This window comes from Hibiscus syriacus, unplaced genomic scaffold (genome assembly GCF_006381635.1).
Source record: "Hibiscus syriacus cultivar Baekdansim isolate YM2019G1 unplaced genomic scaffold, ASM638163v2 tig00111427_pilon, whole genome shotgun sequence".
Taxonomy (NCBI): domain Eukaryota; kingdom Viridiplantae; phylum Streptophyta; class Magnoliopsida; order Malvales; family Malvaceae; genus Hibiscus; species Hibiscus syriacus.
In genome coordinates, this window is record NW_024063088.1 from 5,233,468 (window position 1) to 5,305,556 (window position 72,089).

The window sequence follows — 72,089 nt, forward strand, 5'->3', positions numbered from 1 at the left end:
TGTTGACATCTTTTTGCGATTGAATTTCAAGGTTTGGATGTTGAGGGAAAAACGGAAAATAAACTTATCTCAAGTACACGTATCTTAAGTAAGAGACATATTGAAAATCTAGAGGGTGCTTAGCTCCAAAAAGGCAGGTTGTTGATGGATCACCAAGATCATTGAGCCCCAACGGAGTATCTTCTTTGTCTCGAGAGATTTCATTTAAGAACTTAGACAAGGGGAAAGTGAGGCCATCACCGCAAATTTCTCTTGGCAACCATTCTGGTAATGATATACAGGAAGTTGTACGCTCTCTGACTTCTGGTCCACGGATGCAAACACCAAAGGGTAAGTAAATTAATTTTGTTATCTTATCTAAAATTTTACCTATGTTAATTTTAATATTGGCATAATGTTCTCATTGTTACAAGGAGCTTATTGAAATGTAGTTCATTTAATACCTTAAATTACAATTCTAAGGTGAAACTTGTGATGAGGTTGTTGTTCAAAAACAAGAAAGTGCTAGAGAACATGCATCACTTTATAGCGAGGAACCTGCTAGAATGAAGGGCAAAGATTGTGGTTTCTGTTAAGGTCATACTTGCTAACAACCCTTTTAAATCCCTCGTATGTTGAAATGCCAGATCTATTAGTGAATGCAAAATTTGTAGTTATAACTCTGGGCCTGAGAGAGGTTTAGGAGTGAGGTTTCATTTTAACCAAGGTTTATGATGACTTAGTCCTGAAAAAATAGTTTCCTTGCTATATTTTTTTTGATTTGGTCATCTCTAATATTGATTTTTAATATCACTTATCAATAACTGTATACTAGAATAGTTGCTTATATTACCTGCTTCTTGAATGCGTATTGTCAATAATTTTCAGAGTACTACAAGTGTTTCACCTACCTCAAACTCAAGACTTTCACCGTTACCTCTCGAACCTGCCGGTTTCAGTTATGACCGTGGGGCTACAATTGATATTCCTCTTGATACAGCTTCAGGAGGATCACATAATCAGGTTGGTAAAGAAATGTCTCTAAATTTCATTTACATTATTCAGTTAAGCCCTGAATCTCACTTTCCTAGTTTACTATTTAAATGTAGGATTTAAACAAGAAAGTCCAGGCTAAGGAAGCAGAACTGAAAAGGCGGGAACAAGCATGTTGTATAATAGATTTTACAACATTGAATTCATTTGTGATCTACTGAATCATAGATTTACTTATTCTCTCTCATTTCTCTTCCAAAGATGTATCATCGACCTATTTAGAATTTAATGTAATGAAAGAAAAAATTTATCTCAATAATCCCAGTAACCTAGTATCATAAAATACTGTTAGGATACTTTATCAGGTTGTTGGTTGAATATCATGTGTTTCTCGATCTATTTTAGTGTACTAAGTCATTCGGATGGTTTTAGGCTTCAAGTTCACATTCTTGCACATTTATTTCTCAAATAAATAGCATGAAAGATCGTAGCATCCCTACAATTTCATTGGTAAGCTTACTCCTTAAAGGAAGTGAGGCAGAAAGAAGAGGCAGTGGCAAGATGTACCTTTCATTTTCATTTATTTAACTAGTCTCAGTGATCACATTTCGTTTTGTTCTCAGCTTCAGTATTTGGTCTAGATTACTTTATACGTTTTTGCAAAATTTTTGACCTTATTTTATTTCTTTTTATGGTCAAAACTTCATTTATGTCATGAACTACAATTTCACTTTTCTACTTTATAGCTGGAATTATTGTGGAAGAGAAAAATTGGCCACCATTTTTTCCAATCATTCATCATGATATTGCCAGTAAAATTTCAATTCATCTACAAAGATTGCAGTATGTTGCATTTTTGACATTTTTTAGGCATGTAAGTTTTTCCTATATTTTCCTTTTTAGGATTCTATGCATACATCTAGGTATCATGCCTTCATTTGTACCATGCTAAATTGCATTGACTAATTATGTGTACCATGCTTTAATTTTATACTGTTAGTTCTTTGCTAGATTGCATTGGGTAATGTTTTGTACCATGCTTTTATTTTGTTAACTCTTTAGTTGAAAATGGCTTTGGTGTAAACCATGGACTGGAGACAATTCAGTGATTCTATGCAGGATTGGTTCTATACCTTCTGTGGAACATCATAGCCGTTGCTACAACATGGATCAAAGGGGAAGGTTAATTTAGTTATATGCTTCCATGTCTTGTTTTTCTTCTTAATATAACATAGTGATTATGTTGTGTTTTCCTTATTATTGTTTAGGTGTTAAGATCTGGTTATTGTCTATCATCTATTTTGTAGCAGGAGTACTAGGAGCCTATGTATTCCGGTATCGGCCATAGTTATCGAAACATTATAGTATATTTTTTTATATATTTCATCAATTTTTATAGGGCAATGAAATTGTACACTGCTCAAAGTGGATCTAACAAAAGGGTTTGTCTCAATTGGATCAATGTTTTGGTGAGGACTTCGATCGACCATTCCTTATTTAAATTTCAGCTTTCATTTTGACTAATCGTTTATTGTAAACTGTTTGTAGTGTCCCCGTCAGTCGGGAGGTATCGAGTGTGGATATTATGTTTGTAAGTTCATTGAAGAGATAGTCGAGAACGGACTTGAAGTGCTGGTCAATAAGAATGTAAGCAAACTTTTCTGATACACATCTGTCATATTATACATACACATTAGTCATACAACTAACTTGAAGTAGGATGCTATTATTGGAAATTCAGCTATGATAACATCTTGTCTATTCATATTAATAAGAATTGTCAAGCTCTTTTTATTTCTGCTGAAAAACTTATAGTTGAATGCTATTTAGACTTCTAGTTACCACCTTGTGAATTTAACGTAGTGTAAGATTACATTGATGGTAAACTTATTGTTAGTTGCTTCTATTAATAGATCCTGTTGTAAGTAATGAGTGAATTCTTGATTCTAATTACACGTGTTAAGCATGTCACAATCGGGACTAGTTTTTGATAACTGAATCAATGTATAAAGGAACAATTATATTGGGGAATAATGCCTCTCGTGGATAATGTGAGACACGTACTAGACTTAAAAGAGAAATTTGATTTTTTTCAAGTACTCTAGATGAAAAAGGGTACAAGTAAACTGCTGAAGGTGGAATAATGAGGATCAATAAGAACTCTCTTGTGGTGATAAAAGGTCAAAAAATGATTGTCGAGTTTTTTGTCTTGTAGATTCAATAGTTCTAGATGATGCAATTGTTACTTTCACTTTCTTGTTGGATGCTAAATGGAGAAAAATGGGATTTTATGATGAATAAGACATATTGAAGCTTTTAAAGTATCCCCTTAAATAACAGTGTAACTGTGAGAAATGAAAAATAATGCTTTTAAAGCTTAAGATACCTTACTTACTTGATTTTTCGTTCTTTTACTATTACTTAGTGATGAGTGATGACTTGATAACCATAAATGAAAATGTTTGCTCTTTACAAATGTTTGGACTACTTTATGTTCTCACCTGAAGATAGTTGATTCTTGATTAATATATGCAAAGTATTAATTCATATATGTCATCAGCAGTTGGTTCAAATAAAGAGTGGAAACCAAAGGTGATCAACTCTAATTTTGGGAAGGGTTCGGGAATAGCTGGTGCATCTGATGTTCCTATTAGTTCAGTTGAAGCCAATGCTTATTCGTAGCCTGTTTCAAGAGTTCTCGATTCTGAAGAAGCAACTTCAAAATTGCAGAAGAAGCTAGAGGAGTTGCATCTCCCGCAATGTCAACATGTTTGATATTCGCAAAGAATGGGTATCTTATGTGGAAAACTTTATTATGCCGTGATATTTTGTATCGACATATGATTACAATATTTTTGATAACTTAATGTTAATATATTGTATGCAAATGGATTGCTTATATATAATATGATATATATATTTAGTATTATGAGGCATCAAATGTGATTTAGTTTGATTATTATCAATCTACAATATATATATATATATATATATATATATACATACGACATCACGACACACGAATGTGTGTCATCTTTTCTAATGATGTTTGCTTCAATGACACGCAATGTAAGTCATAAATGAGTGTCATAAATTTATGACACACAAATGTGTGTCGTCTTCATTTATGACGGGGGCTTCAATGACGCGCAATGAGTGTCATAAATGTGCGTCATAAATGCACGTCATAAATTTATGATGCACAGTTGTGCGTCATCTTAAATTTATGTCGGTGGCTTCAACGACAGGCAAATGTGTGTATCCGCACCCATAGATGACGCGCAATGCGCGTCATTAAAGGGTTTTTTCTACTAGTGCTTATTGCTCATGCCTAGCTAAACCTTTGATACCTCTTTACCTAAGATGGTATAATGAAAAAGTCTTTTATGAGTATCATGCTGGAATCCGAGGACACTCCATCGAAAATTGTGGCAACTTCAAACGACTAGTTCAAGATCTTTTGACTCATGGAATTATAAAGCATATGATAACAATCAATCTATTTTGATCAAACATTTGGGAATCAACCCCTGAAATAAAGTTGATAGTGTCAAAACAAATAAAGGACATGGAAAAATCAAGGAAAGCGAAGTATATATGGCAGATTTAGTTATCGATACATCTTTGACAAGAAAGGAAAAGACAAAAGGAAAGGTAATTCGAGATTGGCCTGCTGGTCTAAAAAGAAATAGGGCTAATACAACCCTGGAAACATCCCAGACACCTATATCATATTTTTGAAATCAAGGGGAATAGAGGGAAATCTAAATAGTCCAGTGAATACTCTCCAATCACAGTTGCAAGAAGCGTCCAGAGTCATGACCCAAATGTCATCACTAAAGATATTTGTTCTGAAATTCAAATTGAGCCCAATTGCTAGTTAGGAAAGGAAAAGTTGATGATGAGATTTGACTAAAAGGCTATTCAGAAGAAAGCAAAGATTTACATATCCAAAGGGTCATCCAAAGAAGCTACAAAAAAATAATCAAGAAATAGGGGGCAAATATAAACGAAAACCCTGGTCCAACTATACATCTAACATCCAAGGAAGTAATGGGGCAGTTAGATAAATAAGGGGAAATTGTTTACCACTGTTGTATATTTCATTTTGTAGCATCTTGTTTGAATATGTTTTTTTCCTTTCTCCGCCTCTTTTGAAATAAAGTTGTGTTACTTTTAAGGTTATGAGCATTGAATTAATTTTGCAAACTTGCAATTCTTTGAATATCACTGGATTATAAAATCTTTACGGTTAGAGTTATACATCTTTGACAAAGTATCAAGATTGAAAACCAGTAAAAAAGGGACCCTGACCTTACCTCAGATAAAATATACCCAAACAGTACCCACTTACAAATATTATAGAGTCTTCTTCAGTGCAAGGGATTAGACAAAAGGCTTGGTATTTACATATAAAAGTGTACAATGTGGGGCATCTTTGTGACATTGCAAAGCTGACTAGATTATTTTTTATTAATGAGGTTCGACGATAAAACTTTGACAAATCTAGTCTAAAGTTAGTTGCTTGGGAATTGAAATTTGGTAATGAGATTTTCTGATTTCCACTAAACACATAGATTATAACAGTTTCTTAATAAACTTAAAAAGTTGGAGTCATATATCCATGTTGTTATATATTCAATAAAGCTGAGCTATTCCAGTAAGGCAATTGGTTCTAGAGGAAACTCAAAAGCCCCGGCTTTATGAATAGATTATGTCAAAACATGACATTGTTCAGATACCTGACAGTTCGGTGTTTGCTCTAGTGTGATTGTCAAGTCGAAGATTTTGTGATAAGATGAACTCTTTTGCTAGTCTAATAAAGGCAAATTTCCAATAAAGCTGAATTGAGCTAGCCAAAATGGAAAAAGGTTACAAAAGAAGAAGTTGTTATAAGAGAGTTAAATAAAACCTGTTATAGTCTACTTTACACACGTGCACACAGAAGTTTCATTGTTAGACTGATATTCTCACACTGCTTTGGTTAAAATCAAAGATTTCAGAGAATTGAAATGGAGTATTCTTGAAGGTCTAGTAATTGTTATGCTAGTTGTGTCATTTTGTACACATCTGGTAAAAGTACCAGTCAAGAAAGTGAGGCATGTGACAATGTTCACAAAAGAGTGAGAGAGGAGTGAAATCTTCACTAAGATGTAACCATAGAAAATAAGGAAGACAACCTGAAATTAACTACTCAATCTTGATACTTGTCAAAGAACTATAACTCTGAAACAGTAAAAGTTATTGATTCTTTTGATGTTCTTTGGATTCATGCTTATGATTTGATTCTATTGTGAACCTGTAAGAGACAATATTTTACAAAATTCTTTCATTCTTTGATAAGGAAGGAGGAATATATTTTCAAACAGGATAGTCTCAAATAAGAAAGAATCCTGAAGCAAGTTGATGCCTATTCTAATTGTATGGGGAAAAAGAATGAGCAAGGCCAGAATAATGAAAATTTCATATACTTGAAAGTAAGTGGCCTGAAAGATAAAAAATTGAAGAACCAAACTTATAACATTCCCTTTGGGGCAATCAGTCAAGGAATAGATGATTCTTTCGTTTAGAAGATGTATGTCTATCAAACATCTATGTCAAAGGAATGAAAGCATTCAAGATTAAGAGATTTGGCACGAATCAGGCCATAAGTACCATGATGGGAAGTATCAAAGTTGGATCACGAGGGAATCATGATATTCAAATCAAATGGACATTAAGAGTGAGCCTTACAACTTAGAATGTTGGGACATCTTGAAGGTTCACATCAGTATGAAATAATGTTGGGGCATTTTAATGCTGGGCATGTTAAAAGCTTATATAAGACAGAAATAATCATTTCAGGCAAAAATGATCCAAGTAGAATATTTTGAACGATCACATCAATGTTGAAGCATTTTTAAAGGCTCATATCACAAGAAACAATGTTGAGCACATGACGGGGCATCCTAGACCCTTATCATTCTAGGTAAAAATCATTCCCTTGAAACAAAAAATGTATGAAGAATGAAAATGGTAGAGTTGATCATACATCACTGTTTTATCCACTATGTGATTACATTATCCCCACAAGAGCCATAGGAAATGATGAATGTATTGTAAATGTTCCCTGATATGATGCTAACAAGTTAAAGCATCTCACTTGTATTCTTACTGGAATATCATTGTGATGTCATACAAAACCTCAGAACATCATGCAAAGAGTTCCCTGGTTGAAAATCTAGGCAGAAATCACAGGAAAGGATAAATGTATTGTCAAATGTTTTACAAACATAATTATGATGATGAACCAATGTTACGATCATGAGGTTGATATAATATGAAGTTTTTCTTCAAGTCCAAGTCAGAAATGAGAAATGATAAAGATTTCTTTACACGAAGAGGCGTTGGAATTTTAACAACAAGAAGTTAGTGGAGCCAACTAAGATTGAACGATAGGTTGTTGTTAAGCATCTCGATATGATATGGTTTAAATAACATGTTCGAGATCTGATTAGATGTGGAGACATGAAAGGAATTAGGATAAATCCTTTATGTGATATCTTTCAAGAGTTAAATCAAATAGACGTGGTTGATATCTTGATTAATCTCTACTATGTTTAGCATAGTTACATCTACACAAGCAAAGATGATAGATTCTCTTTTCAAAGATGAAACCTTTATTGGATTTCTATATAAGTTCAGATAAAGACAACTTGTTTTATCAAAATGGGACAACAAGGTCATAATTTTGAGTGTGGCAAAAGTTCCATAAATGAAACATTCTTCTAAGACTTTTGAATGGAAACAAAGAAGACACCAAAATACAAGTTGATCAGATGATTCTTTGAAATTGCAAGTTTGATGACATGAGTTGCTACACTGATATTCGAAAAAAGACCTTGAAAAAAATGATCAATTGGAAGAAGATCGAACTTGGGAGTCAAATGATGATTAAATCAACTCATGCATTCATAAGAATATCATTTGCATAAAAAATCATGCATACATTTGATTGCATTTGCATAAATAAATCTTATATGAAGATGCAGGGACAAAATACCTTACGAGTATAAGGTAGAATCCAAATCACAAGTACATGAAGCACGTTTGGAGAGACAAACATCTAAAGAATAGATGGACGCAATCCATAGAAGAAGAATTATTTTGGGGCATGCCCAACCAACAAGTTGTTCGAAGATTGAGAAAACAAATTTTAAAGTTTCTCATTCAATTTTTCTAGAAAATGAAATTTTGAAAAGTAAGAAGTTTCTTACCCAGTAAATTATTTCCCATGGATTTGTGAAGCCCCCGGGTCATTTGTAAAGCCTACATGTAATTTTAAATCCTTTGGGTCATCTGTCAATCTTTCAAGCAAGATGAGGAGTCCTTATGGCCATTTGTAAGATCTCCACGGAAGAGTGGTGGAATCAAATCAATATTGAGTTTGATCTTCATGGAAGAGTAGTGAAGCAATCAGGAGCAAGATCAAAATTGCTCTCCACGGAAGAATAGTGGAACGTATTTTTCAGCACAGAATGAAGTCTCATGAAAGAGTAGTGAGGTAACCCAATATTGAGTCTGATCTTCACGGAAGAGTAGTGAAATTAGATTCTTCTCAAGTCAATTATTCTTAACCTTCACGGAAGAGTAGTGAAGTAATGCAAATCAAGCCTTCACAAAAAGTAGTGAAGCAAAAGTATGATCAAAATTCGCTCTCCACGGAAGAGTAGTGGAACAGATTTTTCAGCAAAGTATGAAGTCTCACGAAAAAGTAGTGAGGTAACCCAATATTGAGTCTGATCTTCACGGAAGAGTAGTGAAATTAGAATCTTCTCAAGTCAATTATTCTCAATCTTCACGGAAGAGTAGTGAAGTAATGCAAATCAAGCTTTCACAAAAGAGTAGTGAAGAAAAAGCAGGATCAAAATTCACTCTCCACGGAAGAGTAGTGGAATAGATTTTTCAGCAAAGTATGAAGTCTCACGAAAGAGTAGTGAGGTAACCCAATATTGAGTCTGATTTTCACGGAAGAGTAGTGAAATTAGATTCTTCTCAAGTCAATTATTCTCAACCTTCACAGAAGAGTAGTAAAGTAATACAAATCAAGCCTTCACAAAAGACTAGTGAAGCAAAAGTAGGATCAAATTTCGCTCTCCACGGAAGAGTAGTGGAACAAATTTTTCAGCAAAGTATGAAGCCTTCACAGAAGAGTAGAGAAGCAAAAGCAAGATTATAATTAGATAGTCTTTTTATCTTTGCTTTATTCTTGTTTAAACAAAAATAAGCAAAAAGGGACAGTTGTCGATAGTCGTTTTCGTCTGAGTGACGTATTTTAATATATTATATTATTATATAATATAATTATTATTACTATTTATAAGACTCGAAGGCCCAAATTAAACAAGCATATTTAGGCCCAGTTCACAGGCTCAATTACAGCCGATTCAAACCCAATAACTTGGTTTGGGCACAATAATCAAGTAGGCCCGAAGAAGACCCAAATGATGTTAGGGTTTCCAATACTCAACTTCAGTGCCGCCAGTAGCTCAACCGTCGATCCAGACGTAGATCAACGACCCACAGTACTCCAGCAGAAGCCCTAGGGTTATCATCTCACCGCCGACGATTTACAACCATCCAGGTGCTCCAACCATACGATGCCGCCGCACAGTGCATCACTCTATGGTGAGTCACCACCGTAGGTCCGGTGACTCAACGGCAGGGATAATCATTTTGGCTGACTTCTGAGGGCTATAAAAGCCTGAACTATAAGAAAAAGAGGATAAAGCGAGAGACATAGATAGAAACAGAGAGACAGAGGGAGCAAGCAACGAAAACACCAAGCAACAACAGAGATAGAGGACAACAAGCAAAATAAACAACAACCGAAAGAAAGAAGAGTTGAAATATGAGCTTACCATCGTCCGAGAAGCTTCAACGTCATTGGGAAGTCTAAAAACCGAAGGTATTAACGTAGATTTACAGAGTTTTGCAGATTTTTATGCAAAACGAAGCTTAGATTTGGGTTTAGGGTAAAAGGGGCTTCGATTTGCTGTAATCTGAAATTTTTCTGCCACCGTGAGTGGTGGTCGGCGATGGCGATTGACGTCGGAACAAGACGACTGGTCGAGGAAAATTCCCTCGGTGAGGGAAATGAAGAAAGAAGCAAGAGCTTCTCTCTAGAGAGAAGCGTTTTGAGGAAAATGGGAAAAGTGAGGCCCTTTAGGGCCGAATTTGGGTTATATATACCCTCTCCCATACGGCGTCATTTTGGGAGAGGGGGATTCTGTGTAAATAAGGGATGGGTAAATTACATCCGCACTTCCGTTGGTTATGTAAACTTCAATTATGGTCACGAAACCAGGTTTTTCTCCTTTTAATTCGTTTTTTTAATTTTATCTATTTATATTTTGGTCACTACTCTATATTTATACTTTAGGGTAAAATAATCGATTTAGTCCTTTATATTTTAATTATTTATATTTTAGTACATAGTTTTAATATTATTTCAAATTAGATTAATTAATTTTGATATTTTATATTTTAATTATTACTTATTATTATAAAATTAATTATAATATTAGTATATTTTTATATATTAAGGTAACTTTATAATATTTAAATATTATAATATTTAAATATTATAATAGGAATATTAATATTTATATTAAATATTATTTAATAATTATTTATTTTAAGTTATTTGTAAATTGAAATTTAGAAAGAAAAAAAATTATAATTTATTCCAAAGGCCACACAAGAGCCGCACAGTGCATCACTCTATGGTGAGTCACCACCGTAGGTCCGATGACTCACCGGTAGGGATAATCATTTTGGCCGACTTCTGAGGGCTATAAAAGCCCGAACCTACAAGCAAAAAAGGATAGAGCGAGAGACAGAGATAGAAACAGATAGAGACAGATGGAGCAAGCAACAAAAACACCAAGCAACAACATAGATAGAGGACAACAAGCAAAAGAAACAACAACCGAAAGAAAGAAGAGTTGAAATGTGCGCTTACCATCGTCCGAGAAGCTTCAACGTCATCGGGAAGTCTAAAAGCCGAAGGTATTAACATAGATTTACAGAGTTCGACATATTTTTAGGCAAAACAAAGCTTAGATTTGGGTTTAGGGTAAAAGGGGCTTCGATTTACTGTAATCTGAAATTTTTCGACCACTGTAAGTGGTGGTCGGCGATGGCGATTGATGCCAAAACAAAACGACCAGTCGAGGACAAATTCTCTCGGTGAGGGAAATGAATAGAGAAGAAAGAGCTTCTCTCTCTAAGAGAGAAAAGCCTTTTGAGGAAAATGGGTAAATTACATTCGCACTCCCGTTGGTTATGTAAACTTCAATTATGGTCATGAAACCAGGTTTTTCTCCTTTTAATTTGGTTTTTTTAATTTTATCTATTTATATTTTGGTCACTACTCTATATTTATACTTTAGGGTAAAATAACTGATTTAGTCCTTTATATTTTAATTATTTATATTTTAGTACATAGTTTTAATATTATTTCAAATTAGATTAATTAATTTTGATATTTTATATTTTAATTATTACTTATTATTATAAGATTAATTATAATATTAGTATATTTTTATATATTAAGGTAACTTTATAATATTTAAATATTATAATAGGAATATTAATATTATATTAAATATTATTTAATAATTATTTATTTTAAGTTATTTGTAAATTTAAATTTAGAGAAACAAATTTATAATTTATTGCAAAGACACTAATTAATAAACTCCAGTACCAATTTTGGGTGTTGTGAGGTGCTAATCCTTCCCCATACGTAACCGACTCCCGAACTCATTTTCTGGTAAGCAGACCCTGTGTTGTATTATTTTAATATTATTCTTAGGAATTTTATTAGAATAATATAATACTTCGGTGACCAATCTCACCATATTAAAAGATTGGTGGCGACTCTACAACTTAGTGTTTCATCTGATTCAAGGAAGATAAACACTCACTTTTTTAGACTAGTTACACCTTTAGGGTGTACTATTTACACTCTCCGTCGTCGGGCAGGGAAACATCTCAACAAGCATAACATTAGTTGTAAATCTCAAGTGCTCTATAGTAAATAACTAGTATTAGAGCAGGTGGTCTAGGATCGTCATCAGGGAAAAAAATTTATAAGTGTTGGGGGCTTACATTAACGGGTGTGACATCATGACTAAGGGAAGATTCTGTTCGTGCACAGTCAGAAATTGTGAAGTTTATTAGTTTGAGATCAAGCTTACTTAATGTTGTGCGACATTCATCGTGACAAATCTTGAGAATGCAAGCATCAAAATCAAGAAATTCAATAACCATAAATATGACATTTTTTTATGTCTCAAGTATGGTCGTGCACGATCCTTGATTATAAAAACTAGAAATTGGATTCCTAGCTCAATTATACAAGATTAAGTTTAAATTTGTAATTCTCAAAAAAAAAAAAAATTCATCTCTCACGGGAAAAGATCAATCCCTTAATTACGGGAATGAAAAAGATTGATTCCTTTGCACCAAGGATTTATCCCTTTACTAAATGGATTGATCATTCGGAAAAATAGATTGATCCCTCAAGTTTAGATTTGAGAAAAAATATTTCAAATTTTCTTTTAGTCTTTAGTATTTGGTACTTAAAAAATGATATTTTATAAGATATTTCCAAATTTGAAAGTTAAATTAAGGATGAATTCTAACCCGAATTAAAATGAAATTTCTAAAGCAAGTTTGTTATAACTTTAATTTCATGCATGTATAAAAAAATTTAGAAAATGCATAGTTTACAATTTAGTCTCTAACATGTCATATTAATGTAATTGGAGTATGATTTGTAGTCCGATTGAGTTTTAATTCGCATGATGCTTGCATGGTTGTTGTATTGGTTTATGGTATATTAAGTTTTCACTTTCGACATGATTATATTATATATGTGAAAAAAAACAAAAATACCCCTAAATATGTTTCGTTAATTTTGTCTAACTTTTGTACGTTCCAAATTTATTATCGGTTAATAAATAAGTATAGACTTCCATTATATAATTAAGTTGTATGATGAATGAAAAATGTTGTTTTTAATCATGCTCGATATTTGGGTCGGACCATCTCAACCGAATATCTTGGTTTATATATTGAATTGATGGAAAATAATTGAGCCTCAATTTCCTTTTATCACAAGTTATACTTACGCTATAGCAGTTTATTCTATTACTTCAGATGCTAAATGCTCAGATAAGGGTTAATCATTTTCATATCCACTCAAATAAGGGCCAAACCTTTCAAAATATCAAATAATGGCCTATTATTATTAGGTCTGCTCAGATAAGGATCTAACAATTTCTAGTCTACTCAAATGAAGGTCCTTATTTGAAAATATTTTCAAAAAAGTTAGGCCCTTATTTGAATGGATACGAAAGTGTTAGGTATGTAATTGACCATTTGAAACGTTAGGCCTTATGTGAGCATTTAACCATTTTCTTATAACCATTTATGATTTTTTTTTACATATCATTAATTTACATTTATAATAGTTTTATAAGATTGTTTTTTTTAATTAATCATTGGTATCTGATCTATTGATAAACTAATCCAGATCGAATATTACAGAGGTGATGGCGATCCTCCCAACCCAGTTTGTTCCATTCGCAAACGTCATTATTCGAACCTGACCAACTAATCCAGATTTTTTATTAATTACCATTCTCGCAAGGTAATGAATGACGTTCGATGGTTAGAATTAATGGAAGAGTGGATGGAATATAGTCCCATACATTAATTAAGCAACCAAGCTGTTCAGATCATTAACATTAATGTCATGGAATATCTCTACTGGACACTCACCTACTAAAGCTAGTTTCGATATCGTTTAAGCAAGATTTTGAATTCGAGTCTTTGTGTATACATAAAATTTTACCGGAATACTCAGCTACTAAAATCATGTGTGCAACGTAGGTCGGTCTGAATTAGTTCAGACGCAGCCTTGGAACCGGGAGGAACCAAAAAATAAAATGTCATGGAATATCTATACAATTCACGTCATTTCTCACTGCTTTTGCTGCTCACCTCACGTTATTCCAATTCATAAAATTGGTGTGTTTCAACTTCAAACATGCAAATAAAGCAATGCATGCAGTAAAAGATATTAATATTTGAACCTTTTCTCCCAGCACTCGTAGGCCGGCTATCTATCCAGATTGAAACCATATTTATTGACGATAACAAATTTATTTCGTCGACTGTTGATGATTCATTCCTCTTAATTTGTGTAAACGATTGACGACGGTCGTCGAATGAACGATCATTGAACAATATTTATCTAGTGCTAGCTTGTCATGTGACAACAAATGGCTGCTGCCTATTATTATATAATGTTGCATTTTAATACTTTTAATTGCATGCATCAGTTTCACATTAAAGGAAAGGATTACATCAAAATCCGATTCTTATGATTTCAGGTCGATAAATGCATGTTGTTGACATAAAAGCTAATCTGATTGATAAAACCATTATACCAAATTCCACTAGTTAGGGTTTGTATGGCCAAAAAGAAATTTAGGGCTTGTATCGATAGTCATTGAGATTGATTTTGAACGCATCGATAAATTATGAATCGTAATTACGAGATGGGTTATTATAATCATAAGATTAAATTGCTAACAAAAAAAACCAAATTCCACTAGTTAGGGTTTGTATGGCCAAAAAGAAATTTAGGGTTTGTATCGATAGTCATTGAGATTGATTCTGAACGCACCGATAAATTATGAATCGTAATTACGAGATGGGTTATTATAATCATAAGATTAAATTGCTAACAAGATATTATTGCTATAGTGATGAAAATGGCTAAATGTTCAAATAAGGCCGAACTTTTTAGGGGTTGTTATATAAGACTCCTAACTTTTTAAAATGGTTAAATAAGGGACTAATATTTTTTAAATTTGTTCAAATAAGGGACTTACCTTTCGAAAGGTCGAATAAAGACCTAACATTTTTGAGTTTGATCAAATAAAGATATAATGTTTTTAATATGCTCAAAATGAGAGCCCTCATTTGAAAATGTTTTTAAAAGATTAGGCTTTTATTTGATCAAATAAAGGTCTAAAATTTGATGATATTGGGATAGTTTACCCTTAATAAAAAAACCCTTGTAAAAAATGGTCGGAGGCAGGGTTGGGAGCCGCCCAGTTTTTCCTTACAAAATTTGAACTTTCTCAGTAACCAAACGGACATTTGTATCCCCCAAGAAACGGGAAAAAGATAAAGCTTTTAACGGCTTTCTTTTTTATTATCGGTTTGGTTGGTGAGATTCATTTTTTTATTTATTTTGTCAAATCAATTTGATATTTGCTTGCTTCGTCTGTTTTGCCATTTAGGCCCCGTGATCTCTTTCTAGAAAGAAAGGGAAATTGCATATTTCTTGATTGTTAGGTACGAAGAATTGATAAATATTTGTTCAAATGAAGAAGCGGCAATGAGGAGCGAGGAAGAGAAATGGAGGTTAGATCTGACAATAATATACAATAGTCAAGTAATTCCTAGGACTAGCCTTCAGGTTTGGTTTTTCAGAGTTTGTTCCACCATTTTGCTTTAGACTTGTTTGGTACACATCGTTGTTGTCGCTGAGCTATGGCACCCTCGTTTGCTTGCAGGTTTTACCAGCCGGATTTCCTGGATCACGCGTCCCCCTCTTAATCTTCAACGCTCATTCCATGCCCCTCCCTCTCTTGCTCCTCCTAGTGAGTTTACCTCCGTATCTCTCATTTTGTTCTTCTGCCTTGAATTTTCTCTAAATTTCGATGTGGTTTGAGAAATTTCTTGAATTTGAGAAATAATTGGTGTTAGGAAATATGCAGCTTCTTTAGGCTTTCAATCAGCAACCTCAGTTTTGTAAAGTAAAAAACGGTGTGTCACTGCTGTATGTTTTTTCAATAAAGGGGCACCGCACAACTAAATTGTTCAATAAATGGGGCACCGAATTCGGTGCTCAATTTTATTGAAAATAGAAATAGGGTTAATTACATTTTAGTCTCGGCATACTTTAGAATACTTACAAGATTAGTCCTTAAGCTTTAACTATAAATACTCTAACCTATTTAGCTTCAAAATCATCCCAAATTATTTCTTTCTCCCAATACTAGAAAGATTTTTTGTGAGTTGTGAGTGTTTTGTAAACACCTGTAAATTTTCTCTCTTTAGTAAAAGATCTGCATCAGTCCGGAGACGTAGGCAAAATTTACTGAATTCCGTTATCAATTTCGGGTATTATTTTTTCACTTTTATTTTGCATTCTCACTAATCTGATTATAGGGAAATTACTCGTTTATTTCCCAACAACCGGCATCAGAGCTTTTATTTGTGAATTTTGTCAATTTTTCTGTGAGGTTACTATTCACATGAATAGTGAATTTCGTGAATAGTGAAATTTGGTCGACGATACGAGTTTGTCGACTTAGGTATTCTAATACACGGTGGTTCGCAAGAATTGTCAGAAACGATCCAAAAGAACCCAGATTCGAGTGGAAGCGATGGCTTTGAGAAACGAAGTTGATGAGCTCAAGAGAGAGCTGCTCATATGCAAGGGAGCAATGAGTGAATGGGATGCGCTCAAGACCTTCTTGGAAGAACTTGGACCAGGGGCGATGCTTAGGGAAGAGCAAAGCAATGCCCATAGACTTTCGGAGGCCATAGCTGTAGTCGGAAAGCTGACTGAGCTTACAGGTGACAAGCCAAGTAGCGATGTGTCGTCCAGGCCCATGCCCAGAGATAGTGGCAACAGTGGTGGAGACCGGGAAAAGGTACAACATGGAGATGGTAGAGAAAGCTCTTCGAATAGCCAAGGTGAGCCATCGACTGTTCGTAGCCAAGGAAAGCCATCGGGAAAGAATGACAAGGCTAAGTCCGGTGTAAAGAAGAAGGGGAGCAAGGAAAAATTGAAGTGTTACTTCTTTGATGGTCCTCATTTGATTAGAGGATGTCCCGAGAAACGTCGCCTTACAACCATCATGAAGAGGATGGGAAAAGGAGAAGTAGCAGGAATTGGTGTGGTTACAAGTGTTAAAGCTACCAAACCAGGGAAAAGACTTGGTCCGATTGATGGGATCAATGCGGCCAAGAAAGGAACGAGTCGAGGCAAGGCTATTGGTGTTAAGACAACCGAACCCAGAAGAAAGCCCGATGTGATTGCGAGTGTCCAAGCAATCAACTCAAGAGCAAGACTTGGTGAGGCTACATATTCCAAAGTAGCCTAATCAAGGGGCAGGCATGGTGCGACTACAAGTTCTCAAGTAGTCAGCCCAAGACTGAAACGTGACGAGACTACGGGTGTCAAAACAGTCGAGCACAAGAAGGGACCCGGTGCGATAGTAAGAGATAAAGCCGTCAAGTCGAGGGTGTAAAGTAAGCAAGTCTGCTCACAGTATGCCAGGATAGAGGCGTAGTCCAAGTTGAGGCGTCTCAGGCATAAAGGGACACTTAAGGAGTATGTGAGTGGATTCAGAAAACTCATGCTCAAAGTCTAAAGTTTGACTGAAGAAGATGAATTCTTTTACCTTCATGTTCGGATTGAAGCCATGGGTGAAGAGAGTGTTGGAGCGAAGGGAAGTCAAGGAGTTGTGTAAAGCCTTGACAACCGCTGAGTCCATCAAAGAATTTGGAGTCGGGAAAAACAAGACTTCCAAAGCAAATCCGAAAGCCGAGGGTAGTGACAAGAGATTCCGTGATGAAGGCAAGTCAGAGGATGAGGAATGTTGTTCATCGAGTGACAGAGAAAATCCACTCAATAATGAACCAGATAGTGAGTCTGGGGAAGATGTGTGCAGTCTTGGCACAAGTTTGAGTGTCAAATATGCTAAGCTGAGGGTAAGAGTCGAGCAAACGAGGGGGCGTAGACTTAAGATGCCATAAGTGTTGCAAAATTATCCGAGGGGAGCCGAGTCATCCAAGGTGATGGATAAGCCCAAAATCGAGTTGTCCAGGGAAGAGGACGAACTCAGGATCGAAGAGACGTTGAGAGTTGACTCAATAAGGTTCATTTCTGCCAAGGCGAGTAGAAGCCAAGTACAAGAAGAGTTGTCAATATCCAAGGAGTTTGTCGAGCATGTTCGTGTAGAGAATATGGCTTCAGAGACCACCTTAAGAGAAGGGTCGAAGCAGGGGTTGCCGATGATGTTCAAGTGAGGAGCAATCCTTCAAAGACTAGTGGACAAGAGTCAAAGGGAGCCAAGACGTTGAGGGACAAGGCAACCACGGAGAATCTGCCCAATAACAAGTGGCTTTACAGGATGGTGACTACGAACAAACTGAAGTTGTGTTCAACTTCAGTTGGCATGCTAGAGTAACAAGAGCAGAAATGCTGTTGCATAGATCGAGGTGTGAAGACAGATTAAAATCAGTCTTCAAGTGGGAGATTGTAAAGTAAAAAAGGGTGTGCCACCGTCGCATGTTTTTTCAACAAAGGGGGCACCGCACATCTAAATTGTTCAACAAATGGGGCACCGAATTCGATCCCCAATTTTGTTGAAAATATAAATAGGGTTAATTACATTTTAGTCCCTACACATTTTAGAGTATTTACAATATTAGTCCTTAAGCTTCAACTCAAAATCATCCCAAATCATTTCTTTTTCACAATACTAGAGAGCTTTCTTGTGAGTTGTGAGTATTTTGTAAACACCTGTAAATTCTCTCTTCAGTAAAAGATCTGCAGCAATCCGGAGACGTAGGCAAAATTGGCTGAACTCCGTTATCAATTTCGGGTATTATTTTTCCGCTTTTATTTCTTCTGCCTTGAATTTTCTTTAAATTTTGATGTGGTTTGAGAAATTTCTTGAATTTGAGAAATAATTGGTGTTAGGAAATATGCAGCTTCTTTAGGCTTTCAATCAGCAACCTCAGTTTATATTTCACTATAGTATGCCCAGTGATATGTCTAAATAGTTTCACCTAGAAGCTCTGTTTTATTGATTATTGGAATGCCATCACTGATACTAAATTTATGGGTTATTGATCATCTTCTCGAGTTATCTATGCTAACAGTTGCTTTGCGGGGAAATTGTTGTTTCCATGTGATGCTCTAATCTTTAACCTCCAAATCTTAGATTCTTATTCAGCAATTGAGAATCTGATTACTGATATCGAATACCCTATATATGAGTCCATGAATTTTATTGAAGAAAAACATTTTTGCTTTTTCATTCAATCTTCGAAGAAGTAATATGTACGTTCTTGTATATTTGCAGGAAACTATAAAAGTAATGGTTTTCTTAAAGTTTCTTGCAATGGGGCCTTGAATCAAATGCGTGCAGCTGTCTGTGTCTCTTCTCTAGCTCTTCTTTAATTTGTTTATTCTATTTGGTATTATATATGTTATTAATCCAGTTTGGCATTTTTAGATCTGTGACATGGTAGCTGTTGCCAGATTCTTAAATCTCACTTTGGTTGTTCCAGAACTTGACAAGAAATCATTCTAGGCAGACCCTATGTGTGTTTATCATTCTGAAAAGGTTACATTACCGTTCCCTTCTTACACAGTTGCTTTAGTCTTTGACTTCTAATATGTTTTTGCAGTGATTTTGAGGATATTTTCGATGTCAGACATTTCATTGATTCTCTAAGGGATGAAGTTCACATTATCAGAAGGCTGCCAAAAAAGTTTAGTAGGAAATATGGGTTTGAAGCTTTCGAGATGCCTCCAGTTAGCTGGTCAAATGGAAAATACTACTTAGAACAGGTTTGTCGCTTATTATTAATCATATATCATTTACATTTCCAACTACAGAAAATTGATAATTATCTCAATGAATGGATAAGAATGTGTCTTGTGTTTGTCTCTTCTATTCTCTTTCTCCCCGTCGCCCTCCTCCCTTCTTTTTTGTTCCACAAAGTAGAATCAATTGCCTTTGAAATTATTTTACAGATTCTACCACTGTTCAGTAAGCATAAGGTAGTACACTTCAATAGAACTGATACACGACTTGCAAATAATGGGATCCCACTCAATCTTCAGAAACTAAGATACCGCGTTAATTTCCAAGGACTGAAATTTACTCCTCAGATTGAGGCATTGTGGCACAAATTGGTTTGCATTCTTCAAGAAAAGGGACCCTTTGTGGCATTGCATCTAAATAGGAGATGGACATTGAAGATACTAATTTTTATCCATTTGTTTTTTAATTTTAATTTTAATATTTTTATTTATATTCATATTATTATTATTATTAATAAAAAAATTATATTACAGGCTCACATTACAAACCAAACAGACTGGCCCAAACTTAATAGAAACCCTAAAACCCATTTAGGGTTTGATCTCAGCTCCAGCCGACGCTCCTCTTCTCAGTCGTTGGATCTAGCTTGATCCAACGGTCCCAGATGGTTCTAGACCAAACCCTAGGGTATGATACCCTAGGGTAACCATGCGGCGCCGCCTCTGCTGGATGTCTCGTCCAGCCGCTGCCGACGTTCCACCGTTGCCACGACTCCTCGACGAAGCCTCCAGAAGGTCTACACCGGCCGTTCATGACAATTGCTATATGGTGAGTCACCACATAGTTTGGTGACTCACCGAGATATCACCCTATTACACGGTCCGAGGCTAGTATCGGGATGGCTATAAAGCCTCATCACACCTGCAAACAGAAAGGGAACGGAGAGCAACAAAAAAAAGAAAAAAAAAGAGGAAAACAACCAGAAAACAGAAAGCAAGCCAGAGGGAACAACAGCCACAAAATACCACCAAATAGTGAGATAAAAAAATGAAATGAAAGACATTACCGAGAAAGCTGCAACGCCACCGGAGTCCGCACGTGCCTCCACGCTCCACCAAAATCCTTCGAAAACCGAAGGTATACTTGTAGATTTGCTCCGATTAGGAGCTTTTTAAAGAAAACAAAGGCCATATTCGGCCTTAGGACGATGGGATCTAAATTTTGGAGGCATTTGGTAATTTCTGACCACCGGTAGCGGTGGCCAGCGGCGGTGGCTAGTGCTGTTGCAGGATTCCCTCCGACGAGGGAATATAGAGAGAAGCGAGAGAGTTTAAAACGCTCTCAGTTAGAAAGAGAGAGAACAAGAAGAAAATAAAGAAAAATGGCCTTAAGGTCATTCGGTTAAGGGTTTAAATACCCCTCCCCAAACGACGTCGTTTTGGGGAGGGGCCTGTTTGTAATTAGATAAGGTTAAAACCACGTCTGCAATCCATCAGTTTTATAAATTTATATTTTAGTCACTGAATCAAAATTTAGATTCTTTTAATTTGGTGTTCAAATTATATATATTTATTTTAGTCCTTTACATAAAATAATATATATTTTAGGTAAATAATAGATTTAGTCCTCTAAGTTTAAAAATTAATATTTTAACCCCTAATCGCATGTTTTAATTTGTTTTAATTTGATGTACTAATTTAATATAATTTTATTTTAGTCACTAAATTATAATAAGCAAAATAGCATGTTTAGTTACTGTAATTCTAAATAATTAATTATGATTTAGGATATTTAATTTTAATTTATTCTAATTTAGTCATTAATTTTAAATTACAAGCTTTATTGATTTATAGTTTAAAATATATAGTTTTTATTTATTTTGGTCATTATTTAGTTGTATTTCTAATTTATATGTTTATTTTTAATACATTTATTATTATTATCATTATTATTATAAATATATATATAATAAATATTATTTTTTTTTTTATTTTTTTATCCTATTTATAAATTTAAGTTTATAAATTACTTTTAAAGAAAAATAATTATATTTAAATATATATTTATTTTTCAATATTAAGAAAGGGCAGTCTTAAAGCAACTGAATGTCCATTTTCTGATATTTTTAAATAAATAAATATCTTACTTTTATTAATTATATATATTTTTAATTATTCTAGATAAATATTTTATTAATATTTATTTATTTCTTAATATTAAGAAAAGAGCTGTCTTAAAGCACCTAGAAGCATTTTTCTAATATTCCTAAATAAATAAATATTTTATTTATAAAAATAAAATAATATATATATATATATATATAATATATTTTCTTAAAAATATATTAATAAATTAAAAATAACAGGATTATGAATTAAATATATATTTTTGAATTTTTAGAATTTCCTATAATAGAGACAATTTATAATTAATGAGTACCAATTTTGGGCGTTGTGGGGGTGTTAATCCTTCCCCAAACGTAATCAACCACGAATCCTTTTTTGTTATTTAAAAGAACAAAATTTTTATTAAAACGCAGATCAATTTATCTTTTAATTGATGTTTTCTAAAAACTCTTTTAAAAGATAAGTTTTTAGGTATTTGACCTACCTGACCTTAAAGGTTAATGGCGACTCCCAAAACATTTTAAAACCATTTATTCACATCACTTTTCCCGCCAAGTAAAAAAAAATTCCGTGCCCGGGCGATAACCGGTTACGACAGCTTGGCGACTCCGCTGGGGACCTGATCAAGCTTTAAAATTAATTAAATTGTCTCTATTAATTAGAAATTAAAAATTCATATATTTAATTTATAATTCTTTCTTTTCAAAATTTTTATATATACTTATTATTTTCATAATATTTATATGTATATTATTTTTTTAATATTTTTATTTTATTTTCAAGTATTAAATTTCATTATTTATTTGTTTGTCAGAGGTTTGAACATTTCTCCTCACACACAACACTTGCATTGCATAACATAAGCTTTATAATCAAGCTTGTCCTTTTTAAGTGGGAGTGAAAGTAACGTCTTCGTGAGAATGTATTCTCCCTGTCAGACCTAGCAAGTAGCTTTCGGGGTTCATATGCTCTATATCTTCGTGAAAATTTATTCTCCATGTCAGGCATAGAGAAATGTGTCCCCTCGAATTAAACTCGATCCGTTTAAGTCTGTAGTGGACTAGGATTGAGGGTTGGTAGCCCAAGGGGGCACTAAGAAGGACAATTCGAGTACCTTTACTCTTAGAACTGAAACTCTGCATATAGTAAACCCTAGAAACTCTTCCGATCTGAAGCTATGCCGAAATTTTGTCCAAAATAGGTGTACACAAAAGAGAAATGAATTCTAACTTTTTTCCTTTTAATTAATTTATTTATTTCTCTGTTAAATAAATTGCATATGAATTTAGATTATTTAAACTATGCTATGTAAAAAGCATGTTAAATAGAAATATCTGGGTAGACATTAAATTAATTTTTTTTCTTCCTTATTATGTGAACTTATTTATTTCTTTTTATGTTTTCTGTTATTTTTGCTGTGTGCGAAGCATCATACAGGATTAAAGGTATTGATCTTCGAGTTAATCGTCTCATTGGAAAACCTTCATCTATGGATAAAAAGTGTTCAAATCAAATAGTTCCAAACTCAGAAGTAAGAAAGTGGTCTGAAGACTTACAGAGACAAGGGGGAGACAGTCTGCATGATGATTATGTACCTGAGTTAGCAAGTTATGCTCCGATTTCTCTAAAAAATGATATTCAAGATTTGCGAGGCATTTGGAAGAGTTGGGATTCAAATATAAAGCTGCATTTCTACCAGTCTTACGGGGATACCCCAAATTTGCTCTATGTTGAAGTTGATGATGACTTGCTTCGAGCCTTAATTCAATTCTGGAATCTTGGTTATAATTGCTTCACTTTCAATAAGGAGGATTTGGTTCCTACTATTGAAGAATACACAACTTTGCTACATATAGAAGGGGCTTTGGAAAATAGAATTTATTCAAGGTCAGTTAAAACTCAACCTTTCCGAGTTAAATTAGCAAAGATTGTATGAGTACGAGAGGAATTGTTAGTGGCTCATACAAAACAAAAGGGCGAGGGCGAAGGCATTGCTTGGACCAACATCAAAGAAATTATTCAGAGTCATCCATATGATAAAGTACGATTTGATCTTTTTGCTCTGGGTATATATGGTATTGTCATCTTCCCGAAAGCATTGAGATACATTGAGGCTGCAGTAGTAGATTTGTTCGAGCAACTATCTTGCTTCTACAATTCTAACAGAGACTTTTTGATCGTTAAGCGCTTGTAGAAGACTGGGAGGTGTATGATTTTCGGGATGTGCACCATTGTTATATATATGGATCCATAGCCATTTTTGGAGGACATAAAAATCTTCATACCGCCGCTTTAGTACGGAATACTCACCATTGAAAGAGTTTCTCGAGCAAGAATGGCCGAAAGAAGTCACGAAAGACATGTGGATAAATGCTTTCGAAATCTGCAAAGCAACGACATTGTTTGGCGCGCCCCGTGGCAAATTCAAAGGGAATTCTTCTACAAATGTGGTGACTACAACTGAGTGATGCTACTTGGTTTGTGGGGAAGAATCGAATATGCACCACTTTTGGTTATAAGGCAGTACGAGGGTCATCAATTTGTTCCCGTTACTGCTGGATTACATTCATCTGAGTTCGCTTTTTATAGAAAAAATTATAAAAGAAACATCATGGATGCCGTTACAGCTTGGAAAACAACTTTCTGTATTCGAGCCAAAGCGACAAAAGTAATGTTAACTCCTGATTATGAGGAATGAAGTCTGTCAGGGAAAATGAAAATATTCCTCAACCAGATCAAAATGAGGATATCTCTATGAAAGATCGCATTCGGTTAGTCCCATCAGAGATTGAAATCTTAAGAGATGAGTTTGAAGCAGAAGGAGAGGGTTAGTCGAAAGAGTTAGAGCAAATGAGACGAGATAAAGCTATGCTGGGCGTTGACGTTGACTTTCATTCAGTACAATGTGCAATGCTGAGGGAAAACAAAGAAAAAGTTGATGGTGAGTTCAGAACGTTAAAGAAGAATTACCATGAGCTACACAAATCCCGGAGAGCATCAGGATCAAGCAGAGCAGCAGCGCAGATGACCAAAGAGTTGAACATCGAGAAATGTCAAGTTGAAGATTTGAAAGAAAATAATAGTCGTTTGCTCAAAAGCCTTGAGAAAGGAAAGTAGAAAATGGAGGATCTTGAGATTGACAAAAGGGAGCGAATTATAAAGCACAAAGCCGAAAATCGCGGGATTATGAATGAATGCAGAAAGAAATAGATCGAGCTAAAGAATTAGAAAATATAAAGAACAACATGCTTGAGGGGTTTGAGGTTAAGAAAAACACCATGTTCAAGGGATTTGAATCTGAAATGAATAATCTGATTGTCGAACTTGAAGTCAGGGGCCAAAGGATTAAAGAGTTCGATATTGAAAAGGAAAAATGGGAGCTGGAGAGGAAGCATTTCAACACCAGACTTGAAGTAGAGCAAGAAGTGGCCAGCACTTTGATGCAACGATGTAGAAACAAAAATGTGCAAATCCAGAAGCTTAATCAAAGGACACAAGAAGCACAAAAAAAACTCGAAGAGGATCTGGATCAGTCTAGAAACTAAAACTCAGAATTTAATACTTACATCTTGTAACTTGAAGAATCATTATTCCAAGAGAAGGTTCGTCTAGGACCTAGTGATCTTAAATAGAGTTATGAGGAGAACGCTTCACTACGAAGAAGAAGACGAGATCTTGAAAAAACTCTACACAGTTGTCAAGTCAGAATCACTGAATTAGAGAAGACTTTCGAGGGAACTAATGAACAATGGCAAAAATCTACTGAATTCTTTAAAGAAAGAAATCAAGAAAGAAGCAGTATGGTATTCGAGGCCATGGTACAAATGAGCAAAGTTGCCAGATATATTGGGGAGTTAGCTGCTGAAGCAAAGATTATTGAGCATCACGTTGATCCAGTTTCTAAGTATGGAAAAAAGATGGCATGGCTGATGAAAGAAATCATAGAGCTTAATAGGAAAGCTATGATGTATCTGTAGTTATGAACTATTATAAAGAAACATTTGTATGCCGATGGAAGTTGTTCTATAACAGTTAACTTTTTGGGATCAATACCTTTTGCATACATGCATTTTGCATACATTCATTATTCATTGCATTATTTTCTTTATAGTTTTTATTTTACATTAAGATAAACATTCATTAAATAAAATTTGAAAAAATAATATCAAAAGGATTTTCAATCGCAGTTATTTTGGCCAAACGAGAAATTCAACATCACTACGGTACTAGACAAGCTACTAAGAAAATCATGGACGATAAAATACAACGTCTTGAGGAATAGCATAATAAAGAGCAGGCAGAAATGAGAATGAAGTTAGAGAAAATTGAAGCTAGCATTGCAAATTCACAAGACAGTATGATGCAGAAAATTGAAGATATGCTCAGAAATCAAGCTACCATTGGAAAAATTCATGAAAACCCTGTATCTTTTGACCATGAACATATGTATCCTTTAGGTTTCATGCCAGAACCGGTTTATCATTCTGGTATCACACCTGTGCAAATCCATGCTCGCACATCGGCACTTCAAGAGACCAAACATAATGAAAGTCAATAAGTGGATCCCGCTTCTTCAAGCAAAAATCTGCTTATGTCAAATATGAAGATAGGGGAATTTAATGCTGAACATCTAATTCCATATTTGAATGAGCTGAATGAGAAAGAAAAACCAATGAAGAATTGACTAGACATATCAAGAGCTTAGAGGAAAGAATAAAATTCGTAGAAGTAACTGAATCATTCTATGGGTTTGATGCTAGTGAGTTGAGCTTAGTCCTGAACCTAATCCTCCCCATCAAGTTCAAATTTCCTGAATATTAGAGATATGATGGTACATGCCCTTCGTCCCATATTACTATGTTTTGTCGTAGAATGACAGGCCATGTGAAAGACGAGAAATTGTTAATTCATTGCTTTCAAGATAGCTTGACAGGACCAGCTTTAAAGTGGTATACTCAACTGACCAAAGCCAATATTAGATCCTGGAAGGATCTGGAAAAAGCATTCCTAGAGCAGTACCGCTACGTTAAAGATATGGTCCCAGATAGATAGACTCTCCAAAATCTAGAGAAAAAGAACAACGAAACATTCAGACAATACGCCCAGAGATGGTGTGACACAACATCCAAGTTCAGCCAACTATATCAGAAAAAGAAGCCACGGTGATGTTCGTCCACACTTTAAAGGCTCCCTATTTAAGCCATTTAATGGGGAACGCAACCAGAAATTTTGCAGATCTGGTCATTTATGGAGAACTCATTGAAAATGTCATGAAAAGTGGTAAAATGGAATCAAGTGAGGAGTCTAGTCTAAAAGACCCATGTACCAAAAAAAGAGAATGAAGTTAACAATGTGTACTCCTACAACAAGGATATCTCGAAAAGTGTTACGATAACCCAGTCAGGGTTAAGAAGGAGGAAAAACACTAATCGAACAGAATCCAGAGGATCTCACAGGGAAAATGAGAGGCCTTCTTTTACACCATTACCAGTACCCTATGCAGAGATCTATGATTCGCTGTTAAAGGCAGATGCCATACGGCCCTATCCGTTGATTCCCATGCAACCACTATTCCCTCCATGGTACGATGTGAAAGAACACTGTGCTTATCATGACGAAATTACGGGGCACTCTATTGAAAACTGTTTGGCGTTCAAAAGGGCGGTCCAAAATTTGATTAATACTGGGAAACTGGAATTCAATTCACCAGCTACATCAAATCATCCGCTGCCAAATCATGGAGACAAAAACGTGAACGCGATTCAAGAAGATAACAGAAGGAAAACCAAACTGATGTTTCGAAAATTAAATCTCCCTTTGGTTGGATATTTCAACAACTCTCCCTATCTGGTATGATTCAGCAACAATTCAAGCCAAAGCCTAATGAAGGCAAAAATTATTACGAATATCATCAAGAAAAGGTACATGGAATTCAACTATGCCCTGAATTCAGGGATTTGGTGTAAAAACTAAAGAATGACAAAGAGATAGAGTTCTTTGAAAAAGAACCAGGAAAAAGAACCAGGAAAAAGAGAAGATGACATTTGCGTATCAGAAGATTCTAAACCTAAACAGAGAACAAGCGATCCCTTGATCATCACTGTGAAATCATCTACATTGAATCCTACACCATCAAAGCTGAAAATAGTCATCATAACTCCTTCACCATTTCCATATAAGGATACCCGTCGGGTACCTTGGAATTATACTACCAATGTTTCAATGGTAGGAGGATATGTTTCTCTGGAAAAAGCAGAAGAGAAAATACAGAGTGTGGATTCGACATCTGAAGCAGTGAGTGAAGTCGGATTCTTTACAAGAAGTGGGAGATGTTACTCTCCCGATACATCAAATGCATCAAAACAAGCAAAAGTAAAGGGAAAAACTACAGTGATACCCCAAAAGGTATTTGATGATAAATCCCCGCCAGCGGTCAATAAGCCCATAACAGGAAAACAAGCACAAGAATTCTTGAAATTTCTAAAACATAGCGAATATAGTGTGGTTGAACAGCTACATAAACAACAAGCACGAATTTCAATTCTTGATCTATTGATGAACTCAGAAGTACACATAAATGCCTTGATGAAAATGCTTAATCAAACCTTTATCCCTGAAGATATATCCCTCAATAAGCTTGACAGGATTGTGGGGCACATAGCTGCTGATAATTATATAACGTTCACTGATGATGAAATACCTGAAGATGGAATGGGGTCAGTGAAAGCTTTGAATATTACCACACATTGTCATGGCCATATGTTGTCGGGAGTACTAATTGATAATGGATCTGCTCTTAACTTGATGCCTTTGGTTACACTTCAAAGAATGCCGATGGATAAATCGCACATGAAGAGTTATCAGAATATAGTGCGAGCTTTTGATGGCACTCAAAAAGAGGTGCTTGGAAAAATGGAAATACCACTGCTGATCGGACCAGTTGTGTACAATATTGACTTTGTGATAATGGATATCCACCCTACATATAATTGTTTATTGGGGAGGCAGTGGATTCATTCTGCAGGAGATGTTCCTTCTTCATTGCATCAGGAACTGAAGTTCGTTGTTGAAGGTCAACTGATATGCGTAGGAGTTGAGGACGAAATCATTACCTCTGTAACGAGTGATGCTTCGTATATCAAAACCAATGATGATACTCTCGAGTGCTCTTTCTGAGCTTTGGAATTTGTCAATGCAACCTTTATTGCTGAGGGAAGCAAAATTCCACATCCCAGATTGTCCGATTGCACTAAAATGACTATACGATAGACTTTAGGCATTGGAGCTAAAACTGGGAAAGGTTTGGGAAAGAACCTTCAAGGAAGTTCAAGTCCTATAAGTATGAAGATGAAGAAAGATCGTTTTGGGCTTGGATTTAAGCTTAACTGTCAGCAAATGAACAAAGAGATGAAAAGTAGAGGTGAAAATAGAAAGGAAAGATTGAAGTGAGAAGAAATTCATTGGGAACACATGTCTTTCCCTCATCTAAAGTCCACATTAAAATCCGGAGGAATGGTTAATGTAGAACAACAGCTTGTTGATGCTCTTAAAGAAGAAAAGTTGACAGAAGATCAAAGCATGGTTGAAGAAGCTATGGGAGGATTATTTATCAACATGATCACGAATGATAACAAGACTGACAAATACTTGGCTGGGATTCGCCCTTGTCTTCATGGAGAAACACTCAACAATTGGACTGTTGAAGATCTCCATGTAGTTTTTAGTATTAACACAGAGTAATACTCAGAACTAATCTTTTATGCTTAGCCCAAGAATATGAAAACTTTTTGTTATCTTGTAAGGGCAGTTGTTAAGTTCACTTAATATCAAATATAAGAAGTTTTCTTAAAATTCCCAAATGCCAATCATTCTTTACATTTTACATTTTTACATTCATTATTTCCCATTCTTAATATTTATTTCATAAATTTACTATATCCTTTCGAAAATATGTCCGACTTAAATTTGCAGGTGTCACAATGTTAATAGCATGATTATTCCTAAATTTAATCATGAGATAAATTTATAGCTGCCCATATGTCTGGAGGAAATCAATGAGTGTGATGATGAAGTAGAATGTGATGTTCCTACTAAATTGTTAAGACTGGTAGAAAAAGAAGACAAACAAATTTTACCTCACAAAGAAGAAATTGAGACTATAAATCTGGGAACCGATTAAGAAATGAAAGAAGTGAAAATTGGTACTACTTTATCAGCCCATATAAAATGAGAATTGATAGATCTCCTCCAAGAATTCAAAGATATCTTTGCCTGGTCTTATCAAGATATGCCTAGTCTGAGTATAGATATAGTGGTGCATAAACTTTAAATCAGTCCAGCATATAAACCTGTTCAACAAAAGCTCAGACGAATGAGGCCAGAAATGTTATTGCAGGTTAAGGAAGAAGTGATGAAACAGATTAATGCAGGTTTCCTATAGGCAGTAAAATACCCAGAATGGGTAGCCAATATAGTTCCAGTACCAAAGAAGAATGGGAAAGTTCGAATGTGTGTGGATTACAGAGATCTTAACAAAGCTAGTCCGAAAGATAGCTTTCCATTACCTCACATAGACACATTGGTGGACAATACTGTAGGACATGCATGGTTTTCATTCATGGATGGCTTTTCAGGGTATAATCAGATAAAAATAAACCCTGAAGACATGGAAAAAACAACATTTGTAACCATGTGGGGCACATTCTGTTATAAAGTAATGCCATTTGGATTGAAAAATACAGGGGCAACGTATCAGAGAGCAATGGTAACTCTGTTTCATGACATGATACGCAAAGAGATTGAAGTATATGTGGACGACATGATTGCCAAATCCCGAACTGAAGAATAACATATTCAAAATCTAAGAAAGTTTTTCCAAAGATTGAGAAAGTATCAATTAAAGCTCAACCCCGCTAAACGCACTTTTGGGGTAACGTCCGGGAAGCTTTTGGGATTTGTAGTCAGCCAAAAAGGAATCAAGATTGATCCAGATAAAGTAAAAGCAATTCAAGATCTCCCGCCACCTAATACAAAGAAAGAAGTTCGAGACTTTTTGGGATGATTAAATTATGTCTCGGTTCATTTCTCAATTAACTGACAAATGTGATCCAGTGTTCAAATTAATTCGAAAGAACAATCCTGAAGTCTAGAATGATGAATGTCAAGAAACTTTGGATATTATTAAGAAATATTTATCCAATGCCCCCATTTTAGTATCACCAGTGCCTGATAGACCGTTAATTCTCTATTTGACAGTCTTTAAAAATTCGATGGGATGCATACTGGGATAGTATGATGAATCTGGAAGAAAAGAGAAAGCCATTTATTATCTGAGTAAGAAATTTAATGATTGTGAAATTCGATACCCACCAATACAAAAATTATGTTGTGTCTTGGTTTGGGCTACTCGAAGGCTCAGACAATACATGTTATATCATACCACTTGGCTGATATCTAGACTTGATCCTTTAAAGTTCTTAATGGAATCACCAGCTTTGATAGGCAAAATGGCTAGATGGAAGATGTTATTATCCTAGTGTGATATTGTATATGTCAACCAAAAAACAGTAAAAGGAAGTGTCATAGCTGATTTCCTGGTCAGTCATGTATCAGATGATTATCATTATATGAGTTTTAATTTTCCATATGAAGATTTGTTGTGCATATCCATGAATGAAGAAGTCAGAACAAATGATGAATCCTGGAAGCTTTATTTTGATAGAGCATCCAACGCCTTGGGACAAGGAATTGGGACAATATTAATTTCCCCAGAAAACATTTATTATCCTTTTACAAGTAGATTGGAGTTCTTTTGCACCAATAACATGGCAGAATATGAAGCTTGTGTCATGGGATTGAAGGCAGCCATAGAAAGAAAAATTAAATTTCTCAAGATATACGGAGATTCATCATTAGTGGTGTATCAATTACGAGGAGAATGGGAAACAAAAGATCCTAAATTACTGGAATACCAAAATTTTATCCTCGAATTAGTGAAAGAATTTGAGAGAGTCACCTTCAATTATCTCCCTCGAGAGGAAAATCAAATAGCAGATGCTTTGGCTACATTAGCTGTTATGTTTCAGGCAACTAAAAAAGTTGATATGATGCCAATCAAAATACAATTATATGAAATTCCTGCACATTGCTACAATGTGGAAGAAGAGGCAGATGGCAAGCCATGGTATTATGATATCTTGCAATATATCAAGTATCAAAGTTATCCTCAAAATGCATCTGAGATTGATAAAAGAACCTTGAGAAGAATGGTTACTGGATACTTTCTTGATGGTGAGACTTTGTATAGAAGAAGCAATGGTCAAATACTATTGAGATGTGTAAATACGAGCGAAGCTAGAAGCATCATTGAGGAAGTACACAGTGGATATGTGGAACACATGCAAATGGTCTTTCCATGACTAAAAAAATAATGAGATATGGATATTATTGGGCTACCATGCACACAGATTTCATGATTTTGCAAGAAGATGTCATAAATGTCAGGTATATGCAGATAAGATTCATGTACCTCCATCGCCTTTACATGTAATGACAGCACCTTGGCCATTTTCTATGTGGGGAATAGACATCATTGGGGAAATCACACCAAAAACATCAAATGGACATTGTTTCATCATAGTGGCAATTGACTATTTTACCAAGTGGGTTGAAGCTGCTTCATATGCCAATATTAAGAGGTCTACAATTTGCAAATTTATAAAGAAAGAAATAATATGTCGGTATGGGCTACCAGAGAGAATCATTACAGACAATGCTCTGAACTTGAACAACAAAATGATGACTGAACTTTGTGCACAGTTTAAGATCAAGCATGCAAACTCAGTAGTGCATCGCCCAAAGATGAATGGGGCAGTTGAAGCAACAAATAAGAACATCAAGAGAATCATTACAAAGACTACTGAAACTTACAAAGATTGGCACGAGAAGTTACCTTTTGCTTTATATGCATATCAAACTACTGTGCGAACATGTACTGGGGCAACGCCTTTTTCTTTAGTCTATGGGATGAAAGTAATCTTATCGATTGAAGTTGAGATCCCATCACTTCGAATTTTGAGATAAGTAAAATTGGATGAGTCTGAATGGATCCAAGCTCGATTTGATTAGTTGAACCTTATTGATAAGAATAGATTGAAAGCTATTTGCCATGGACAGATGCATCAGAAATGGATGATGAAGTCTCATGAAAAGAAAGTGTGATGTAGTGCTGAAAAAGATCTTGCCTATACATAAAGATTTCCATGGGAAATGGATGCCTAATTGGGGAAGGCCATATGTTGTAAAAAAAGAAGCGTTGATCTTGGCAGAAATGGATGGAAAAGTTCTGAGAAACCCAATAAACTCAGATTCTATCAAGAAATATTATGCTTGAAGAAAAAAATGAAAAAAATGAAAATGAAAAAAGAAGGGTCAAGATGAAAACCCGCAAAGGGCGTCTTGCAACCAAAGGAAGGATTTGAGTTGAAAACCTGAAAGGGCTGCTCAAATATGCGTTAATATTAGGCATCTGGCAATCAAACCCTCTTAAGAGCTTGATATTTTGGAGGAACTTTACATCTACAAGCATTCTGACAACGTTTGAAATCTTCCAGACATAAGCTTACCTCAGAACTCTAAATTTTATCAAGTTGATTAGTTTAGAAATACTTATGCTAATAATTTGTTGAGTCATTTGAATTTTATCATTCATATGTTTGCCATGACTTTGAATACATTTTTATATATTTATTATTTATTCCAAGATTATCTTTTGAAATTTAATTTCTTTTGTTCGAAATTCTATTTATTTTTTCACATAAACATCTTATGGATTAACATAATCTTAAAACAAACAAAATATTTCTGGTTATCACTTTATGTTAATACTTTTAAGTGCATGGAATCTAAAGTAAGTCTTATCGACATTTGCAATCACTGTTGAAAAGCAAACAAGTTATTTCCATCATAGAGTCATTTGGAAGCGGAATAAGAGGAAATTTGTTCTCAATTGGCATATTATGATTATAGCCCTTTTCCGTGCAGCAGCACAAAAATACTTCAAATCTACAAATTCTGACTCTACATCGTATAAGTACCGTGACATTTCGGTCCAAACACCAACTGGAGCAATTACCACGTTCTCATAGTAGAAATAAGGAGGCCCAATAGCATCTTCTGGAAGTGTTCTTTGAGTCATCTGATCTAGTTCGGTAAAAACCCAAAAACCAATCATTCGATTTGGAAAATGAACTGCATGATCGTCTTTGTTAAGAAGCTTCTTTTCAAGCTTCCTCTACTTCTTCCTTTTACAAAAATCATAGCCCGAGTTTCATCTTTTCTTGTAATTGGGGTCATTGCATAATGGCTTCCTATCTTATACCGGAAGAAGTGCATCAGCAGCCTTATCCATTTGAGCAACACATATAAAATCTGTCAACTCTGCAATTGATGAATACAGATCACATCTCTTTATGGCTATTGAAGCCTCAATTCTGAGTACCCCATTTTCGTCAAGTATAACAATTTATTCTCCTCATCAGAATCAGAATTCAGGATTTCCTCGGTATCAGAAAAAATATCAATATCTATGAAATCATCCTGAAAGATCGCTTCATAATCAGATGAGTAGTTATCAGAATCAACATGTTACATGAGTGCAGACTTTTCGAAAGCCTATATCATTGAGTTTTGTTCTCAAGTGCTTTAATTCAGGCATATCTACATCTACACTCTACAAAGATGATAAATTCTCTTTTCAAAGAAGAAAAATTTGTTGGATTTCTACACAATTGAAGAAAGATCGAGTTCACCACTTTGAAATCAAATAAAGATGAAATTAACATTCATGCATCATATTTAGACATTTGCAAAATAGGGGCATTTTCATTATTTTTATCCATGTTAAATATTTGACAGGAATTTCAAAGATTTTTGGAAAGATTTGAATCCATTACTCAATGCATCAACTTTTCCAGAAGAAGGAAGAATTCATAATGAGAAGAACTCATCTGAAGAAGGAAGAAGAAATTCATAATGAGAAGAATTTGTTCAACCTTTTTCTCGAATTCATCACTCGATGGATCAACTTTTCCAGAAGAAGTTTATAATAAGAAGAACTCATCTGAAGAAGGAAAAAAGAAATTCATAATGAGAAGAATTTGTTCAACCTTTTGCTCGAATTCATCACTCGATGGATCAACTTTTCCAGAAGAAGTTTATAATGAGAATAACTCATCTGAAGAAGGAAGAAGAAATTCATAATAAGAAGAATTCGTTCAACCCTTTTCTCGAATTCATCACTCGATGGATCAACTTTTCCAGAAGAAGTTCATAATGAGAAGAACTCATCTAAAGAATGAGAAGAAATCCATAATGAGAAGAACTTGTTCAATCTTAACTTAACTTCTCACATATTGAAATTAAATCAACAATACCTCTTTTGAAGATCAGCATTTCCATAAGGAGTTCATAATGAGAAGAACTCATCAGAAAAAGAAGAATAAGTTCATAATGAGAAGAATTTGTTCAATTTTTTGCTAGATTACATCACAGAATGAGATAAATTGTCATCCCCAGTGGAAAAGTTCATAATGAGAAGAACTAAATCCCAAAGAAGAAGAATTAGTTCAACATTGACATCATAATCAAGTGAAGTCAAATGGATAAAAAAATTTATCTTTTCATCTTTGCCCTATTCTTGTTAACACAAGAATGAGCAAAGAGGGGCAGCTGAAGATACTAATTTTTATCCATTTGTTTTTTATTTTTAATTTTAATATTATTTTATTTATATTTATATTATTATTAATAATAAAAAAATTATATTACAGGCCCACATTACAAACCAAACAGACTGGCCCAAACCTAATAGAAATCCTAAAACCCATTTAGGGTTTGATCTCAGCTCCAGCCGCCGCTCCTCTTCTCAGCCGTTGGATCTGGCTTGATCCAATGGTCCCAGATGGTTCCAGACCAAACCCTAGGGTATGATACCCTAGGGCAACCACGCGGCGCCGCCTCTACCAAATGTCTCGTCCAACTGCTGCCGACGTTCCACCGTTGCCACGACTCCTCGATGATGCCTCCAGAAGGTCTACACCGGCCATCCATGACAACTGCTATATGGTGAGTCACCACATGGTTTGGTGACTCACCGATATATCACCCTATTACCCGGTCCGAGGCTAGTATCGGGATGGCTACAAAGCCTCATCACACCTGTAAATAGAAAGGGGACGGAGAGCAACAAAAAAAAGAAAAAAGAAGAGGGGAACAACCAGAAAACAGAGAGCAAGCCAGAGAGAACCAACATCCACAAAATACCACCAAATACTGAGATAAAAAAAACGAAACGAAAGACATTACCGAGGAAGCTGCAACGCCACCGGAGTCCGCACATGCCTCCACGCTCCACCAAAATCCTTCGAAAACCGAAGGTATACTTGTATATTTGCTTCGATTGTGAGCTTTTTAAAGAAAACAAAGGCCATGTTCGGCCTTAGGACGATGAGATCTGAATTTTGGGGGCATTTGGTAATTTCCAACCACCGGCAGCGGTAGCCGACGGCGGTGACTAGTGACTGTCGGATTTCCTCCGGCGAGGGAATATAGAAAGAAGCGAGAGAGTTTAAAACTCTCTCAGTTAGAGAGAGAGAGAGAACTAGAAGAAAATAAAGAAAAATGGCCTTAAGGCCATTCGGTTAAGGGTTTATATACCCCTCCCCTAACGACGTCATTTTGGGGAGAGACCTGTTTGTAATTAGATAAGGGTAAAACCCCATCCACAATCCATCAGTTTTATAAATTTATATTTTAGTCACTGAATCAAAATTTAGATTCTTTTAATTCGGTGTTCGAATTTTACATATATTTATTTTAGTCCTTTACATAAAATAATATATATTTTAGGTAAATAATATATTTAGTCCTCTAAGTTTAAAAATTAATATTTTAACCCCTAATCGCATGTTTTAATTTGTTTTAATTTGATGTACTAATTTAATATAATTTTATTTTAGTCACTAAATTATAATAAGGAAAATAGCATGTTTAATTACTGTAATTCTAAATAATTAATTATGATTTAGGATATTTAATTTTAATATATTCTAATTTAGTCATTAATTTTAAATTACAAGCTTTATTGCTTTATAGTTTAAAATATATAGTTTTTATTTATTTTGGTCATTATTTAGTTGTATTTCTAATTTATATGTTTATTTTTAACACATTTATTAATATTATCATTATTATTATTATAAATATATATATAATAAATAATATTTATTTATTTATTTATTTTTTATCCTATTTATAAATTTAAGTTTATAAATTACTTTTAAAGAAAAATAATTATATTTAAATATATATTTATTTTTTAATATTAAGAAAGGACAGTCTTAAAGCAATTGGATGTCCATTTTCTGATATTTTTAAATAAATAAATATCTTACTTTTATTAATTATATATATTTTTATTATTCTAGATAAATATTTTATTAATATTTATTTGTTTCTTAATATTAAGAAAAGAGATGTCTTAAAGCACCTAGAAGCCCTTTTCTGATATTCCTAAATAAATAAATATCTTATTTATAAAAATTAAAAAATATATATATTAATATATTTTCTTAAAATTATATTAATAAATTAGAAATAACAGGATTATGAATTAAATATATATTTTTGAATTTTTAGAATTTCCAATAATAGAGACAACTTATAATTAATGAGTACTAATTTTGGGCGTTGTGGGGTGCTAATCCTTCCCCAGACGTAATCGACCACGAATCCTTTTTTGTTATTTAAAAGAATAATTTTTTTATTAAAACGTAGACCAGTTTATCTTTTAATTGATGTTTTCTTAAAAACTCTTTTAAAAGATAAGTTTTTAGGTATTTGACCTACCTGACCCAAAAAATCAATGGCGACTCCCAAAACATTTTAAAACCATTTATTCATCACTTTTCCCGCCAAGTAAAATTTTTTTTTCCGTGCCCGGGCGAAAACCGGTTACGACAGACATGTTGGCTTTCTCAGGTTGTACACATGGCTGCACTGTGGAAGAAGCTGAGGAGCTAAAACGATTGAGGTTTGTTATGTCTGGAGCTGATAGATTCCTTTAAAACACTCAAACTATTTTAGCAAGGATTGATGTTCCCACTGTTTAGGAGACATGCACTACTTGCCCCCACATGCCACATGTAAACAAGATAGCAAGGCCATGTGCTGCTACTTAACTATGAGCAGTGTAATGTCAAATAGGGAAGGACGATAATGCTATAAGATGCTTCCAACTATTTGTAGTTATCAATAACCAATTTTGGTTTTTGAGAAATATGATCATAGTGTATGACAAAACAATAACAAGATAGCAAAGCCTTGGTTTGATTTACATCAAATATTAGAATTAGTGATGACAATAAGTAAATCTAAACTTTGATCTATTAATTATCTCATCATCTCAACATTAACAATATCAAGTATCTTAGTATGACAACAAAATGTAATTAGATAGCTACCCCGTCCTTTCAGGTATGCATGCCCTTGGTGGAGAGAGAAAGAGAGAAGGGAGGAGACAACAATGGCTGTGCCCTCTGACACCAGAGGAAGCAACATTAATTTTGCAAGCATTGGGTTTTAGTAAGGAGGCTCAGATTTATATTGCTTCTGGTGAGATTTATGGCTGTGAACGGAGACTGGCACCACTAAAAGCTGCATTTCCACAGATTGTAAGTTTATGACCTTCAAATATGTAGCTTTTGGTATTAATATGTTTTCTTGAATGCTAGTTAAAGCACTGGATTCTATATTTAGCAATGTTTTTTGGGTGCATATTGAAACTCTTAAAGCTTTTGTCAGCATTTTGCAAAGAATTTCTCGTGGGAATCTAATTCAAACTGTCATTGAAGTCTTTTCTTATTCCAATGGTGATGAGGCATTCACCTGTATCAAGGAGTTTTTTATCATTTTATGTCATTTTCTCTGTGCTTAACTGATCCTCAGAATCTTGAAGCCTTGATTGGCAGGGATGTTTTTACAAATTAAGTACTGGGGTTAGCTCAACTTTTGGCTTTTAAGTCGGGCATCCTTTGTAGTGTAGTTGTTTTTGTGTTGCATATGATTCTTGCAAATCACAAGAAATTGTTGCAATTTCAGGTTAAGAAAGAAACACTGTTAGATCCAGCGGAGCTGCAGCGATTTCAGAACCATACATCTCAGATGGCGGCTTTGGACTTTACGGTATCAGTTGCCAGCGATACCTTCATTCCAACATACGATGGGAACATGGCAAAAGTTGCAGAAGGTCATCGCTGGTATGTATATTTCCGAATTATGTAACAAGGAAGAGGGGGATTATATTCAGTCTTGACAAGCTTTTCTTCAGGTATCTTGGGTTCAAAAAAAGTATCCTGCCAGATCGAAAGAAACTCATTGAATTGCTGGATTTGCATCAGAATGGGACACTTCCATGGGATGACTTTGCACTGGCTGTAAGCCAAACCCATGAAAAACGGATGGGACAGCCTTTCCGACGTTGAGTTATTCCAGACAAACCAAAGGAGGAAGATTATTTCTATACAAATCCCCAAGAGTGCCTTTCTGAAGACTTACTAGCTCCTGGAACAAATTGTGAAGACTTACTGGCCCCTGGTAAATCAAGTAAAGCTACAGTATCTTTGAGTGAGCAGCAATGAAACTCGGCTCGGAATGGTTTCCACACAACTGTTTCTAAACTGTGGACGATAATCCGTCAGGTCCGGGACAAATGCTCTAAACGACCATGTATAAATGTACTTAAAAGAGTTGTCTGGGCACAAAAGGAAAAAGGAAACATAATTTTTTTTCACTTTTGCTTATAAATTTATTTGTTTAACCCTCTTACCGCTGATCTGTATTCAGTACTATCACAAAATTCCAATGTTGAATAAACCAATATTTGTACAGTTCCTTCTCTCTATTTCCTCAAATGCCTTGACCTGAAGAGTTGATTTCACAGGAATGCATAACCAGGAAATCATTAACGATTATAAACCGACTGGTTCAGCAGACATTGTCAATGCAATTCGATATGAAATTGTTCGGTCCTATGTGCTGAACTATGGACATTTCATGATGCACTCTACTATACTAAAAAATTGGGTTTCGAAAAAGTTGAGATAGAAATGGATAATATTGAAGCAACTCGAATAATACGAGCTACTTCAACCTCTATGCAGGATCATGCCCTTGTGGACTCGATTCACCTTTTATTCTAAAGAGAATAGGAGATCAAACTTCATCATATCTCTCGTGAGCAAAATCGGACTGCGAACGCATTGGCTTAACTAAATAAGGGACAACTGGTGGGAGAAAAATTATTTTCCGACCCCTTGCTGCGGTGAATTTTATCGTCGCTCGTGAAGCTCTTGTTACTTCATCCTAATTCGGACCGACCCGCATCGTAGACCTGATTTTGATGGGTGAGTCTTCCAATAGGGATTTTCTGTATACACAATGACTCCAACTCGAAACCTCACTTAAACGATATCATACTACTTAAGCTAATAAATCTTAAGGTAATATTTTTCCTCAAACATGAAAAATGTTATTTTGAAATACAAAATTATAACTACTAATTTTAGTTTTTATGAACTAACTTCTCCCTTAGTTAAATTTTAATTATTTTTTTACAACTAACAACATTAATCTATTGATTAATTACTTTGGATTCAAATAATATAATGATTCATTATAAATACAAATTTTAATTTTAATTTGATTTTTTTATAACGTGACAATTCTATTCTTTAACCTTGTTTAAAAGATCACATACTTTATCTTTCTAAATCAACCAATTATTGATATATTTTAAAATTTAAAGTAAAATAAAAATACCTTTAAAATAGATTTAAAAACCCTTAAAAATGAGATAAAAATGTACTCGTTGACAAAAGAAAGAAAAACTGAAAACTATTACTTTTACATTTTAGAGATAAACATCATCGAAAAGATTCAAAATATGTACAAACCAAACGAATTTAATCGTAAAGGAATTATTATTGTTTCTTAAGGTCTTGGATTTAAGCACAATGAATGTTAGGAATTTGAACGTTTAATGTCAAATGATTAAGAGTTATTTTTGAACAAATATTTAATCTTAATCATCTACTTTCATTCATCCAACGATCTTAAATTTATGTAAAACAAAAAAGTTTTATATTGTGTAACTGAACTTTTATATATATATATATAGCATTACTTATTATTTTAAATAATATCAAAATTAACCCCTAACATTTACTTAAACAATTATTTTAGTCTTTATTATTTTTTAGAGCATTTTGACCCCAACATTTCATTTTGCGACAAAAAATTCTCCATGATGAAACTGTTAGTTAACAAACGGTTATTACTCCAAAATAGAGCATTTTAACCCTAAAATAAAACGTTAAAAGCTAAAATATTTTTTTTAAAAGAGCTAAATTAACTATTCAATTAAATATTAGAGGATTTTGGCCCTAAAATCAAACATAGAGGTCAAAATACTCCAAAAAAGGATCAAAAGAACTATTTTAATAAACGTTAGAGATTAATCTTAACATTATGCATTTTTTTTATTACCCTCGTCTATTTAATAATAAATTAGTGAAAATGATGTATTTTTCTTAATACATCAAATATTTCATGAACTAAGTGATCTTAATAATTAAAGAAATAATTGTTATCTTTAAAGGTCTCATGTTCGAGCACGATGTCTACATAAATATTTAAACATTTAATATAAAATAATTAAAAGTCTTTCTAAAAATTACTACCTTATAATTAAAACATTCTAATAAAAAAATACACCAATTCCGCTGACTAATTCAGGACCATTCTATTTTTTATTAGGGTTTAAATTTGCTTGAACTCTTATTGTCCATCAAACAATATCTAAATCAATTTTTAAGCATTTTCATATTTAATTCAGTATTTTTATAATCATAAGTTCAATATGAGACTTTTTCTTTCCTTAAAAAATGAGACTTTTTCTTATACATATACGAGACTAGTTCTTTCAAGTATACCGTACATACGGCTCTCATTTTTCTTTCACACAACAATGACATACGGACTATTATATTAAGAGTTTGAATTTTAAATATTAATAAAAAATTTAAGAGCAAAATATATTAGAAGTTATTGAATTGTATTTAGATAACTATTCTGATTATTAAATTTTAAAAATTATAAATTAATCATTAATTTTATTGAATTATTAGAAAATAATCAATGTGATATTATAAACTTATAAAAATTATAAAAATAATAAATTTAATGATTTTATAATACTTTGATAAAAAATTAATGATTTTTTTATAATACTTTGATAAAAATTTAATGATAATTTTATAGTAGTTTGATAAATTTAATTATTATTTTATAATAATTTAATGAGTTTAATAATAACTTATAATTTTTAAAAAATTGAATGATTTAAATAATCATTTAAAAATAATTTAATAACTTTGGATGTATTTTACCTAAAATTTAATTAAAGACAACTTAGATATTTCCTATTTATTCCGTTTAACTGGAATTTAGCTTTCGAACCTTTTTTTTATTATACACGTAGTTTATATAATTTTTATATTATATTTTTTTTATAAATTTAGAGTAATTACAAGTTAGTATTTATTAGAAAAATTCTTAATAATGAACGCTTAAATACCCTTGTAAATGTCGTGCTCAAACCCAAGACATCTAGGAATAACAATCATCTCTTTAGTCACTGAGATCACTTGGTTTCAGTAACTTTTATATTATAGTTGTATTTAAATTAATTATATTTATAATTTAATAAAAAATATATAAATTTTAATACAATGGTTTATTAATAATTTTCCTACTATACTCTAATTATTTTTTCATGCATATGCTAAAAAAAGGGGTAAAATACAACTTTAGTACCCTAACTATCTCTTTTATTCCATTTGGGTGACCTGACTATTTTTTGTTTCATAATCATAATAACATTTAGTTTCAGTTTCATCTTGGTCACCTGTCGTTAAAAAATTAACTGTGATATTTACATGTTATCATAAGATAATGTCACATCATCATTGAAAAAAATTAAAAACAATGACACGGAAGCAGTTTTGTTAATTTTTTAACGATAGATGACCAAAATGAAACTAAAACTAAATATTAGGTTTGATTCTAAAACAATAAATAGTTGGGTAACCAAAACAGAATAAAAGTGATTGTTAAGGTACTAAAAGTGTAGTTTACCCAAAAATTATTAGCGTAAAAACCTTGAAGTAGTCTCTAATCACAGCTCCAAAGGTGCAAATTTGTCGGCGGGCAGGAGCAGTTCAAAGATCCAACTAAAATTTTATATGGTTACCAAACACAAGTAGTGATATTAAAATCAAGCAACGTGGGAGATGACTGCTTATAATTTCTACTTCATCTTTGGCTTCTACTATTTGTATTCATCTCTATTGTTTTGACCAAGTATCGCAAATTTTAAGATATATATTATGATTTATATTTATTATTATTATTGATCTAGTAAGCTGGGGTAGTATTTGTTCTAAAACTCTTAATCATTTGACAATGAGTTTTGGTGTTCGAAACTTAGACCTCTAGTAATAATAATTATTCTTTTAATCGTTGAGATAACATGGTTCATATTATGATTTATATATAAGTGATGCTGAAGGGGCACACCATTCAATGGCGGGGCAGCCAAGCCCATGCAACTTGGTGGTCAATAGCATGGCTTACCTCACAAAGACCAACAAAGGGCATTTGCTCGAATTTCTTGGGTGTTTCCGACCCTCAACTCAACAGCTACTATATATATATTTCATCTAACCAAGCCTCCCCCATCAAGTTGCTCTTTTGCTTCTTTCCTCAACTCGTTTCAGCGGTTCCGTCTCTTTTCTTGTGTGGAAACTGTGTTGTGTTAGATTAGTTACACTATTTCAGCATCGCTCCATCTGAAGATGAAGTTCGGGAAGGAGTTTGCTTCTCAGATGGTGCCGGAATGGCAAGATGCATACATGGATTACGATTACTTGAAGACGCTTTTGAAAGAACTGCAACGTTTCAAGCATAGGACCAAGCCACCGGCTGCTCCTGGGTTAAAACGAAAGCTAACACTGTATAGAGCTTTCAGTGGCTTAACACAAAGGCACCACCACCACCACCATAACCCAACGAGTCCATCCTCGTTTGATGATATTGAGAGCCAACCCATTTTGGTGAATCCCGTGGATCGAAATGGGTCACAAAGTTACGAGACTACGTTCCTCATGTCGTCGGAGGAAGGGGGAGAATACGAGCTGGTCTACTTTAGAAGGCTTGATGATGAGTTCAATAAAGTGGACAAGTTTTACAAGGCTACAATGCAAGAGGTGATGAAAGAAGCCGATGTTTTGAACAAACAAATGGATGCTTTGATTGCTTTTAGGATCAAAGTTGAGAACCCTCCGGGGATTCATTTCGACAGGTCGGTGGAGATGAGTCGTCTTGCTTCGGATATTGCAGCTTCTGCTGCTGCACTCTCGGCTTCTACTCCATCAGGGGCTAAATCAGCAAGTATTAAGTTTCTCTTCTATCAAAAGCTTTTTGTGGTTTATCAGTCCCTTGTTTACCTTCATGTTTGAACTTTGAACCTTGATATGTAGAAAGACTGCTCACCTAGAAGCCATTGAAGAAAGCACCCATGGTCAACCAAATGATGAGGCTGAAGAAGCCAAACCAGTAAAACCCAAAGTCAAGGTCATCAGACCAGCTCCACTTGAAATACTTGACAAGGTGAAAATGAATAACACCCTTGAGACGCCTCGTTCCACCATTAAAGGTGTCCTCAAAGTAGAAAAACATGCCGAGCTGAGTTTCAGTAGGGGAAATCTAAGAAAAGTTGAAGAACAACTTAAGCGGGCTTTTGTTGAATTTTACCAGAAGCTACGCCTGCTTAAAAGTTACAGGTAATGCTCGCTTTTGCCAGTTTTCTACTTATTTCATCATCTGTTTTCTATAATTAATCTCTGTTTTAATCTGATTGTACCAATCCTTCGGCCCTTGAATTTTAACAGCTTTTTGAATACGTTGGCTTTCTCCAAAATAATGAAGAAATATGATAAGATTACTTCCAGAAATGCATCAAAATCTTACATGAAAATGGTGGATAACTCCTACCTTGGTAGCTCTGATGAGGTAAAGTTTCTTTAGTAATTGCGCGACACTTAAACCCTTGTTGCCACTCTATTTAATGACTTAATTTACCAGTGGCCTAATCTGGAAGCTTTCATCACAGATCATAAGGCTCATGGAAAGGGTTGAAACAGCATTCATCAAGCATTTCTCGAATGGAAACCGTGCTAAGGGAATGAGCATTTTAAGACCCAAAGCAAAACGAGAAAGGCATAGGACAACCTTTTCAACAGGTAAGATCTCTATCTATAATTGAAACCTCTAATTAATGGCTTAAAATATGATCGTTCAATTCATTCATTTACCTTTAAAATCATGTCTATGAAAATTTTGCAGGTTTTTTCGCTGGTTGTGCAGCCTCTCTTTTTCTAGCCCTTATTATGATCATACGTACCCGTAAAATCATGGATAGTGAAGGAAGGACCAAGTACATGGATACCATGTTTCCTCTTTACAGGTACTTTTATTTCTTTCTTCTTCAAGTTTACCAGTGGATAAACATGATCCAAGTAGTAGTGTCATGATAATTGATAACCCTCTTTCCCTCAACAGTTTGTTTGGGTTCATTGTTCTGCATATGTTAGTGTATGCAATCAATATATTCTATTGGAGGAAGTACCGAGTCAACTACGCCTTCATATTCGGTTTCAAGCCAGGAACCGAATTGGGTTATAAACAAGTTCTTCTTTTGAGTTTTGGTCTTGGAGCATTGGCATTAGCTAGTGTGCTCTCCAACCTTGACATGGAGATGGATCCCAAAACTCAGGACTACCAGGCATTCACTGAACTTCTTCCTCTAATGTTGGTTGTGGTAAGAATAAGATCATCTATTACATATGATATAATCAATATACATTGGCCCCATTCATTTACTCTAATCCTTTTGCTATGTTGCAGTGTCTATTTATCATTCTGTTCCTGCCATTTAACATCTTGTATCGATCGAGTCGTTTCTTCCTCCTCACATGCTTGTTCCATTGTATTTGCGCTCCTCTATACAAGGTAAATTGATCAAACAAATTAATATTTTTTTTAACCGTCTTATTCATCTGTAACTATCTATCCTGTTGCAGGTCACACTTCCAGATTTCTTCTTGGCTGATCAGTTAACTAGCCAGGTTTGTGGAAGATTAGTCCCGGATTTCTTCGACGATCAATACCTCAATACCATCCTTTCCAATTAATTTGAAGTACTCATAAGTCAGATCATTGAATTAATTTTTACAGGTGCAGGCCATTAGGAGTTTGGAGTTTTACATTTGCTACTATGGTTGGGGAGATTTTAAACATAGAGAGACCACATGCAAAGAAAATAGCGTGTATAAAACTTTCTCCTTCATCGTGGCAGTGCTTCCATACTTGTACCGCTTCCTTCAATGCCTTCGCCGGCTCTTCGAAGAGAAAGATCCACTGCAAGGACTGAATGGATTGAAATATTTCATGACAATCGCAGCTGTTTGTTTGAGAACAGCATACAACATCAACAAGGGAATTGGGTGGAGAATAATAGCCTGGGTTTTCTCAGCCATTGCAGCAATATTTTGTACATATTGGGACTTGGTTTATGATTGGGGGCTTCTAAATCGCCACTCCAAGAACTTTTTGCTGAGAGACAAACTCCTTGTTCCTCGCAAAAAAGTATATTTTGGAGCCATGGTGAGTTTGAACCCATCAGTTCATCCCACCATTACTAATTTACTATAATTGTCTCTAACCAATTACTGATATGAAATTTCAGGGCTTGAATGTTTTGCTCAGATTTGCCTGGCTCCAAACAGTGTTGAACTTTACGTTTTCATTGCATGAACAAACCCTGTTGACAATTGTCGCCAGTCTTGAGATCATTCGTCGTGGCATATGGAATTTCTTCAGGTAACCAATAGTTTATTCATGTATGACTAATATTTTCCAAGATTTTACATACGGATTACTTATCAGTTTTGTTAATGGATTATGCATATCAGGTTGGAAAATGAACATTTGAACAATGTTGGCAAGTATCGAGCGTTCAAGTCCGTGCCATTACCATTCAATTACGATGAGGATGATGATAAAGATGATTAAGTTTGTAGCAATCTGCTAAATAATAAGTGAACCTAAAAGAGGCCATACCACCATACCTGTCACCTGCAACATATTGAAGCTTATAACTCAATTACGCATTTTTGGATTTTTTTATTAATTAGAGATGATTACAAAATTGTATATGTTCGAAAGATTTTCAATCATTTGACAATGAAAATATTCCCGCAAACATCATGTCTGAACCCTAAACTTCTAAGAATAACAAGTATCTCTTACCAACTTAGGTTGTTTGATTTGTGCCGGAAAAAAAAACACATCCCTTAAATAATGGTGTGGGGTGGGGGGATCTTAAATGTGCTTTATAAACAAATACGATGGCATATATTCATGAATGAGCTAAATCCAATAAAACGCATCCCTCGACTCGAATTACTGTGACATTTTGGCTTTTAGTTTGAAAGGAAATGTTGATTTAAACCTGAAAATTATGAAGTATGAACTAATAACAAAAAGATGAAAACAAATGAACGAGCGAGTAGAGGTAAGTAACACTCGATTGAATATTAAAAAAATCAAAAATTTCACTTGACTAAGTTTCTACTTAAAAAAATTTCAAATAAAGAGTTATAAAATAGGGTTTGAATAACTCAATTTTTAATAATTAGTAGATTGGTTTTAAGTTCGAGTCAAGTCTCTCAACTTACATGATATATGCATATCACATATGAAAAATATAAAGAAATATATATGTACATCGTATATGATTATAGAAAGTCATTTAAATTTGAATAAATTATTACCATAATATTATAAACACTTACAATTAAATTTAAACAAAAATTTGATCAACTAGAATTTCATAAACTTTGTCATAACGTCTCCCTCGGGATCCGTTAAACTTTAAAAACTAATTAATTATGGGAAGGCGATGAAATTCAATTTTGAAAACACTTTGATTTTCGAGTCGTCACCAACCTTTAAGTTAGCTAAGTTGGAAACCTTAAACGACAAAAAATTTGTATGTGTTTTACCAAAAATTCATTTTTAAGAGTTCGAGAGTCGATTACGTGTGGGGAAGGGTGAGCACCCCACAACGCCCAAATTTTGGTACCTAAATGATTATATGTTGTTTAAATATTAGGAATTACAAACTCGAAAATAATATTTAATTTATGATTCTTTTATTTATTCAAACCTATTTAAAAAGTGTCAATTTCAAAAAACAACCTAAAATAAAAAATGCAATGGGTCAAAAAAATCAAATAGCCCAAAAGATATTTTTATAGAATAGAAAATATTATAATTATTTTTATAAGAGAAAATACATCATTTTGTACGAACAATCCTTGAAAACGCACTTCCTTTGTAGTTATGAGATATTTTCATAGATTTTCCTCACAAAATGGTGTTTCTTTAATTTTATAGGTGATATAGTTTAAAAAGTATAATATTATATTAAATTATAGAGACGTTCGGATAAAAAATGCCCTTTTGTATGAACAATCATTGGGAATGCACTTCCTTTGTAGTTTGGAGATTTTCCTATAGATTCCCCTCACAAAAAGACATTATTTCATATTTTTCAAAAATAAAATAAAATAAAAATGAAAAGAGGTGAAAATAATCAAAAAAAGTAAACGTAAAGCAAAAAAACTATCAAATGCAAAAACAAACTTTTGTGCAAGAAATCCTCGAAAAGACACATTCCCTTGTAGTTGAGAGATGTCTCCATAGATTTCCCTCACAATAAGGTTTTCTTATTTACATATATATTAGGAAGCAAAGATGATTTATATAAAAATAAGGTCAAAATATTCACATAAATAAAGGACCAACATACAAGCTTTCTAAACCAACCACTAAGATTACAAATATTATACAAATAAGAGGGTAAATAAATAAGACTGAAACATAAATAAAAATATACCACAAGCAAGATTAGGGACTAAAATAAAATGAAATATAAGTTAAGATGCCTAAATACAAATAATGAAAACTAAGTGCTGGAAATAAAAAAGGGACTGAAATAAAATGCTGGAAAATTAAAGGGCAGAAAAATAAAGTACTGAAATTTAAAATGCTAATAAATAAATATGGGAAATAAATCGCATTAAATTTAAGATTTAGGGGTTAGTTATGCAATAAAATAAAAGGTTAGTAAATTAATAATAACAAATAAAATAAAAATTAGCAAGTTAGTATGAACAAATTAAATAAAAGGTTAGAATGTTAGTTCGAACGATAAAATAAAATGAATGTTAGAATGTTAGTAGGTTAGTGACTAAAATAAAAGAACGGAAGGTAACATGCATAAATCAATATAAATAAAACACGAAATATAACATATAGGTGACCAAATTGAAAATAACATAAATAAAGCACCTAAAATAAAATATAATAAAATGTAGAGATTCGGTGACTAGAATGTAAAAACGCGGTAATATTAGAGGGACCTAAATGTGATTAGACGCGATGATTTGGTGGCCATTTCATAAAAACACACTAAATGTACAAGGGCCTAATCGTGATTAAACGCACAAGTTTGGTGACTAAAATGTAAAACATGACATAAATTTAGAGGGCATCAGTGCAATTTGTCCATTTTTAGACTTATATATACTATATTTTAGTCATTTTTGGTAAAAGAAACTAGACTCCCTTTGATATCTTCTCCTCTTAAGATTTTTTCTTTCAAGCACTCTCTAAACCAACCCCGCTGGCCGAGCTCCTCCAAGTCCAAAACCTGGCCGGTCACCGTACCTAAGTGGTCGGATCTACTCAACCAAAACCCCCATGTTATTTTCTTCTATCTAAACCCTAAACCAAAGTCTAAAAACCCCCAAAACAAATTAACCACCTCTCTTAAACAAACGTGTAAAACCCAAGTTTTTGTTACGTATAGACAGTTTTCTCTTCTCGACCACCGCCCACGATGGCCGACCAAACCCCAAAACAACACTAAACCCCTAAAAATTTCAACTTTCCTTTATTCTCAAACCCCAAAACCAAAAAAGAAACATCTTTTTTGTTAAATCTTCACCCAAATCCTTTTACCAGCCGAATGACCTACTCTCGAACGCCAACGATGACTCCTTCACCCGACTAGGACCCCAAACAAAGGTAAAAAAGAGCTCTTATTTTTTTTATATCCTACTATGCTGTATGTTTTAAAAAAAAAGTAAATGGTACATGCAAGGTAAAAGGAATACCTTTGAAGGTTTTTGTAGTGCTCTTTTGAATCTGATAATTTTTTCATATTATATTGATTTTTTAATGATTTCTTGATGTCCTTACAATGTTCAGATGGGTTTTTATAACCCATTCGGTTTACATAAAATAGGTAAAAAAGAAAAGTTTATTTTATATGCTTTTGTTGCATGACCGAGAGAGGAAAATAGAGATTTGAGCAAATCGAGTGCATGTATAAGACCTGATTCAGTGACTGATGCGAATCTCATCAAGCAGTGACATCAGGCGGAGGCAGTAGCAGAGGGGTTTAGAAACCCTAACTTATTCTCTTTTCTTTCACATATGGGCTTTTTCCTATTAGGGCTCGGAAAAATTCAGGGTCTACAACTGCCCCTATTTTTCCATTGTCGTGTAATGGGAATAGGACAAAGATCAAAGACACTGATTTTATACGGCCTCTCTGATTGTTTTGATTTTGAGGATCAAACCCTTTTGCCAAAAATGATATTCTTCCTTTGAGGAGTTTGGTTGTATTTGGAGATAAATTGATCGTTGAAGATGTTATTACTCCCTCTCATTAAAGGAATTGGGTCAAACTGAAAAAACTTGGTGTTGAGGACTACATTACTCATCCGTGTTGAAGAGATCTGGCCGCTTTCAGATGAATTGTTTGTTGAAGAAAACATTGTTCCTTCTCGTTGAGGAAATCGAGTCAATCTGGAGATGATTTGTAGACAACACTATTTTTTCGTATTGAGGAAGTCTAGCTATCTAAGGGTGACGCAGCTCCTACGTGATGAGAGATCGGGTCATTCTAGAAATAATTTGGTGTTAAGACGACACTGCTCATCTGTGTTGAAGAGATATGGTCGTTTTTAGGTAAATTGTTTATTGAAGATGACGTTGTTCCTTCACATTAAGGAAATAAGGTCAATCATGAGATAATTTATAGATAATATGATTCCTTCGCGTTGAGGAAGTCTTATTGTCTGAAGATGACACTACTTCTTTGCGTTGAGGAGATCAGGTCAACCCGAGATAATTTGAAGTTGAAGACGACATTGCTCATCCATGTTGAAGAGATCTGGTTGTTTTCAGGTAAATTAATTGTTGAAGATGGCGATGTTCCTTTGTGTTGAGGAAATCGGGTTAATCAGGAGATAATTTGGAGACACCAATGTTCACTCACATTGAGGATGTCTGGCTATCTAAGGGTGACGCGACTCCTATGTTATGAGGAGATTTGTTCAGTGGATGACACAGTTCCTACGTGATGAGGACGTCTGGCTGTAACACCCCCAACCCGTATTAAAAATCGAATACGAGTCCGAGGTGTCACATTGACTTTTCAAAACATTTACTTGTATAAAATAGTGAGTAATTTAAAACTTTTATAACATATAACTTATTCAAAACATTTACAAAACTATTCAGAGCTTATACAATATATTTTTTTGAATACATGCCAACTAGAACTTTATATATCAAAATACATATTATTCATCTCTCTTCTGATCTGACTTTCAGTAAGGAGAACTGACATGTTTTGTTCCACATTGCTCTTCAATCTTCTTGAAACCTACGTGTAAATCACTTACACGCTAAGTCTATGACTTAGTGAGGCAATAAATATATAATGTAAACTATAACTTGTAATCATGCATGAATAATTACTGCTATCACATCATACCCAAACATATATCCATTCATATATCACATCCACAAATGCATATAATTATCTTCTTTCCTATCATTATCATATTATTACCATTCATATTTCTATTCTCTTGTTTATATGATCTATTATGTTCATATCATATATCTTATAACATATACAATAATCATTAACACACGCATATATCATATCTTATAATTCATATCACAAAACATATATATATATATATCACATACATTGTATTCAATGTTATCTCTTATTAGCCCATGTACACCTATGAGAACTCTAGATATGTGAGTCTATTGAGGTTGTGCACTATGCTGTCACCACAGCTCGTAAGGGGTCCCACTAGGGGCTATGATTTTTTTTCCCGAATGACCTATGTACTGTATTTTTCCCGAATGACAACTCCTTAAGAACCATATACATATTCCAGTAGATCAAATCTATCTCAAAAGACCCTGTAAATATTCCAAAGGATACATATATGTCCCGAAGAACCACGTAGAACCCTCGACTCTTGGCATGCCAACTATACCTATAGCTCTCGTATCATATAACATGGGCATTTTCACTTATATCATTCCACATATACACTTTCATATCATATGTCATATAAGCTCATAGCTTCTTTCACATATACATGTAGTCACATAGCTTCTTTTCATATTATCATATAATTCATATCTTATAATTTGTTTTCTCATGTTCACATATATCATGTCATATGGCTCATATCTTTCTCATGCAATCACATAGTTCAGTTTCACATATGTTCATATATATACATCACATAACACATACTTCTTATATCATTACATACAAAAGCATGTTAACACATATAATCATGCAACATATACAATAATATGTCACCATTTCGACTCATGCACACATATGAACCGTAGAAAAAACATACTTCTATCTAGGAATTCATGCATTTTACTATTGGAAATAGACTTGTCGCAAGTCTTATTTCCCATTAAAAATCATATACTAAATAATATGCACTCACTTGGGCCTCACTAAGTTCCAATCCACTTTTATGATTTCCTTTCTTTTGATCGAATTGTTGAGTTAATCGATCAATGAATATGGCCAAGAGGGGGGTGAATTGGCAAATAAAAATTCCGATGGAAGCTTGTGCAGAAAATTGAAAGTAATTGCTCAACGATTTATAGTGGTTCGACTTTCTCAACCAAAGTCTATGTCCACTACCTTAGCTATCCACACTAAGGATTTTCCATAAATTCATTAATTTGTCTTTCTTTTGAGGACAAAGAGTAACGTTACAAATCCCTCAAGAATTATACCCCAAATTCTTGAGAATACTCTCTCCCAAAGAGAACAATACAAATTTTTCAAACTTACAAGAAAATCCTCACAAGGCAAGATGTTTGCACAATTCTAGAACAAAGAAAGAACACTCAAGAATAATATAATTGAACACAATAAGTGTTCTTGAAAGAAAAAATGAATATTGAATGAAATAGGCTTGAAAATGCTCAAACTTGAGGTTTGATGCTTTCTCTTTGATTCTCTCTTGATTCTTGTTGATACTTGTTTCTTGTTTTTGATCAATGGCTTCTAAGCTTGTTTAAATACACCTTCAAATGATTCTAAACGTTGGGGATGATTAGTGGAGTCAATAGAGTCGTTTAAGTGTGAAAACAATTAATAAAACAGCTTGGAGCGTGGGGGAAATCGATACCCCCTCATGGGGAATCGGTTCCCTAAGTGTAAAATTCAAATATTTCGACCGTTAAACAGGGGGAATCGGTTCCCTCCGAGCATTCTGTTTTTCTCGGAGCCAAACCATTCAGGGGGGAATCGGTACCCCCTTGGGGGGATCGGTTCCCTCTGGACATTATGGAATTTTTGGCTTTGAAATGGTTTGAATACTTTGTAAAATTATTTTGAAATTATTTTAAGTTTAAAACTTAATTTGACACTTGAGTAAGGATTAAAAATGACATTTGAAAGATTTGGAGTAATATTTTGATATTCGAATAATTATATCGAATATACTTAGAAAACCTTTTTGGAAAATCTTAAAATTCATTTATCTTAATTTGTTATATCGAAATATCAAAATGTTTTCAACAATCTCGCCCTTTTTATATAACAAAACATTTTAGTAATTTTAAGATTTTGAAATCAAGTTTTGAAATTACTCCCCCTTACTCTAGCACTTATCCCCTTTAAAACACTATAACATTTCTCCTTTTTGTTAAATCAAAAATACTTTTAAAAGATTTTAAACAAGGTTTTGAAATCATTTAGCCAATTGATGATAAATATATATAGCTTAAGCTACTAAGATCACAATCAAGAGAAACGTTAGCCATTAGTTTCATAATCAATATTCATAAACAATGTGACATGACAAAATTGGTCATATATCTAATTGATGTAAATGATGCAATAATGAATAAATTTAACCAAACCAAATATATAGAAATATAATTTCAATCATCCATAAATTCAAACAAAGTCAAAGTCAAACAATCCACAAATTTAAACATTCCAAAATATCCAAAATGTTAAAACAATAAGTTTGAAGTTTTGATCCAATAAAACTAAGCAAGAATAGGGCCTAATCATCCATCGGTGCATCAGGAGGAGATAAATGTGACCAAATATTGGTCACATCACGTGAAAGTGCATCGACCCTTTCGTCCAACGAATCAAAACGACGATTCATCGTTTCAGTGGTAGCAGTCAGATTTGAATCGATAGATGCAAGCCTCAAATCAATGTACTCCATAAAAATCGGAAGTATGAAGGCATTTGATACTCTGGACGAGGTTGTTCCTCTGGAGGTGCTTGTTCCTCGTGCTGCTCCGGCTCATTGTTGGAGTCGTCTTCTTCCGGAGGTTGCTCACCGGTACGAACCCAAAGACCAGTTTCTTCATTGATCTTCCATCCCGATTTAGTTAAAGAAAATAGATTGATTTAGTTTTTGAGGGGAAAGTAAGCATCAAGACCAACTCTAAGCCCATCCTTCTTAAACAGATTACTAAGAATACAACCGTAAACTAAAGAAGAACATAATTTCTTATTGGGAACAAGATTTACGGTTTCGACAAGTTCAGCAAAAATAATCCGTGGAAGGTTAATTTTGAGATTATTTTGAACACAATGAAGGCAAAATAGATATAAGGCTCGAAGAGTAGAGTAACGGCCTCCGGATGGTCGAAACCACCAAGAGATCATTAGGTGCAGAAAACGGTCATGAAGGTCTAGAACACTTACACTATCCCTTCGCTTATATTGAGATCCTACCGTAAGTTTTTCATTGTCTAACCCTTCATTATCTAATCCTAATGCTTTGGCAATGGATTCTTAGTCAAGATGAAAGAAATGTCCTAGAAGATAGGATCATATCCCTATGGTTATGGTTTTCTCTCGGTTTTTAATGCAAACAGCATTAGAGTAAAAGATACGAACAAGTTGATGGTAGACAATTGGTTCAAGCTCGAAGAGTTTGTCAAATTTCCACTCATGAAGAGTAGGAAGATGACGAAAATTGATGTCTAACATGGCTTGAAGAGATGGGATTCGTTCTTCCCAGATTTTGTAGGATTCAAAGTATTGAAAAAACCTAAAGTAGAGATTTTGTTTACAACCGGGTTCATTGAAACAAGAATTGTGAATGGTCATGTTTGGATCATCAGGATTAGGAATAGGAATTTGTGGGATAGGTGGAGGATTTGGAGGTGAGTTTGAAGGTTGGCTAGAATGACTAGATGAGGCCCTAGAACATTTATGAGACATGATTTAAGATAATCGGAATGGAAAGATAACCTATAATTTTAAAAACAATATATGCAAAATAATCAATCCCAAAACTCAATTGAGTCCTCAATATTTCAAGGTTCTTTATACCAATCCTAATGGGCAAAGTTTTTGAAAACTATTGAAAAATAATGTTTTGAGAATCAATATATATAGTTTTCATAATAACAACATAATTAAATCAAAACGCAACAATTTGAAAATATAATTTTTTTTAATTTCGAAAATTTTCAAAATCTTTGAAATTCTTGTGTTTTTGATGAAATTAGTTATAGAATCGAGTTTCTAATCACTAAACAATCAATGCCCGATCTAAAGTTCAACCTAGAACTAATTAAAACTAGTTCTAAAATCAAAAATTGATGAAATAGAAGTTTTAGAAAAATACCTTGAAGAATTTAGGATTTGAGTGAGATTAGATGAAGTTTGCATGTTTTTTATGATTCCAACAGGTTTAGGAGATGATATTTGAAGAGAATTTTGATTAAAAACGTTGTTTTGATGAAATATGGAGATAGTGAGAGAGTAGAGAGGAGAAACGGCGTGAAGAGAAGAAGAGAGGGTTTAAGTTTTTGGGATGTTATGCTCGTGTTAAAAACCAGAACCCCAGGGGGGTATCGATTCCCCTACAGGGGGAATCGGTTCCCCTTCAAATCCCCCTTCAAGGGGGTATCGATTCCCTCTGCACTAAAATACTAAAATCTGATTTTTAAGCACTCAAAATGCTAAATTAATGTTCTCTAATGGTATTGGAAACTCATATATTGAAAATTAATCATGTTCAATCAATCAAATTTATCATTAATTGAACATAAAGTTAATTTTCACCAAAAATCATAAACTCTCCCTAACTAAAAGAAATGAATGCAATAAAAATTTGTTATTATATGCAGTTTTCATTTATTCTTAAAAGTGCTAAAATTATTTTAAGCACTAAGTGAAGATAGGTTAGTTAAACCTAATTCTCTCCTAAGTGTCCAAAAAAGTTCCTTGTCTAAAGGCTTTGTAAAGATATCCGCTAATTGATGCAAAGTATCAACAAATTCTAGAACTAACTCTTCCTTAGTGACATGGTCTCTAATGAAATGATGTGTTATTTCAATGTGCTTAGTTCTAAAGTGTTGGATGGGATTTTTAGTGAGACAAATAGAACTAGTATTGTCACACTTGATATGAATGATACCTACTTCAATTCCATAATCAAAAAGTTGTTGTTTTATCCATAAAACTTGTGCACAATAACTACCAGCTGAAATGTATTTAGCTTCAGTGGTAGATAATGCAACACAATTTTGTTTATTTGAAAACCAAGAAATCAACATATTTCCAAGGAATTGGCGAGTATCGGAGGTGCTTTTCCTATCTAATTTGCACCTCTATAATCCGCATCAGAAAAGGCTTGCAAGCTAAAGCTAGAGTCTCTAGGATACCAAAGTCCTAAACTATGAGTGTCCTTAAGGTATCTAAAGATTCTCTTAACAGCTAGTAAATGTGATTCCTTAGGGCATGATTGAAATCTAGCACATAAGCAAACACTAAACATAATGTCCGATCTACTTGCAGTTAGATAGATCAAAGAACCAATCATTGACCTATATAATTTAACATCCACACATTTACCTCCTTCATCCAAGTCAAGCTTTGTAGAAGAGCTCATTGGAGTGTCATGAGGTTTCCCATTTTCCAGTCCAAACTTTTTGAGCATATCTTTGACGTATTTAGCTTGATTGATGAAGATGCCATCTTTTCTTTGCTTGATTTGGATTCCCAAGAAAAATGAGAGCTCTCCCATCATGCTCATCTCGAATTCGCTTTGCATTAGCATAGAACATTCTTGGAAAGAACATCATTAGTATAACCAAATATTATATCATCAACATAAATTTGAACTACTAATAAATCTTTACCTTTATGCTTTAAAAATAATGTAGTGTCAACATTCCCTTTTGAAAATCCTTTTTCAATTAAAAAGTTTGACAATCTTTCATACCAAGCTCTAGGAGCTTGTTTTAAACCATAAAGTGCTTTTGTCAATTTAAGAACATGATCCGAAAATTTTGAATCTTCAAAACCTGGAGGTTGTTCTACATACACTTCTTCTTTAATAAAACTATTTAAAAATACACTTTTAACATCCATTTGATATAATTTAAATTCATGAAAACATGCAAATGCTAATAACATTCTAATTGCTTCCATCCTAGCTACGGGAGCGTATGTTTCGTCATAGTCTATGTCCTCTTCTTGAGTATACCCTTGAGCAACAAGTCTAGCCTTGTTTCTCACTATATTACCACTCTCATCAAGCTTATTCCTAAATACCCATCTAGTACCTACAGTAGATTTATTACTAGGCCTTTCAACTAATATCCAAACTTTACTTCTCTTAAATTGATTTAACTCTTCTTGCATAGCCATAATCCAATGTTCATCATTTAATGCTTCTTTAATATTCTTAGGCTCTATGCATGAGATAAATGCCACATAATTACAAATATTTCTAAGAGAGGATCGAGTTGTTACCCCTTTGGATGGATCACCTATAATCTCACCATCCTTGACATAGTTGTATTCCCTTGGGTAAGAGACTTCCCTTTCTTCAATGGTTGGATTCTCAAGAGGATCATGAGTTTCCTCATTTTTCGTTTTTTCTTTTGATGATGGTTCTCCAACGTCATGTCTAACGTCATTTGTATTTATAACACCTACATCATCATTCATAAAAGAATCCTTCCTCGGAAGGAGGTTATCATCGAAAAAACATGTATAGACTCTTCTACAACTGAAGTTCTTTTATTAAATACTCGATAAGCTTTAGAATTTAAGGAATAACCCAAAAAAATTCCTTCATCACTTTTAGCATCAAATTTGCCAAGATTGTCTTTACCATTGTTTAAAATAAAACATTTACATCCAAAATGATGAAATAGCTAATGTTAGGCTTTTTTATTTTTAAAAAGTTCATATGGAGTTTTCTTCAAAATAGGCCTAATCATTACTCGATTAATAACATAACAAGCAGTATTTGTGGCTTCCGCCCAAAAATATTTTGGCAAATTGTTTTCACTAAGCATGGTTCTAGCCATTTCTTCTAAAGTTCGATTCCTTTCAACAACGTCATTTTGTTGAGGGGTTCTTGGTGCTGAAACATTATGACTAATACCATTAGAATTACAAAATTCAGTAAATCCAAGATTTTCAAATTCAGTTCCATGATCACTCCTAACACTAGTTATAGAGTAACCTTTTTCGTTTTGGATTACTTTTGAAACCGTGATGAATTTTTCTAATTCTTCATCTTTAGTACTTAAGAATAGAACCCAAGTATATCTAGAATAGTCATCTACCAAGACAAATGCATATTGTTTTCCACCCAAGCTAGTAGTTCTAGATGGCCCAAAAAGATCTAAATGGATCAATTGTAATACTCTACTAGTTGATACATCATTAATGGATTTAAAAGAAACTCGCTTTTGTTTTCCTTTAGCACAAGCATAACATATTTTATCATTATCAAATTTCAGTTTAGGCAGCCCTCTTACTAAGTCTCCTTGAATTAACCGTTGCAAAACACTCATACTAGCATATCCTAGTCTCCTATGCCATAACCAACTATCATGCTCATCCTTAGCAACTAGGCATAAATTAGTCATATCAATAGAGTCTAAATGCACCATGTATATGTTTCCTATTCTATAACCAACAAGCATAATTCGATTAGATGCAATGTCAATAACTTTACAACCATTGGTTTCAAACATGACATTGAATCCTTTATCACATAATTGACTAATACTCAAAAGATTATGCTTTAATCTATTCACATATAAAGCATTCTTAATTTGTATGGAAGAGGTATTACCTATAATGCCTATACCTTCAATGTGACCTTTTGAGTTATCACCAAAAGTCACTTCTCCTCCATTTTTGGCGTTAAGCTCAATAAACCGGCTTTTGTCCCCGGTCATGTTTCTCGAGCATCCACTATCAAGGTACCATGAATTTGAATTTGTTTCCCGTGCCTTGTAGCAATGCTCCTTTTCCTACAAACATAGATTAATTTCTAATTTTTGGTACCCAAATTCTTTTGGATTAGTTTCTAAAGTCCTAGTCCCCTTAGGTATCCATTTGTGTAGGATATATTTATCTTTAGTAGTAATGAGTCTTTTAGGAACCCATATACTTCTAACGATTTTTTCATTAGAGGTTCTTCGGAGACCTCTATGATTGTAGTTTTTAAAACTTTTTCTAACAAAGTTGGATTTTAAATTTTCTCTTTTTTCAAAACGTTTTGTTCCAACTTTATCAAAAGAAGCTTTAAGATCATTAATTTTCTTTTGATGATCATCATTGACCTTTGAAAGTAAATTTTACAAATCCAAATTTTCTTTTCAAACTCTTCTAGTTTGATTTGCAAATCTTTGATTTTACTTTCAAGATCGTTGTTGGTTTTGGATATGAGTTTATTTTTATTTTTCAATTTTGAAACATCATTTTTATATTTTAAAAATAATTTCTCATAATCCGAAGCCAACCCATTATATTCCTCTAATAGTTCATCATAAGATAAATCATCAAATTCAGATGAGTTAGAGGTTACCTTAGAATCTTCCCGAATGCAATCAAGCACAAGTTTCCTAATTTTTGTTCCTCTTCATCGGAACCTTCTTCATCGTTCCATGTTTTGTGCATTCATAGAAAATGATCGGGTCTTTCTCTTTTGGTTCATTTTTTAGGCCTTCATTTCGTTTGAATTTTCTTCCTCGGTAAGGTCTCAACATTTTTCTGAACCGTTTGGCAAACAATGCCATTTCTCGTCATCGTCATCTTCATCTGAATCACTCTCTTCTTTTGTGGATTTGAGAGCAACTCCAATGTTTTTCTTCTTTTCCTTCTCATTTGGTGTCTCTTCAATCTTATCGAGGTCCACCTCATATTCAAGCATCATTTCATGAGTGAGGAGGGAATCGATTAGCTCTTTAAGAGTTAAGCACTTTAGGTTCTTAGCCTCGATGATTGCAGTCTTCTTGGATTGCCATAATTTTGGAAGTGAGTAAACTAACTTCCTCACAAGCTTTTCGTTTGGAATGATCTCTCCATATGATTTGAGACCATTGACAATCGTTAAGAATCTATCCGTCATAGCTTTGATATCTTCATTTGGTTTCATCCTAAAATTTTCATAGCTATGTTTTAGAAGACTAATTTTAGATTATTTTACCTCATCGGTGCCTTCATGAGTGACTTGTAGTTTATCCCATATTTCTTCGGCGGTTGTACAAGATGAAACTCTTCCATATTCATCTGGTCCAAGAGCACAAAATATGATATGAATGGCTTTGGAGTTAAGCTGGAACATTCTTGTCTCTCCTTCACTCCACAATCTTGGATGAGTGAGAGGCTTGATATATCCATCTTCTACAACATTCCATGCTCCCATGTCACTGGCTTGAATGAAATACATCATCTATTCTTTCAATAGGCATAGTTAGCTCCATTGAAGAAAGGAGGCTTGTTGACGGGCATCGAATCGAGACCGGAGTCGACGTTTAAAGTGGAGGCCATTGATGACTTTGATTATCGATGTAACTCTTCTCGGATCTACTCAAGAGGCGGTTAAACCTTCAAATGAGTCAAGCTCTGATGCCAATTGTTGAGTTAATCGATCTATGAATATGGCCAAAAGGGGGTGAATTGGCAAATAAAAATTTCGGTTGAAGCTTGTGCAGAAAATTGAAAGTAATTGCGCAACGATTTAGAGTGGTTCGACTTTCTCAACCAAAGTCTACGTCCACTACCTTATCTATCCACACTAAGGATTTTCCACAAATTCACTAATTTGTCTTTCTTTTGAGGACAAAGAGTAACCTTACAAATCCCTCAAGAATTATACCCCAAATTCTTGAGAATACTCTCTCCCAAAGAACAATACAAATTTTGCAAACTTACAAGAAAATCCTCACAAGGCAAAATGTTTGCACAATTCTAGAACAAAGAAAGAACACTCAAGAATAATACAATTGAACACTATAAGTGTTCTTGAAAGCAAAAATGAATATTGAATGAAATAGGCTTGAAAATGCTCAAACTTGAGGTTTGATGCTTTCTCTTTGATTCTCTCTTGATTCTTGTTGATATTTGTTTCTTGTTTTTGATAATGGCTTCTAAGCTTGTTTAAATACACCTTCAAATGATTCTGAATGTTAGGGATGATTAGTGAAGTCATGGAGCCATTTAAGTGTGAAAACAATTAATAAAACATCTTGGAGCGTGGGGGGAATCGGTATCCCCTAATGGGGAATCGGTTCCCTAAGTGTAAAATTCAAATATTTCGACCGTTAAACAGGGGGAATCGGTACCCCCTTGGGGGGGAATCGGTTCCCTCCGAGCATTCTGTTTTTCTCGGATCCAAACCATTAAGGGGGAATCGGTACCCCCTTGGGGGGGGAATCGGTTCCCTCTGGACATTATGGAATTTTTGGCTTTGAAATGGTTCGAAATACTTTGTAAAATTATTTTGAAATTATTTTAAGTTTAAAACTTAATTTTACACTTGAGTAAGGATTAAAAATGACATTTGAAAGATTTGGAGTAATATTTTGATATTCGAATAATTATATCGAATATACTTAGAAAATCTTTTTAGAAAATCTTAAAATTCGTTTATCTTAATTTGTTATATCGAAATATCAAAATGTTTTCAACACGAATCTTAACTTTATAATCATTCCGAACTTGTTCGTGCTCAATATCTATATAATCATACATTGATACATATCAGTATCCAATTGATATATTCTAATCTATCATTTCTTATACCAAAAGAAATGTTTATTTCAATTTCCCCTTGAAGTGCATCGATGCATTCTACAGTGTATCGATGCATCTCTTAACATGTGCATCGATGCACTACCCATGCATCGATACACTAATCACCTTCGATGTTTTCATTTTAAGGGGGTGCATCGATGCACTCCTTATACATCGATGCACTCCTTATGCATATGCATCGATGCACTAATTACATTCAATGTTTCTTCTTTAAAGAGTTCATCGATACACATTGAATGTGCATCGATACACCTTGCCCATAATTTACATTTTAAGCCCGAAAACCATCAACTTTTCACTCAATTCTTCTATTTTAAGCCTCTATCATGTCATTAAACTCAACTACCATTACTTAAACCAACTTATATCCATATAAACCATCTTTATCTTCCATATCTCATCATGATTCTTAAAATTTAAGAATCTTGCTAAACTTTCAACTTTGTTATTAATCCTTTTTCTCTTCCCACGTGGTTTCCTTATCTTATAAGGGAAAATAAAAATCTTCCTTGTCAAATGACCATTTTACCCTTTACTTCATTGAATAATTACTAACAAATTTTATGATTTATTTCCAAATAAATCATTGAACTAATCCATTGTTCTACTATAGTCACCAAATTCTGAAACTTTACAATTTGATCACTAACCCGGTATTGAGGATGTTACAAATCTCCCCTCCTTTAAAGAAAATTCGTCCTCGAGTTTTCACTGAACATATCTTCTAATGTTCTCATGCTACTTCCTCTACTTAATCTTTCCTTCCTTTATTTCTTCAATTGTCCATTTCCTTTATACATTTATCTACTGTCACTTATCATATACACAGTAACACATAACCTCAATCCATTTATATCTTTTATCTCCTTCGATTCTGCCTTTTCCTTTGACCTTTCTAAAATCCATATAATGTCACTCATTATATAGACAGTAACATTCATTTTCATCACTCAACATCAAAATCCATCTCTAACTACCTTATAATAACCAAATTCGTTTTCCATCATCATTTAACCAAGAACATGACCTTAAATCTTCTTTAAATACGATTCAACATACACTTTAAAGAATCCTTTCACATCACCTTGCACACTTTTGTTACATCTATATCAAAATTATCATCTACACTTCCATATAACCTTTATCGTATCTGGTCATTTAATTCAATCCCTTTCATTTATTTATTATATTACTCCTTTATTTATTCCTTATACACAAATTGTTGAAAACATTTTAATGTTTCGATATAAAAAATTAAGTTAAATGAATTTTAAGATTTTACAAAAGATTTTCTAAGTATATTCGATGTAATTATTGAATATCAAAATATTACTCCAAGTCTTTCAAAGTTCATTTTAATCCTTACTAAAGTGTAAAATTGTGTTTTATACTTAAACTATTTTGAAACAATTTTACAAAGTATTTCGAGCCTTAATCGAGCAAAAATATTTTCTTTTTAAAGGGTTCCAAGAAAAATCATATTGTCCAGGGGTACAGATTCCCCCCATAGGGTACCGATTCCCCCCAGGGGGATAGATTCCCCCCAGGGGGTACCGATTCCCCCTGTCTAACGGTCAAAAACAGATTGCAATTAGGGAACTGATTCCCAATGAGGGGGTACCGATTCCCCCCACGCTCCAAGCTATTTTATTAATTGTTTTCATCCCCAAACGGCTCCAAAACATCCCCAACGACTCTAAAACATCCCCAACGACTATATACGACTTCAAACACATTCCAAGCTATAAATACAAGCTAAGGACACTTGAAGAAGCAAGAGAACAACTACCCAAGCAATCAAACACAAGAGAAGAGTTTTTCATTCTTATTTCATATTTCTCTTGTAAATATTTTGTTCTTGTGAGCTTAATTCTTGTAAACACCTACCATTAGTGAATTTTGTTTACTTATTTTATCATTTTGTTTACTTAGTTTAGCCCAGAAAAACTAGGGAGTTGTAAGGTTATCTCTTTGTCCTCAAAAGAAAGAACAAATTAGTGAATTTGTTGGAAAATCCTTGGTGAGGAGCTAAGGTAGTGGATGTAAACTTTGGTTGAGAAAGTCGAACCACTCTAAATCGCTGTGCAATTTTCTATCTTTAATCTCCTTACTCCCTAAACACAAAACCTTTCTGACCCCTTTTACAAACTGTTCCAATTGTCGAATCGAGCTTCCGAAAATCCCAACACAAATCATATCTTTCCTTTCATGTTCACATACTCTTGTCTTATCATCTATACTCATCTATATGTACAATCTTCATTGCATCCTCATAACTTTGATAACCCCTTTCTTATACAGAACTTCATTCTTTATCATTTCTTATACTTGTATTTTTCTTCCTTAAGGTTTCATGCAAATACTTATCTTCTTTTCTACATCATAGCTATCTGATCAGAATACACAACTATATTCAGTTTCACATCATAATTGATTAACTCAACTTTATCTTTTCCTCCAATCTTATAACTCTATCACTTTTACTCTGATAGCTAGTCAATAACATCTGTTCAATTTAGGAAACAAGCCCTAGTCAACCAATCATATACATCCTTTCCAATCGAAATTATCTCAAAATTTTACTTAACTTGTCAATTTCACCTCTATTCTCATACATCCTGAAATTTCCATTATTCAAACTCAACATTATGACTTCCTTTGTCTTCTAATTATCGATATACACATTCTCAAACTCTTCTTATCAATCCTCAGCTTTACTCAAATATACAATTGTATCCAGATTCATTTCATATTTGGTTATCATATCCTAACAATATCTTATAATCTCATACTTCCAGTACATTCCCATCACATATTCTTGTTAGTCAACGCTAACTTTTTCCTTCTAAAATGCAATCTCTTATCATATCCACACTTTTGCTTATGTACAATACTATTCTTTGTTTCAACTCATAAACTTTGGTTTTCTATATCTTATACTCTTGTCACTGATGCACTTATTCTTGAGCTCTTCTATAAGTACTCACCACGTCATTTGTTCTTTTTAACGTTCTTATGGTGACACTTATTCACCATATTCTATCTTATCCATATACTAATAAAACTAATCCATATCGCTTTTTCGATTCAAAACAATAAAGATCTTCTATCACTATTCTAATATGATTTCAACTTTCTGAAATCAACCTTTAATCTTATAAGACACTTTCTGAGGTTTCCGCTCTTCATCCTGCCTGGCCAGGGCAGGTGAATAGTTATCACCATCAGATTTGTCAGCTATCTATTTACTTTACTTTGACAATTTCTATAATCAATTCCTACTATATCTACAAATCTAATTCTATTAACAAGACAGTATACTCCTTAAACTATCAATTCGAAATTTTCACTTTTAGTTGGCATGTACATATTTTTAAACCTCATTTGACTTCGGTTAAAGCCTAGAATCGCTAAACCTTAGCTCTGATACCATTAAATAACACCCTCGAATACTAGTCCGAGGTGTCACATTGACTTTTTCAAAACATTTACTTGTATAAAATAGTGAGTAATTTAAAACTTTTATAACATATAACTTATTCAAAACGTTTACAAAACTAATTCAGAGCTTATACAATATATTCTTTTGAATACATGCCAACTAGAACTTTATATATCAAAATACATATTATTCATCTCTCTTCTGATCTGACTTTCAGTAAGGAGAACTGACATGTTTTGTTCCACATTGCTCTTCACTCTTCTTGAAACCTACGTGTAAATCACTTACACGCTAAGTCTATGACTTAGTGAGGCAATAAATATATAATATAAACTATAACTTGTAATCATGCATGAACAATTACTGCTATCACATCATACCCAAACATATATTCATTCATATATCACATCCACACATGCATATAATTATCTTCTTTCCTATCATTTTCATATTATTACCATTCATATTTCTATTCTCTTGTTTATATGATCTATTATGTTCATATCATATATCTTATAGCATATACAATAATCATTAACACACGCATATATCATATCCTATAATTCATATGACAAAACATATATATATATCACATACATTGTATTCAATGTTATCTCTTATTAGCCCGTGTACACCTGTGAGAACTATAGATATGTGAGTCTATTGAGGTTGTGCACTATGCTGTCACCACAGCTCGTAAGGGGTCCCACTAGGGACTATGAAATTTTGTCCCGAAGGACCTATATATTGTATTTGTCCCGAATGACCACTCCTTAAGAACCATATACATATTCCAGTGGATCAAATCTGTCTCAAAAGACTCTGTAAATGTTCCAAAGATACATATATGTCCCGAAACAGCACGTAGAACCCTCGACTCTTGGCATGCCAACTATACCTATAGCTCTCGTATCATATAACATGGGCATTTTCACTTATATCATTCCACATATACACTTTCATATCATCTGTCATATAAGCTCATAGCTTCTTTCACATATACATGTAGTCACATAGCTTCTTTTCATATTATCACATAGTTCATATCTTAAATTTGTTTTCACATGTTCACATATATCATGTCATATGGCTCATATCTTTCTCATGTAATCACATAGTTCAGTTTCACATATGTTCATATATATACATCACATAGCACATACTTCTTATATCATTACATACAAAAGTATATTAACACATATAATCATGCAACATATACAATAATATGTCACCACATCGACTCATGCACACATATGAACCATATCAAAAACATACTTCTATCTAGGAATTCATGCATTTTACTATTGGAAATAGACTTATTGCAAGTCTTATTTCCCATTAAACATCATATACTAAATAATATGCACTCACCTAGGCCTCACTAAGTTCCAATCCACTTTTATGATTTCCTTTCTTTCGATCGAATCTTAACTTGATAATCGTTCCGAAACTTGTTCGTGCTCAATATCTATATACTCATACATTGATACATATCAGTATCCAATTGATATATTCTAATCTATCATTTCTTAGACCAAAAGAAATGTTTATTTCAATTTCCCCTTGAAGTGCATCGATGCATTCTACAGTGTATCGATGCATCCCTTAACATGTGCATCGATGCACTACCCATGCATCGATACACCAATCACCTTCGATGTTTTCATTTTAAGGGGGTGCATCGATGCACTAATTATATTCGATGTTTCTTCTTTAAAGAGTGCATTGATACACATTGAATGTGCATCGATACACCTTGCCCAGAATTTGCATTTTAAGCCTGAAAGCCATCAACTTTTCACTCAATTCTTTTATTTTAAGCCCCTATCATGTCATTAAACTCAACTACCATTACTTAAACTAACTTATATCCATATAAACCATCTTTATCTTCTATATCTCATCATGATTCTTAAAATTTAAGAATCTTGCTAAACTTTTAAATTTGTTATTAATCTTTTCTAACTTCATAAATCTCTTATTCTTATTGATGGAAAGTCAAATTCAACTTTCAATTCTTATTATAAACTCAATTTCAATATTTCACTCAAGAACTCCAAATCTTTAATCTTCCTTAACTCCTTAATCTTTTGATTTTAAGATAACTTAAGCTTTCCTTAAGCTTGGTTATCATCCAATGATTATAACCCAACCTTAAATTTAACCAGAAATTATCTAAATAGAAGACTCACATTTGTTCAAGCCTTCACGTATGAAAAAGGAAGAAGAGAAGAGAAGAGAAATCTGAAACCTTTTCTCTCTTCCCACATGGTTTCCTTATCTTATAAGGGAAAATAAAATCTTACTTGTCAAACGACCATTTTACCCTTTTACTTCATTGAATAATTACTAACAACTTTTATGATTTATTTCCAAATAAATCATTGAACTAATCCATTGTTCTACTCTAGTCACCAAATTTTGAAACTTTACAATTTGATCACTAACCCGATATTGAGGATGTTATAATGGCCATCTTTAGGGATAATAAAGATAACATGGTTCTTACGTGATGAGGAAGTCTGGCTATCTAAAGGTGGTGTGTCTTCTACGTGATGAGGAGATCTGGTCGGTGGATGACACGATTCTTACGTCATGAGGACGGCCATCTTCAGGGATAATTTGTTTCAAAAGAAACTGTCTCAAGAGAGACAAAACTTGTTTCAAGGGAAACAATCTCAAAGGTTATGTTTCAAGAGGAACTGCCTGAAGATAGAAAAAATTTGTTTCAAGGGAAACAATCTCAAAGATTTTTGTTTCAACAAAAATTATCTCAAGAGAAACAAAATTTGTTTCAAGGAAACAATCTCAAAGGTTTTATCAATTTTGTTTCCAGTGAAACAACTTCAGAATTTGCGTTTTAAAGAAAAATTGTCTCAAATGAGACGAAATTTGTTTTGAGAACAATCTCAAGTGAGATTAAATTTGTTTCAAGTAAACATATTTTGAAATTTTTGTTCCGAGAAAATCATCTCAAGCGAGGTGAAATTTTCTTTAAGATAAATAATCTCAAGTGAGATCAATTTTGTTTCAGGTGAAACGAATTCGAAATTTGCATCTCAAAGGAAAAATGTCTCAAGCGAGACAAAAAAAATTTTGAGAGAAATTGTCTCAAGCAAGAAAAAATTTGTTTCAAGAGAAAACTATCTCAAGCGAGACAAAATTTATTTTTAAGAAAAAATATCTCTAGCGAGATGACACTTTGTTTTGAGAGAAACAATCTCAAAGGTGACAAGCAGTCTGCTTGCTCCTGCATGTTTAAGAAATGCCTTTAGAAGTTCTGATTGTTCACTTCAGGATGTTGAATCTGTAGATGACATTGTTTCTTCATGTTAAAGATATCTGGTCATTTCCAAACTTTATCTCCTGAAAGATCAATAAATGATGCGTTTATGAATTACTATCTTGGATGTTATGATGGATGCTATGATGAAGTTTATTTTATGTGTTTGATTTGATGAATTTTTGAATTTTTCCTCATGGGAGGGGAAAATGTCTTTATTGCACATGATGATGAATGTATGATGCAAAGATGCAAACTCATGTAACTTGTATGTATATGTTGATATATGTTTTCTCGATCTGTAAGGGGAATGGTTGCATGAACAATCTTCACTCTATCCCTGATTCAATTGTCTTCTTTTTCCACCAGGGTGTACTCTTGCAAACTTCGACCTAAGACAATTTGTTTTCCTTGCCTCATCAAATGTTGCCCCAAAAAATTGCTTCCATTGCCCCAGCTTCAGTTATCAGCTTCTGAGAGATATTTGTTGAATTCCAAGATATGCTTCCAGTGAGATTATCTTGTTTGAAAATGTTTTTCGTCCTTTGAAAAAAACTTGATGAAAAAAGAAAATGTGAATTGTCAAATGAACTAAAATAATACCTCATCTTCAGCCTCACAATTGAAGCAAATCACAAAACATGAGTTTATTGAATATCAAAAAATCAATCGCTCTTTTAATCTTTCATAGCTCCAAATCTTTGACAAATGTCAGGATCGACATATTGGTTTTGAGGTTAGATAGCTAAACTTTGAGGTTTATTTTATCGATTCGTATTTTTTCCTTTTCTCAGTCATTGTGAAAATTATGATATACCCCTCTTTCTTGGTTTGACATTTTAATCGGAGGCGGACAAAATAATGCAACTAGCATAATCAATTGCTAGACTTTTTGGAGCACTTCTGTTTTAGTACTCTGAAATCTTCCATTTGTTCTAGCTTTATAGACTCCTCTAGCCAAGGCAGTGCAGAAATATTGGTCTAAAAATGAGATTTCGGAGTGCTCGTGTGAAATTGACTATAACAGGTGTTCTTCAACTCCCTTAGTCCATATTCACCGAAACTCCTTATTTAGTAAATTCGATTTAATTTTCCATTGCTTGGCTAGTCGAATTCAGCTTTATTGTACATATATATTTTATAATTGTTTTCATTTGGTTAGTTGAAGGATTCATGTCATCACAAAGTATTCGACTTGACAGTCACAGTGGAGCAAACACCGAATTACCGAGTACCCGATCAATGTCATGGTTTGAATGTAATCTTTTCATAAAGCCATGACCTTTGAGTTTCCTCTATAATCAATTGTTTTAGCAGAATAGCTCAAATTTATTGTATACATACATAATTATATTCTGGGTACATATTCAATTTCTTAAGCTCATCAAGAAGAACATGTTATAGTCCATGTGTTTATTGAAGGTCAGAAAATCTCATCATTAGAGTTCAATTTCCAAGCAACTGAACCTAAATTAGATTCACCTACTCGACCATTCCATCTATGAAGATCATGATCATCCTTGAACGTCATCAACAGAAGTAGAAACTAATCAGTTTTGCAATCTCATATGCCAAATGCCCCATTTTTTCCTCTCCTAACACATACCTGAATGCAAAGCCCTTGATTAACTCTACATGCGATGAGAAAGCTAGCTTGGTCCCTTCAAGAGAAGTGTATGTATTTTGGTGTATATTCTGGAGTAGGATTACGGTTCTTGTTTTGCAGGGGTTCAATCTTGTCATTTGTCAAAGATTTACAACCTCAATTATTAAAGAGCTTTTAATTGAGTTGATATTCAAAGAATTTCAAGATTAAAATTTGTTCACTACTCATTACCTCATAAGGAAGTATTTTATTTAAAATGTTTGAATTCCAAAATGATTTACAAACAATCAAACATAAGAAGAAGGTGAAAAACAAGTTCAAACAAGATGACATGTTTTTGATGAAAGTGCAATAAAATCCTGATGGATGCCACAACCTAGTCCTGATCAGAATGCCTTATTACATATCGAATGTCCATGCCCCTGAATCAATCAGATCTTGGACCTTGCGCTTCAATGCCCCACAATTCTTAGTGGTGTGCCTTGAGTTCCCAATATGGTAGTTGCATATGGCGTTAACATCATGGCCTTCAGATATGGGGCCTCTCTTGGGAGCAATTCCTCATACGTCATCGAAATTGAATTGATGCGAGTCCTTTCACTGAACACCTTATGAGGTTTACTCCCCTGATTAGCTAGATAAGAATCTCACTATGTTAATCTCAACTCTTTCCTCACTGTCAGTATTGCTAGTGCCTCTTATCCTGCCATTCTTGGCAGCTCTATCAATCATTTCTCCACACATGATGATGTCAGAGAGAAACTCTTAGTAGCAGCTCCTATCATGTATATCACATATGAAAAATATAAAGAAATATATATGTATATCGAATATGATTATAGAAAGTCATTTAAATTTGAATAAATTATTACCATAATATTATAAATACTTACAATTAAATTTAAACAAAAACTTGAACGACTAAAATTTCATAAACTTTGTCATAATGTCTTCCTCGGGGATCCGTTAGACTTTAAAAATTAATTAATTTGGGGAAGGCGATGAAAATTAATTTTGAAAACACTTTGATTTTGGAGTCGCCACCAACCTTTAAGTTAGGTAGGTTAGAAACCTTAAATGACAAAAAATGGTATGTATTTTACCAAAAATTTATTTTTAAAGTCCGGGGGTCGATTATGTGTGGCGAAGGGTGAGCATCCCCACAACGCCCACATTTTGGTACCTAAACGATTATATGTTGTTTAAATATTAGGAATTACAAACTAAGAAATAATATTTAATTTATGATCCTTCTATTTATTCAAA

At 33.8% G+C, this 72,089-nt stretch overlaps 2 protein-coding genes and 1 long non-coding RNA gene across 4 annotated transcripts; all 3 read left to right on the plus strand.

The window, feature by feature from the left end:
• Window positions 1-15,491: 15,491 nt before the first annotated feature.
• Window positions 15,492-20,077, plus strand: LOC120163009. Of its 2 annotated transcripts, none has more exons than XR_005519603.1 (5): window positions 15,492-15,698; window positions 19,200-19,267; window positions 19,353-19,441; window positions 19,528-19,690; window positions 19,877-20,077. It is a non-coding gene; the product is annotated as an uncharacterized LOC120163009 (long non-coding RNA). The 2 variants fall into 2 exon arrangements; XR_005519604.1 differs by having other exon boundaries at window positions 19,379-19,441.
• An 18,284-nt stretch (window positions 20,078-38,361) lies between these two features.
• On the plus strand, window positions 38,362-39,750 carry LOC120163008 (rhamnogalacturonan I rhamnosyltransferase 1-like). Its single transcript, XM_039173043.1, has 3 exons — window positions 38,362-38,523; window positions 38,951-39,108; window positions 39,180-39,750. Exons 2-3 carry the CDS (start codon window positions 39,014-39,016, stop codon window positions 39,331-39,333), a joined length of 249 nt encoding a protein of 82 aa, XP_039028974.1. The 5' UTR covers window positions 38,362-38,523; window positions 38,951-39,013; the 3' UTR covers window positions 39,334-39,750.
• Window positions 39,751-43,733: 3,983 nt separating this feature from the next.
• On the plus strand, window positions 43,734-47,128 carry LOC120163034 (phosphate transporter PHO1 homolog 3-like). Its single transcript, XM_039173063.1, has 11 exons — window positions 43,734-44,366; window positions 44,449-44,751; window positions 44,860-44,980; window positions 45,081-45,210; window positions 45,314-45,434; window positions 45,530-45,788; window positions 45,875-45,979; window positions 46,051-46,095; window positions 46,205-46,633; window positions 46,716-46,849; window positions 46,942-47,128. Exons 1-11 carry the CDS (start codon window positions 43,765-43,767, stop codon window positions 47,039-47,041), a joined length of 2,349 nt encoding a protein of 782 aa, XP_039028994.1. The 5' UTR covers window positions 43,734-43,764; the 3' UTR covers window positions 47,042-47,128.
• Window positions 47,129-72,089: the final 24,961 nt, after the last annotated feature.

Bases quoted from the DNA above. Each gene is read 5' to 3' on its own strand.
- LOC120163008 (XM_039173043.1), top strand. From the start codon at position 39,014: ATGGCGGCTTTGGACTTTACGGTATCAGTTGCCAGCGATACCTTCATT. The intron at 39,109-39,179 runs GTATGTATATTT...GCTTTTCTTCAG, and splicing joins GTTGCAGAAGGTCATCGCTG to GTATCTTGGGTTCAAAAAAA.
- LOC120163034 (XM_039173063.1), top strand. From the start codon at position 43,765: ATGAAGTTCGGGAAGGAGTTTGCTTCTCAGATGGTGCCGGAATGGCAA. The intron at 44,752-44,859 runs GTAATGCTCGCT...GAATTTTAACAG, and splicing joins CGCCTGCTTAAAAGTTACAG to CTTTTTGAATACGTTGGCTT. The intron at 45,980-46,050 runs GTAAATTGATCA...ATCCTGTTGCAG, and splicing joins TTTGCGCTCCTCTATACAAG to GTCACACTTCCAGATTTCTT.